At 37.8% G+C, this 72,089-nt stretch overlaps 2 protein-coding genes across 3 annotated transcripts in view; both read right to left on the reverse strand.

The window, feature by feature from the left end:
* Positions 1-800: 800 nt before the first annotated feature.
* Positions 801-22,178, reverse strand: LOC112396202 (dimethylaniline monooxygenase [N-oxide-forming] 3). Of its 2 annotated transcripts, XM_024739828.1 has the most exons (9): positions 22,047-22,178; positions 12,753-12,941; positions 11,573-11,735; positions 11,180-11,322; positions 10,200-10,399; positions 5,625-5,980; positions 3,342-3,414; positions 2,264-2,641; positions 801-1,036 (listed from the first exon to the last, which is right to left on the reverse strand). In XM_024739828.1, exons 1-8 carry the CDS (start codon positions 22,176-22,178, stop codon positions 2,299-2,301), a joined length of 1,599 nt encoding a protein of 532 aa, XP_024595596.1. In that variant the 3' UTR covers positions 801-1,036; positions 2,264-2,298. The 2 variants fall into 2 exon arrangements, with proteins under 2 accessions (XP_024595596.1, XP_024595598.1); XM_024739830.1 differs by lacking the exons at positions 801-1,036; positions 12,753-12,941 and having other exon boundaries at positions 2,299-2,641.
* Positions 22,179-63,033: 40,855 nt separating this feature from the next.
* Positions 63,034-72,089, reverse strand: part of MROH9 (maestro heat like repeat family member 9) — a 119,797-nt gene continuing 110,741 nt past the window's right edge. The window contains exons 19-20 of the mRNA XM_024739842.1: positions 64,819-64,881; positions 63,034-63,302 (exon numbers count right to left, since the gene is read on the reverse strand). Of these exons, the coding sequence (XP_024595610.1) occupies positions 63,034-63,302; positions 64,819-64,881 (332 nt within the window). The remainder of the gene's footprint in view (positions 63,303-64,818; positions 64,882-72,089) is intronic.

Below are 72,089 nucleotides of genomic sequence, written 5' to 3' on the forward strand. Positions count from 1 at the left end.
CCATCCCAGAAGATCCAAGAGTCCTTCAAAGTGAATACTCCTGCCTCCAATCATTTCTCATTTCTGCTGAAGGAAAAGGAAGAAGGAAGGGGAAGAGGGAAGATGAAGAAGTTAGAGAAAGAAAAAAAGAAGTAAGAATAGTAACAGAGAAGAAAGAAGAGGAAGATAAAGAGGAAGAAGACACGAAGGAAAAGAGGAAGTGAAGAAGATTGGTAGGTAAATACACTGAAGACTGACTTTGGTCTCAGTATTTGGCTAAAAACTGCTACTTGGCTTCAGAAGCTGGAAACCTCTGAATGGCTGAATTGCCGAAATCCATTTCAAGGTCCTTCCTCCCGTTGCGGAAAGTGGGTGTGGCCAATAATCCTGTGATCCTGCAGGTCAGCTTCATATCTAATCAGCATAGCTATGACAGCTGTACAAAAAAAATTTTATTTGCTTTTATTTTTAATATCTGACTATGCACTTTTAAGAACTGGTAAGAATTTCTAGATGAAACTGGGAGTGAAAAAAATCTTTTGTGCTTCAAATGTTCAAATTGTGTGTTAGTAGAAATACACACACATACACACACACATATTTAGTCTTATCAGAGTAACTTGTGGAATTGAATGATTGAGAATTACTGTTATGTACCAAAGTAATTAAGCCATTGATAATAGTTCAGTTTAGTATGGGAATAGATAGATGTTAATAGAGTATGTTGGCTACAGTAGTTTAGGAAAACTATTAATGAGCCAATTAATGTTTACAAAAACTTAAAGAATCATATGGGAAGGAATAAAAGAAACTGTATCATATCAATTTTAATCTTCAATTTATTTTGCATACTAGCATTCATAACATGAAACAAAATAAATTTTATGTGCTGTATTTAATTTGTTTACTTGATTCCATGTGGGCCACAGGGTTTCAAGAAAAGTTCTGTTTCACTTGGGAATATTTGGGAATACTTCACATCTGTGAGAAGACCTTAAAAGCAGAATATTATCTTGCTGCCTTAAACAATTAGGAGAAGGGAACGATTTAAAGTTGTCTACAACAACATCCATAATAAATCTTAGCTCCAAAGATTAAAATATCAAGAGAATTTAAAAAAAAAAGAAAAGAAAAGAGAAAAATGTGATCTCCTCCTTCTCTTGTTGCTCTAATGGCTTCAGTTAGAAATTTTGTAAGTATTTCATAAGGAATGTGGATTCCAGGATTTTGTAAGGAGTATTTCGTCTAAAGAAGCATAATAGAGAAAGAAATAATGAATAAGAAAGATAAAATGGTATTTCCCCCCAAATTTGTGACTGTCCCTTTATAACCAAGTATAGCACACAAGATTTTTTTTTTTTTTAAATAAAGTCTGTTTGGAAAAAAAAAAAGAAATGAAGGTGTAGTAAGAAATATGGAGTTTAACAACATGCAGAGCCCTCTGGTGGCTGGTGATGCTGACAGATTATCTTATCTGCTCCATAATGTCAAACTTGAAAATCTTTAGCTATCAAAATTTAACTGTAACATGTAATAATACTTCAAAAAATAAAATTTTAGATGTATTCTGGTACCCCATTCTATAAGGGTATATAATTTTATATGATCTGTATCAGGTTTTATTAGGCTTGGGTCATAGCTTTGGCTAAATATTTAATTTTTTAAAACACTGTCCATTCAGTTAAAAGGTATATTTGGTGCTCTACTCATTATTATTGTTATTGTTGTCATTATTTTGCTTCTGCATGTTGGAAAGTTGGTTCCTTATTGAGAATCTAAATAAAATGAGTTACTTCTTGCTAACTTTCATTATAAATGGGGTCTCCATGCTATGTTTCTTGGCCAGGGGACAGGAGGAATCGCCTGGAGGACAGAAATAGAATATAATAGCCAAATTCTCCCCTTGATCCTGCAAAACATTTGTAGAAGTAGGCTGGGACTATCATATTGCAGCTACTCTGCTTAATCTGTTCTTTGTTTAGATTTGAAATACATATTTCAAACATTGTTTAAGGAGAAAAGGAATCATGTCAAATGTTTCAGGAGATGATTTAGGTTAGAGATAAAGAGGATATATCTAATTATGAAATGTTATGGAATTACAAAATGTTAGTGGAACCTGAAGAGAACTGATTAATGTTCTTTAGATCATGACATGATCCTTACAGGGGCTTATTTAAAGGCCTAGAAATAGTACTGTCTTACTGACTAACGCCTGCTAAATAGGAAAGTAGGAGGTGTGCAATTCCTAATTTTTAAATAGCAAAGTTTCTTCCCAGGTAGCGTTAGTAACTTTCAGAATCCTAGATGGAATGATGATTAGAACAACACAAGGAAAGCAGCAATTGACAGAACAGAAATAAGAACGGGCCTGAACCAACTGCAAAATAAGCAAGGCTTCAGAGGACTCCCAACAATTCTTGTCGTCGTGGGTTTCAATGTCCGGTCCCACTGGGTCAGGATGGCATTTCTGGCTCCTGGCCACTTCCCCGGGCCCACCAGCCTAAACTGATACGAGCTGCAAGGGCCAAAGTAAACCTCCAAGGCCAACTTTGGATCTGTGAGAAACAGCCATGGGATGTTGGGCTTTGCCCCAATGAAGGAGGCAAGTTCATCCATATAAACGATATAATCCGTCTGTATGGTATTGCTTTTGCCAAACCTAGGGGCGGGAGAGGAAACAAGACTGTGGTCATCCACGCTTTGTATAGGAACAAGAACAGGGAAAATGCCTCACACCTTTTTATCCATGGGAATCAGCATCTATCCTTTGTGTTGGAAAGGGGACTATTGCTCATTTTCCTGTACTTCGTAGTTGTTACTAAAGGACTTTCATACTGATCTCATTTGGACATTCCACAACACGGCAAGGAAGCTGAGAAAGGCATTTTTATTCACATTTACAAGTAGGTAAATTGTCTCTTGCTCAAGTGAGGTTATTACTTCATGGCCACTGAGCTAATTAGTGACAGAGGTAGGACTGGAGCCCGGTTCTTCTGACTAGTTCTCATTTTATTAGAGCCATCAGTTGGAAGGCATCCTTTACATCTTAGAGGATTTATGGGCTAGAAAATTGAAGTCCACATCCACATGTTCCCAAACTCCTCTAACTTCTAATCTTTCTGGGTTTCCTTTCTATGACATATTGCAGGAGCTATGGAGGGTTAAAACAGGATTTAGTGGGGTATCAGGTGCAAAATAGATCCTGGATATAAATATTTGTTGAATGGCTGAATTTAGCTCATAGCTGTCAATGTAATGACCTCACTCAGGGCCATTTAAAACTAAAACAGTCCCAAGTATTCACAAATTCTGCTTTTTCTATGAAAATTCTACATCCCCTTTACAATAGCTGCTCTTACCATTTGAGCTTTTTCCCCATTTTTTCATCAATGTCATTCATCATGTCCTTGACAGAAGGCAAAGTGCAAGTTCCTATAAAAAGGGAAAGACATGATAGTAGTTAAATAAGTCTGGCACAGGACCAGCTTGCGATGTTTCCTTTTTAATAGTGAGTTATGAATCACATTAGTATTTCCAAATTTTTTGTCACTGTCTAGCAAAATAAAATTTTGAGACAAACATACAGGTCATTCCCAGTCTTCTCAGTGATGATACTCGTCACAATAATTAAAAGCCATTACCCAAATAATCTTTTATCTTTGTATCTTTGCACTTAAACCAGTTATCGGATTTAAAAAATCAATTTCAAAATATTAGATTATATATGCTAATCTCTCAGCTTTATTTTTAAGTATGTTATCTAATAAATTATAGCCCAAGGTAAATAGGCATCTCTTTTTTAAGATTTAAGAAAAAAAATCTTCATAGGAAGTTATCTTGCTTTGCCAGGAAAGGGAATTTCCAGCAGATAAGATAGAGAATTTAGTGAAGCCGCAGGGTTCTCTCTGAAAAGCCAATAGCTCCTGAATGAGACTGAGGATATGTACTGTCCATAAGTCACCAAGGATATAGGGAAGTCCCAGGAGACCAAATCTGAGTTGGGGCTGCCCCAAGATTTCAGGCTCTTTCTGGCATCAATTTACAGAATTCTCTGAAATCTAGACCCAAACTTTTGTACCCAGATGCTTCAAATTAGTGTGGTTTCTTTGGCAATTCTGGGATCACCTGGAACCAGAATTCCCAGCCTAGCTCTGATTGCTCAAGACCTACAATGACTTGCCTAACTCCCTATTCCTGAAATCCTTATAGACAGGGTCATGTGAACAGTCTGTAGACATGGCCTTGTTTCAAACCTTGGAACTCATTCTGTCCTTGGGCAGGAGGAGAGATGGAGAAGAGGCTATATTCTGTAGCCCACCAGCTATTGCCATTGGGCTGCTTGTAGCTGACCCCTCTGTCCTGGTACCCTGGTTCCCCCAAATTGGATTGTTTGCCTTATCTTCCATTTCTCCCAAGACTGAGTCTTTGCCTTGTGCATCAGTTCTCTGTTGATCGGGTATCTGCCTTTTCTCCTTTCTTCAGAGCCCAGGTTACAACTCTTGTCCACACAGAGAGTAAGTGTCCCACATTTTAATGCCAGTCTCTTTGAACCTGGACCCTGAGCCTAGCTCCTTCTAAGTAGAATTTCATGCCCTCGCCTTCCTGGCTGCTGCCTCACTGGAGTAACATCATCCTGCAACACATCTCTGCTTGGGGACTGGGGAGTGAAGGAGATTCAGAGAGATCACTGATATAAAGGACTGTAATGATGTGGATAGTAGCCTGGTGGTGGGCGATGATGCAGGCTATGTAGTTGCAGGTTCCAACCACCAGTATAAAAGAACATTTAAACCCCAGCAAGTCAGGTAGGACTGGAAGCCTTAGATGTGGCTTCAAAGGAAGCAGACCAGCTAAGATTCCTTATCCATAATTTTCATACTTTAAGACCAACTAGACTTTGCACACTAAACTTTGACATCTCTATTTGTTCTTTAACAATGGCCCTGTTTGGTCTTATTATCTGAATTGGCCCACGACTGCATTTAAAGCTAGTGTGAATCTGATCCCAGTGCCTAGGGCTGGATGATGCTGTCTGCCTTCTTTGCTTGGCCCCAATCATGTTTGTTGTTTCCTTTTTCTTTTTAAAATACAGGGATTTAGTATTCCTTAGAGACTGACTGTCTACCACACCAAGTGCTTTCTGCTTCTAATGATCCGTGGCAGGGAAGAAAATAGAGCAGGAAATCCACTTCCTCTCTAGCAATGATAATTTTTTTTCATGACTGTGGATGTTTAAAGTTGGCTGGATATTGGCTTTGAAACATCTTTTATTAACCTTTCAAGAAATGTCATTCTATTGAGTTTTGAAATCTTAATTTTATAAAGTTGTCATGCATTTAAGATGAGAGTCTCTGGTGTTCTCAAGTTTAATGAAAGGTCTTGGGTAATTAACAGTTCTAAGGAGTTATTAATCACAAACTACTCCTTGAATAATACCTTGTACTATTGTTTATGACAATCCAATGTAATATATTTTTAATTGTTTATAAAATATAATACTAAAAAATGTAGAATTATAGATTCTGGAAACTGGATGGGACCTAGGATTTGTCCCTTGTTATTAGGATTATTGTTTTCACAGACGCAAAGCCATTCTCATTGGCTTCCATCTTTCCCGTCAATGAGCTTCTTTGTCTACTTACCCTTTATTACTCGTACTGCCCAGCGAGACTGCAGGTCAGTTGTGGGGATGACAGCTCCAAGGGACTGGACAAGGCCAATCACTGCCATGGTTGGCTTCTCCAGTGAAGGTGGGAAGATGCCTTTAAATAAGGTGACCTCGTTGTCTCTGCTCTTAATGATGGAGTCATCAAGGAAGGGGTAGGCGTAACTATAGCCTGTTGCAAAGATGACACAGTCAATGGCCTCAAACACTGTCCCATCCTCAAAAATGGCTGAAGTCTCGGTAAACTCCTTCACATTTGGCTTAACGGTCACAGTGCCACATAGAATGCGAGCCGGGAGCTCATCATTGAACACGGGCTCTTTCCTCAGGGTGCTGTATGGAAAACAGAGATGACCATTAGAACAGTAACATTTCCGGTTTCTTTTATTGGTCCATAATAATTAATTAATGATTGTTAATAGTTAATTAGTAAGGAAGGAGAAAACGACTCAAGATTTTTTAATGTGCCATGGAGTGTCACCAATATGGTTGAAGAACAAAACTGATGTAAGGCAACATTGTGGAGTAAGAGAAATTGTTCTTTTGCTGATCCCTTCTCTATTTCCTGTGATCTTTCTCTTCTCTTCCACAGAGCTCTCTCTAAATCCCAGAATAAGCACCCAGGCCCTTCCGCCTGTTAAAACCTATATCAGGAAAAACTCTTAAAGTCAGAGTACCTGGGTCTTTAAATTTTTTTCTTTGCTACTTATCAACTGTGAACCTTGATCAAATTAAGTTTTCTTAATTTCTCTTGCCTCATCTTTCTCATCTGGAGTGGCAATAAAGTTATACCTACCACAGGTCATTGGGAGACCTAAGTAATATAAAGAATTTGGCATAGTTTGTAGCACATACATAGTGCTCGAAATGTTAGACATTATTCTTAACATAGCATACTCCAAAGTGGTCATCGTGATGTAAAGAAGATCAAATAGGTGGAAGGAAGCTAAAGGTGGGAAGACTGCAGTCAGGTTCTATCATAAAATGTGAAGTGTGAGCCCCGTGCAGACAAGGCACAAGTCAGGTGAGGGAGGGAGCATCTAGGAATTTAAATAAGGCCAGGAGCAGGAAGAGGCCACTGGAAATCTGGAAAGAGAGAACTTCTGATTACTTTTTATTCAGTAACATCTCTAGTGAGTGCACATAAATCTGAAGTTAGGGGTGAACTGAATAGTGTTGAAGGAAAAGACTTTGTTCTTATAGGATGGTGAGAGCTGTGAGAGAGCCATAGGTAGACTCCACTGGGGAGGAAACTGAGCCAGACAATGAGATTGGTTGGAATGCTGATTGGAAAAAGGCTGGATTCAACTGCTCGAATTACCTGTCATTTATCCTAAACCCAATGCCGTGTTGAAACTTCTTTTGTCAAGGCCACCAGGATCTTCAAGCTGCCAGATCCCATGGTCTACTCTTACTCCTCACTTTACTCAACTTATTAGCAGCATTTGACACACTTGATGGTGTCCTCCTCCATGAAATACTGTCTTCATTTTGCTTTCAGGTCATCACTCACTCTTGATTCCTTTCTACCTACCTCGCTATTCTTTCTCCGTGTCTCCTGCTGAATTCTTCTCCTCTTCCTGACCTCTAAACGATGATGTGCCCCAGGACTCAGCCCTCATACCTTTTGTCTTCTCCATCTCCATTCATTCTTCAAGAGACGTCATCTAGTTTTCATTTAAGTACTATCTATATTCTGACCAGTCCACATTTTTGTCGTTGTTGTTTCAGTTCACATTTTAAACTTATGGTTTCAATGTCTCTTCTGTCTTGTGTATCCCACTGCGTTTCCACATTTTTCTGTGCGAATATCGAATAGACATTCCAACTTTGATACGTTTAAAACTAAATTTCCGCTCCTCCCATGGTTTTCCACGTCTCAATAGATGTCACCTCCATCCTTGCCCTCTTGCTCAGATCAAAAGTCTGGAAGACATCCTTGACCCTTTTTTTGCTTTCACATCTGTTATTCAATCTAACAGAAAATGCTGTTTGGGTTTACCTTCAAACTGTATCCAAAATCTGACCACTTCTGAGCACTGACGATCCTAGTTCAAGCCACCTAACCCCTCTCATCTGGATGTTTGACAATAACCTCTTTTTTTAAATATATATTTTTTATACAGCAGGTTCTTACTAGTTATCTGTTTTATACATATTAGTGTATACATGTCAATCCCAATCTCCCAATTCATTCCACCACCTCCACCACCACCCCTGCTTCCATACATTTGTTCTCTACATCTGTGTCGCTATTTCTGCCTTGCAAACCGGTTCATCTGTACCATTTTTCTAGATTCCACATATATGCGTTCATATACGATATTTGTTTTTCTCTTTTCTGACTTTCACTCTGTATGACAGCCTCTAGGTCCATCCACGTCTCTACAAATGACCCAGTTTCCTTCCTTTTTATGGCTGAGTAATATTCCATTGTATATATGTACCACATCTTCTTTATCCATTTGCCTGTCGATGGGCATTTAGGTTGCTTCTATCACCTGGCTATTGTAAATAGTGCTGCAACGAACATTGGGATGCATGTGTCTTCTTGAATTATGGTTTTCTCTGGGTATATGCCCAGGTAGTGGGATTGCTGTGTCATATGGTAATTCTATTTTTAGTTTTTTAAGGAACCTCCATACTGTTCTTCATAGTGGTTGTATCAATTTACATTCCCACCAGCAGTGTAAGAGGATTCCCTTTTCTCCACACCCTCTCCAGCATTTGTTGTTTGTAGATTTTCTGGTGATGCCCATTCTAACTGGTGTGAGGTGATACCTCATTGCAGTTTTGATTTGCATTTCTCTAATAATCAGTGATGTTGAGCAGCTTTTCATGTGTCTCTTGGCCATCTGTATGTCTTCTTTGGAGAAACGACTATTTAGGTCTTCTGCCTATTTTTTGATTGGGTTGTTTGCTTTTTTAATACTGAGCTGCATGAACTGTTTATATATTTTGGAGATTAATCCTTTGTCCATTGATTCATTTGCAAATATTTTCTCACATTCTGAAGGTTGTCTTTTCATCTTGTTTATAGTTTCCTTTGCTGTGCAAAAGGTTTTAATTTTCATTAGGTCCCATTTGTTTATTTTTGTTTTTATTTCCATTTCTTTAGGAGGTGGGTCAAAAAAGATCTTGTGATTTATATCAGAGAATGTAAACTCTTAGAGGAAAACATAGGAATAACACTCTTTGACAATAGCCTCTTACCCAGTGTTTCCACTTCCTTCCTTGACCCACCCATCTATAATGAGTGATGACCATAAAAGCCAAAGTGATCTCTTCAAATTAACTTAGATCTTGTCTTCAGTTTACTCAGATGCCTGCAATTGCTTCCCACTGCAATTGCAGAGTAAAGGCCAGACTCCTTACAGTGGCCTATAGGACCCAACATCAACTGGCTATTTTGATGTCTCTGGTTTCATTTCCTGCTACTCTCCTGAGCCCTCTTCTCCGGGAAGAGAAGCTCATTGTAGTTTGTTGAACATACCAGTCATACCCCTGAAGAGGTGATGTCCTAGCTGTTCCCATTGTCCAGAATACTGTTCTCCAGATATCCTCATGGCTCATTTTCTCATCTCTTTCAGGAATTTGCTTAAAAGTTTTCTCAGTGAGACCTCCCCTACGGAGTGTTTAAAATTGTCCTGATGGCACTCCGTGTTACCCTTGCTTGCTCTGTTTTTCCTCCCTGATACATGTCATCGTATGATTTTCTGCTATTTATTTTCTGTTTCCCACTACTAGAATGTGGGACAGGGATTTTATGAGTTTGTTCACTGCTATATCCACAGGATTTAACACAGGTCCTGGCACGTAATAAATGCTTAATAAATATTTGTTGAATTAATGAATTAACTTTGATGTAAACAGCTTATAACTTGGGTTTTTCACCCACGTCAAAGTAATTTCTTATCATGTGACTGGCTTGGGGGGATGTTATAGGAGAGAGTGAGGAGGAGACTGAAGATGTAAACATTGTGGCCATAGTTCAGTGCGAGGGCTCTATTAAGGGGCAGGTGTTGAGAGCGAAGCACAGGGAAAGTTCTGCTTTGCTTAACTTTGTCATTAAGAAAGAGGCGGTAGAGCAAGGTGGCTAAGAGTGAGGGACTCTAGAGTCAGCAAATCTGGACATGGCTTTAACTTCCTGGCTGTGTGGCTTTGGTAAAGTTAACTACATTGAACCACAGTTTTCTCATCTGTGAAATGAAGATTATAACAGAGCCATCCTCATAGTTGTTGTGAGAATAAAGGGAGCTAATGCATGTCCGAGACTCTGACATGTATTAAGGGCTTAAAACATGTTGACTACTATTATCATAACTCTAGGGACTAATTCCTGAGGTATTGATATTATATAACTTCGCAGCTGTGCAAATCTGGTAAGGAGGATTGTAAATAGGAAAATACCCCTAACTTTTGCAATTCTTTATCCTCTGAAAAGTGAGAGGTGATTACTTCACTTTGATTTGTTTGGGGGTTACAACACACATTAGGGTTGTTGACACTGAAATAAAAATTAGCAGGCATATCATGTTTAACTCTACTTTACCCATTTAAAGGCATCAAGCCATAGTTCTCATGCTTGAATCTTGCATTCATTTGCTTGACGTACCACCAGTCAGAGATGACTGTTGGTAAGTTGTTGTTGAGGAAGGTTTCAAATCGAGTGATAAACATCATGTCCCATGGATAGCCACCATGCCAGACCCGGCTCATCACCCAGGAGCCACTTCTGGAGCTGACGATGACCTTAAAAAACACCATTTCAACCATTAAAGTGGTGACCATTTGTACTGGATATTGTGATATATCCCCCAGATCTGCCTTTAGGAATGGAGTTATTATAACAGCTTCTGGGAGTGTTGCCAGAAGGCAACCCTCAGCTGTCAGCCCTCTTTGGCAGTTAGTTTGGTAACTTATACTCTTTTTGGATTCCCTGCATTCAGTGACTGGTTAATGGAAGGATATAAAGGCCCAGCCTCTCACTTCAACTAGAGACAATTCTAAAGGACTATCCTAGCTTCAGAGTAAGTAAAGGAAAACTTCTTTCCCTTCCCTCAGAGGTATTCATCCAGAGAGCTCTCCCAAATAAACTCCCTGCATTATAATCTACATCTTAGGGTCAACACTCTGTTATACTCCTCCAGGCAAATTTTCATATCTTAATCAAATCTTCTCTGGTGTTGATGACCAATAACTGAATTGTAGTCATATTTCTTCTAGTGCTTATCTGATGATCCCAAAATGATCCCATTAGTTTCGGAGGAATTTACTGGACACATGACACATGTTAGACACTAAATGTCCCAAAGAAGAAGATTGTTGAATGGCAACATCACTCCTTGCTGATGTTCTGCCTTTGCCATACAAGCTATTTAAAATTTCACAAGTTACCAGGGAAGTTGAGCTATATGAAACACTACTTAGTCTTCCGATCAAGCACCCCGCTCTTCTCCCGTTTCGTTATCATACCTTTCAAATGGTGTGTCTGTCCCTTTAAAGAACTCCCTTAGTATCTGGGAGGCGTACCTGTTCAGCTGTGTGGCTGAGTTCTGAGGCGATATCACAGCCCGAATTCCCCAGGCCAATCACCAGGACTCGCTTCCCCTTGAATATTCCTGGTTCTTTATAGTCCCAGCTGTGGAAGCATTTGCCTTTAAAAAGTTGTAGACCTGAGTGAAAAGTGGGAAACATATGAATCATTTGATTTTCATTTAAAAAACTGCTGTAACAGATCTTGTGGGTGAATATAGTTGCAGTAATCTGGAATTTTAGTACACCAGGTATGTTAGATACAGTGGAAGCATATTTTAATTTAATGTGTACTTTTATAATTTGTACTTTTATATATGTAAGAAAGACATTATCAAGGTTATTCATTCATGTCAGATTTGTAGATGGCACCCTAAATTTTGGCCTTACCTTGAAAGGACTCTTTTGGTAGGTTGGGGTACACATGATGTCCAGAACAAATCATTACAGCATCAAAGGCAGCTGATTCTTTTTTACCATCCTTTTCAGTGATAACGTCCCATTGGCCAGTGACTGAGAAATCAGGACGTTTATTTACACTGGATACAAGTGTCTAAGAGAAACACAGAAAGATAGCCTTCTTTTTTTCTATGCTAACAGGTAGGTTTGGCACCAACTTGATCAAATAGGATGAAAAAAATCTTTAATAGTGTCTTAGGAAAAATACTTAATTCATTATGAAGGTACATATTACAAATTCAAAATTCCTTCAGAATAATTCAAAACATTAAATGGTCTGTATGTTTTTTTATCCCCACATGGTTCCTTGTGTATGACCAGTATTTTCTGCAGTAGAAGAGTGATTCCTTTCGGAGCTATGACAGTGAATTGAATCATAGTTTACAAGAGGCCTGTAGCACATGCAGTAAATAATCTGGTGGCCAATAATTTTTGTAGTAACAACATTTCCTAACGTATTTCATTAGCCGTTTTATTTTTAACATTATTGTCTTAAAATGAAAGATGTTGTCTGTATTCACAGCATAAGTTCTTCTCAAATTTTAGTGTGTGTAAGGATTACCTGAAAAACCTTAGGAATCAGGATCGTGCCTGCAGCCCGGGGAGGGAGCTGTGAAGGAGGAAAGGTTCCCACACCTTGGGAAGGCTCCTCACCAGTGGAGAAATTAGACTGGATGGAGGGGGAGTTTCAGAGCCTAAAAGGAGAAAGCAGCCCCAGCCAGAGCCCCAGCTTATTTTCTAATATAAGCATTTAAGCTTATAATTTTCATGAAAGTTTTGCTCTCTCTGCTTCCCACAAATACCGATATGTAGAATTTAAATTATCGTTCAGCTCTAAATATTTTAAAACTTCCATTGCATTTTCTTTTTTGACCCATAAATTGTTTAGGAAAAAAGAGTTCTTAAGTTAATGGAATGTGGTCAAGTTTTGTAAATTTCCTACATATTCTTGAGAAGAATGTGTATTCTCTAAGTCTAGGGTCAGAGAAGCCACATTGTTAAAAACGTTGACAAATAAGAAAGAGACACTGAAAGAACTAATGGGAATCTACTAATAAAAAGAAAATTCCTCACAGCAGTGCCCTGAATTAATTTCTTGATAACATCTTACCTTAAGTTGAATGTATCTCAGGAGGTTCTTTTCTTTGGCAAACGCAGTGATGTATTCCTGGAGCTTACTGTTATGCATAAAGTTGGGAAAGTCATCAGGAAAAGGGAAGTCCGGAAAACATGTCATCTCTTTGGAAGAGTTGGTAAAGACTGACCGATAAATGCTGGCCCTGCCTTCCTCGGCATGGTCCTGTGAAAGTATGGTTTTAAATGGAAGAGAGTTTGTGAATGAGTATACTTATCACAGTCAGGGCCAGTTCCAAATAATTAGCACTCATTTTCAGTCGGCCTTTACCCACAAGTAAGTGAAATAAGATGAGGCATAAATTAACTTCACTTAAACAATTTGATGATAATCAAAGGAACTTAGAATGTGGAAAAATACATCTTTCTTAACATCTTTGCTTTTCTAAGGGAAACAAATTCTGAATTTCATCATGTCCTTTACTTTATTTATTTATTTATTTATTTTAAACATCTTTATTGGGGTATAAATCATGTCCTTTAAAGAACATGTAACTGGAATAATTTTATTCCTTTTAGCCATTAAATACAGTGATAGGTATTTTCCAGAATTCACCCATGCATGATTTCAGTGTGTCAACACATAAGCATGGACAAACAAAATGTGATATATACATACAATGGAGTATTATTCAGCCTTAAAAAGAAAGGAAATTCTGACATATGCTGTGATAGGCATTGGCTTTGAGGACATATGCTAAATGAAATAAGCCAGTCACAAAAAGATAAATACTGTATAATTCCACTTAGCTGAGGTACCCTGAGTGATCACATTTATAGAGACTGAGAGAGCAGTGGTTGCCTGGGACCAGGGAGAGGAGGGAATCGAGAGTTATTGTTTAATTTCTGTATTATTTTACTTTGGGAAGATTAAAAATGTTCTGGAGAGGGATGGTGGTGTGCTTGCACAGTAACGTGAATTAACTTAATGCCACAGAACTGTATGCACTTTAAAACGGTTAAACAGCAGATCTCTATTTTGGTTTATTTACCACAATGAAAAAAATTTCCTTTAGCATGTCATGAGGTAGTTCTGGTGGATTAGATCATGATATTTTCTTATGTACGTAGGGCAGAGAGAAGTTTGGTTATGTTTAGAACAGTGTTTTTCCAATGTTTTTGCCCATACCCTATAGTTAGTAATATATTTTATATTACAACCCAGTGCACGCACACACACAAACACACACACAGTGGGGACAAAAGTTTTATGAAATAAATCATTTTCAACAAGTTGAGTTGCACACATACTTTCTATACATTCCATTTAAACATGCAGATTGATTCATTAATTTATATCATAGCACACTAATGAGTCATAATCTCCAGTTTGAAAAACATTGGTTTAAAGGAACTGGGTAAGGAGAAAGGGGAATAGAGGCAGAAAAAGGGGTAATGGTGGATTACTTAAGTCCTAAGCTTTATCCTGGAATTCTGAAATTAACATTGAGGGGAACACTGAGGGAAGAGGGGCTTTTGTTTTCACATTTGAAATTCTGGTAAGATATCAGAATACATATCAAAGCCTCCCCCTGAACCAGCCTGGGTAGGGGGAGGTTGACGCAGGAAAGTCAAGTAGCAATGATTAGGAAGAGGTAGAACTTTAGTTTAGTTTAGTTCTCTTGAACCCATTCAGTTTGAACAAAACATAGGAGTTCCTGCTTGCTCCCAACAGGGATGCAGAAATTATCTGAGAATCTTAGTACGTAGTTTACCAGAGAGTTGCCATGGAGGAAGCTAAGTGACATTTTAGGAGAGATGCAGAGTGGACCACTTGAGTCAGGGACTCAGTGAGAAAACTGGACCTGGCAAGTGAGGTCTATTCAGCAAGGAGATTCAGTGGCTCCTGATTAAGTTAAGAGAGGACAGTCTCCAGGTTCATCAACTGCTGTCTTATCCTCTTGAAGGATGAGTGTGAATGGTAACCAAATAGAATAGAAACATCAGGAGACCAGAGTGGTCAGAGGACAGTCCCAAGACCTGTGTTTGAATCTGGGAAACTTTGGCTTCCCTTTACCCAAAGGTCATTTAAGTTCTCCTTCTCCATAAGCCCAGATACAATTTTGGAAAGAGCTGAGGGGCAAGGAGGGGACCTGAAAGACTGAGCATTGATCCAAAAGAGACCTAGAGATTAAGCTGTGCCAACTGGGGGTACTCCTTGTGTCTTAGAATGCTTATATGCTTCTCTCTATGTAATTCTGGACATTTGTCTGTTGTCCTGTTTATGCTAGACATAAACGAGTGACCTGAACACTTAGTAGTCTAGTGTTACTTACTGACGAAACATTGCAACATATCAAGAACTCATAGGAGAAAATGGGAGAGGATCTCCCAGGACAGAGTGAGAGTTTTAGGGTTCGCTGACATGCTTCATGACTTTCCCTCAACTTATAGCATGAGGCATTTGGTAGACAGAATTTTAAGAGTGACCCTTAGTGCTCCTCAGCCTTGTACAGCCATTTGCCCTCTGAGTCTAGGTGAAACCTGTAAATATCATATCACTCAAAGTATGAGGAGGATTCAGCTTGTTGTTCGTGGCATTGAAGATGGAGGGTGCCATATGCCAAGGGATACTAGCAGCCTTTAGGAGCTGAGAGGAATCCCAACTTACAGCCAGCAAGGTAACAAAGACCTTAATCTTACCACAGCAAGGAACTGAATTCAGTCACCACCCTGTATGAACTTGGGTGCAGATTCTTCCCTTGTGCCTCCAGATAAGGGCCCTGCCCGGCTAGCAGCTTATTTTTGACCTCGTGAAACCCTAAGCAAAGAACCTAGCTGAACTATGCTGTACTTCTGATCTGTACACCTGAGAGTAATAAATAACTGTTGTTCTGAGCTGCTAAAGTTTGCGGTAATTTGCTACGCAGAAATAGAAAACTAATACAAGGCCAAAGGTAAGGTTTTGGAGCAAGCCAAAGTCGGGGAAAATTATGTAATGTAACAACAAGGGAGGAGTTTCATATAATAAAAATGATGCAAACCTTTGAGACAGGTTTGAGGTGCTTTTGCAACTTTGGTTGCTTCAGGATAATATTCAGTAAATCCCCCTAGCAATGCTGAGCTGATTGGTCTTCAGTTTTTCTTGGATTCCGAAAAGGCCATGATTAATGAGAGAGGAGTTGCAGCATCAACTAACCACATCATTTGTGACTTGCTTAAAAAAGAAAAAAAAAAAACACAAAAATATGTCATGAACATCTTACTGTTCCTATTTGGTATTATAGTATATCTCAGAGCCCATGTTTATAGACTGATTCTTTTGAGTTGATGATATAAGAAGTTCATAAGAGAGTGACTATAGAGTCATAAATTGCATTTTCAAATATAAATTTTTTGGGGGGGCAAGTGTTCAACAAAGAACCAAACCTTGGTTATTTATGGAAGTAGCTTTATTTATTTATTTTTGATTACTAAAGTAATCCAGACTTCTGATTAAACATGAAAGATTATGTAGATGCATTTAACTCTTTTCCCAGTAAAATTACTGTAAAGATACCAGAGGTATGAACCCACAAGGAAAAAAAAGAAAAAAAAGTAAAAGCAAACAGGAAATAGCAACAATATTTTGAAAGTACAACATAGATGCATGAGTGATAACTGACTTAACAGACCAAAGAAAGGTGAAAGCTAAGACTAGATCTAATCAACTGGGAATCTGGATCAAATAATGATACTCTAAGACATTCAAAGTCTACAATCTTTTACTTCACATATATAATTTTTCAGAAAACTACTGAGGATGTACTCTCATATAGTCTACTAAAATGAGAGAATAAAAACAATATTAGAAAGATAAGGTTTCCAGAAAATAGGGTTACCCAGGGTAAAGCAGTGTAGCTAGCCTAGGGAAAAGAAGGAAGACAATCTGAAAGAGTATCTTTAAGTGATAGTTGAGAGAAGAATTAAGCTGGTGAAACACCTTGTGTGTTTAAACATGTTGAGAGAATTCTGTGGGATGGCCTGGGGTTTGAATTAGAGATAGCATTTATAAAATTAAACCAACAAAGGACACAAGGCAGTTATTAGCTCCAGTGAAAACAAAAAGTTATTTAAGAAAGAAAATATAGCAATGAACAGTATTTACATGGTTATAATAATATAAACATGAAGGTTTACTTAAACAAAAAGAACGGTATAACTATATGAACAAGAGAAGATAGAAAATCTTGTAAATGGGTGTGCCTTTTGTTTGAAATATTCTAAGGGATTGTTGTTTGTACATAGCACCAATCAAAAAAAATTCTATAAATACAGAGGAAGTTACAAGAAATGGGTCAAAAATGAATATGGTGAAACAGAGAATTCAAATTTAGCCTAAAAGAGGCCAGGTATTAGAGTAAGAGGAGACACAGTGTTGCCTGATTTTCTGTTTTTCAAAAGAAGATATATCCCTAGATTTTTATGTGAAATATCGTGATTTTAAAATAATGGATCAAAAAATTTAAAAAATGTATAGATCAAATAAAACAGAACAGCTTTAGTATAAAAAGAGCCAGTTTGCTAACTCTAAAACATGTATAAACTATTGATTTTTGTCTGGTAATTCCAACCTCATTGTATTATCCTATTTTTTGCAACCATTTTCTAATTGATGTCCTTCATGGTATAAAATCAGATAGACAGTAACTGATAATTTTTCCTCCTTTCCAGTTTCTCGTTTTTATTATCAATTGCTTGTCTTATTGAATTGTCTCAAACTTCTAAAAGAACATTAATCAATAGATCTTTAAGAGAGAACTTAAAAATTTCCTGGAGGCAGTATTTTCCATCATTTTGGTATAAATTTCTGTTTTATTGTATTGGCAACAGAGAATTTCATTTTATTTATACATTTTTTCAAAAATTTTGAGGCTTTTTGGTTGAATCAGTTTCAGAAAAGTTCCATGGGCACTTGAAAATAAGGCATATTTCATCTTTTTATAGTGTTGTATATCAACTAGTGACAGACCAAAGTACAAGATGCAGTAGTTGTTAAGCTACTATTTGACCAAAACTATGATCCTTAAAAATAAAATAACAAAGTAAACATTAGTCTAATTCTTCAGATTGCACTTTCAAATTTAAAGAGCCAATTAAAAAACCCCAAAATAGGGGCTTCCCAGGTGGCACAGTGGTTAAGAATCTGCCTGCTAATGCAGGGGACACGGGTTTGAGCCCTGGTCCGGGAAGATCCCATGTGCCGTGGAGCAAATAAGCCCATGCACCGCAACTACTGAGCCTGCGTGCCACAACTACTGAAACCCATGTGCCTAAATCCCGTGCTCCACAACAAGAGAAGCCACCGCAATGAGAAGCCCGTGCACTGCGACGAAGACCCAATGCTGCCAAAAATAACAAATAAATAAGTTTAAAAATTTTTAAAAATACCCAAAAGGGGCTCCAAAGAAAAACATTTCTTTCCTTAAAAAAATTAACATTGTTTTCTATCTGAAATGATTTTCCCTCTGATGAAAGATCAAACTGTAGATCTCTATGTAGAGTTGCCAGTTCATAATGAAAAGCACTGAGCACTAGAAATTTAGAATTAGGGCTCATATAACTCAAAGTTTTCAGGCCCGTAGAATATAAATTTTTAGTATAATACTAGAATATTCCAATCACATCAAAAGCCAATGTGGCTGTGGCCTTGTTCTTGACAAGTAATTCAGTGGTAGATTAATTGCCAAGTTTGCATCAGAAAGCAATGTGATCTTGAAATATGGCGTGAGTTTTCTGCTGCTCCCTTGGGTTGTTGACTCTGCTAGTGTGCATTTGGGATGCAGAGGTGGAGGGATTCATAGCTTTGGGTGAGTTTAGGAAGCTTGATAGTGATTATAATTAACACAAGGAGAGACTAAATATTAAAGATCAAATAGATACGTAGGCTAGAAAAAAATCAGGGGAAGTGAATAATGGGTTGTATGACCAGAAAAAAACAGACTTTATTCATGACACTTCAGGCCAAAATCCAGTTTACTCACATATTGTTTGGGGGACTCCTGAGAAAGAAAAACCTTTCCCCTAGACCTGCATCCTAGTCACAACGTACTTTTATTTTCTCAGCGATCAGAGCAGGTGAGGGAAATACATCATCTTGCCTTTAGATTGGGGTTAGAAGAAAGAACTAGAAGGGCTATAGGAAAGTGCTATAGGAAACAGCTACAAAAGTTTGAATTATCTGCACTTTACCCTTTTTACACATAGCTAATATTTGGATCTCTCTGAAAGAAAAAAACGTTGAGAGAATGTAAAGTGCTGTCTTTAGAAACTAAAGATAATGAAAATACAAAATTTAACCTGATTTTATAATATAATCCCATGATGTGAATTCTAGGTATACTGCTACAGACTCCAGAGGTATTTGAGAAACACGGCAAGTCACAATATCATTTGCAATCTTTAAGTCCTCTCACAGAGGTGAAATAGTTTGGAAACTCCGAATAACCAAGTATATTAGTTTCTATTAGCGTCGTGAGGCTATTGTAATAAATTACCACAAACTTGACAGCTTGAAACAACAGGAATTTATTCCCTCATGATCCCAGAGACCAGGAGTTGGAAACCAGTATCACTGGGCCTAAATCAAAGTGCTGGCAGGACCATGTTCATTCCAGAGGCTCTAGGGGAGAATCATTGTCTCTTCCAGCTTCTGGTGGATGCCAGCGTTCCTCGGCTCTTTTAGCATCTTGAGGCCACCTGTATTCCTTGGCTAATGTCCCCTTTCTCCATCTTCAAGGTCACAACATAGCATCTTCAAATCTCTCTTTCTGATGAGGTCGCATTTTCTTTTCTATCTTTGTGTGTCACATCTCTCTCTGCCTCTCTATTTTAGGGGTTTATGTTATGGCATCTTGAGCCCACCCAGATGATCCAGGATAATCTCATCATCTCAAAATTCTTAATTTAGTCATGTCTGTAAATATCCTTTGTCTTTATTAGGAACATTTACAGGTGCTAGAATCAGGACCTGATATCTTTGAGGGTGCCGTTGTTTGAAAAGCCTACCACAGTCCACTGTCAGGCCCCTAAGGATTCACATTTATCCCACATGCCAAATACATTCACTTCAGCCCAACATCCCCACAGTTTCAACCCACTGCAGCATCAAATCAAGTCCCAAATCTCACTTATATATCATCAGCTTAAAAGTCCTAAATCTCATCATCTAAATCAGGTATGAATGAGATTGAGTATGATTCTCGCTGGGATAAAATTCTCCATTTCTGGACCTACCAAACAAGGAAACATGTTGTCTTCCTCTAAAATACAGTGATGGGACAGGCACAGGGTACCAGTTACAAATGTTCCCATTCCAAAAGGAAGAAAATGGGAGGAAAAAAGGAGTCACCAGTCCCAAGCAATTTTGGAATCCAGCAGGGCAAGTTTCATTAGGTTTCAAGACCTGGTAATAAGCATTTGTGTCTCAAGGCTTCAGCTTCTGTGTTTGAGGTTGCAGCCTCTGGGGTAAATTTTCTTTTTCTTGAAGAGTAGCACATATTTGCAGCTGCGTAGTTTTATCACTCTGTGATGCTAGGTTCAAATTTTTAAAGTCTTCCTTGAATAACAAGAGAGGCAGCTGCTCTCAAAAGCTATTATATCAGCAGTGTCTTTCTTCAGCAATGCTTTGCAAAGTAAGTTTTTATTTATTTATTTATATTTATTTATTTTTGGCTGTGTTGGGTCTTCGTTGCTGCGCATGGGCTTTCTCTACTTGCAGCAAGTGGGAGCTACTCTTTGCTTTGGTGCGCAGGCTTCTCATTGCAGTGGCTTCTCTTGTTGCAGAGCATGGGCTCTAGACGCACAGACTTCAGTAGTTGTGGCACATGGGCTCAGTAGTTGTGGCTCGCAGGCTCTAGAGCGCAGGCTCAGTAGTTGTGGCACATGGGCTTTGTTGTTCTGCGGCATGTGGGATCTTCCCGGACCAGGGCTGGAACCTGTGTCCCCTGCGTTGGCAGGTAGATTCTTAACCACTGAGCCATCAGGGAAGTCCGCAAAGTAAGTTTGAATATGAGGATTTGGTTAAGATCACTGTGTAGAAGACTTGCCTGCTCAATAAGCCACTTGTTGAAATGTCACCCAGTAGTTTAAAAAGAGGTTAAGAATTCAGGCTGGAGAGACAAGTCAGATTGAATTGGGGTCTTGTCTTTACCATTTACCAGCCATTTATCATTTTTTCTTTTCTTTTTAAGCTTCAGATTCATTTGTAAAAGGGAAAAACCCATACCTAGCTTATAGGATTATTATAAAGACTGAATTAAATGGGAAAGGTGTTTGGCATATAGAAAGTGCTCAATAAAATAGCCCTAAGATTCATCAGTGTGCTAATCTGAAGATGTCAGCACATTCCAGTGACACTCTGGGCTCCACAGTGTTATAAAAGATACTGCATGGTTTGAAGAGTTCTTTACAGCCTAGAAAATATCTACATTAATAAGAATAATTCTCATATCTTTATAATATTTAAAGAGATGTCACAAACACTGTCTCCTTAAATACAACCTTTTATTAAGTTATAAAGTTTAATACTAATTTTGCATTTGAGAAGGAAATGGTGGCTTAAAAAGGGTTAATGATCTTCCTGTGTTTGCATATGTGTTAATGGTTTATCAGAAGAAGAAGAAGAAAACAGGAGTAGGCTTAGCCAGATAGCATTCCTAAGGTTGGAGACACTGAGGGAGTTGGGGGCACAAGGCAGCCCGCACACCCGATGATATGCTTGTCAGACAACGCAGGAAGTGATTTAACGTCAGCTTACAAGCATGTCTGCTGACGGAGTCCTTAATATAAATGCATAGAAGTAAAAAGTCATTGAAGAACTTCAAATCAGTGTGTCCTATTCTTGGTTCCTCTCGTAGCTATCTCATGAATTATGCGTTTTTGGCAAGACCAAAGTCAGCACCTGAAATCTTAAAATCTGTGGTCTGAATCACTAAGAGGATGTTCCAGAACCCCAACAAAAGAATGGAAAGAGCCGTTGCTTTTTAAATGAATAACTCATGTAATTCCATTACATAAACCTAACCAATATTTGACCATGTATTTTATCCCCAAGTGGCTCACTTATTAATGATTTATTGGAGTTGAGCTCTGTACACAGAGACTAACCAGCCCACTACCTCATTTACTTTTGAAGTAAGTAAGGGACTTACTTTCCAACCTGCTTCTGATGTTGTGTTTCATAGAGTGAGTGTAACTGCCACGACAGCTTGTTTGGAAGGCTGTGTTCAAGCAGTGTGCTCTCACACTTCCCATTTCACTCCCCAGTCTATTGCAGTGGCGTCCCACTCACCGAGAATTTCCACAGGCCCCCGACGTCTTCGCCCTTCTCAAAGCAGGTGGGCTCCAGCCCCTCTTCCAGGCAGCTCCTGATGGAGGCCAAGCCACTGATGCCAGCTCCAATGATGGCCACTTTCTTCACCATGGTTGCCTGTGCAAAGGCCCAGGGAACATTTCCAGCAACAGTATTGCTGAAGACTCATTTTTGGATTTTTTTTTTGGTATCACTTTTTGACTTAATAAGCAACTTTGTTTTTGCACCAAGAAAAGCAATATTAAAAGAAAATAGATCAGAACTTTTTTTTAGTTATTAACTATACTTTGCATTTCTCTTTAATTTCTAAAGAGAATATTTTTTCCTCCCAAAAGAAACACTTTGTTTTCAGTCAACTCTCCAAAATTAAGAGGCTGGTGATCTGGCAAAATATTTGTCTTCTTTGCCTTTGGCCTTTTGTCAGTTACTCTGTACTAGAGACAGTAAATGGGAGAAAGAGGAGATTCACCACTAAAACACATATACACACACTTATACCCACAAACATTTATGTATGTATGAAGGAAGAAAAAAATATATATGTGTATGTATATAAATGCCTATACATACACACATATAAATACACATGTATTTCTTCTTTCTACTTTAACATAAGCCTTGAGGAATAAGGTCTGGCTATATCTGTGTTTTGGTATGCCAGGAAGTCACCCTCTTTTCTCCCCTAATAATATTCTTCACCTTCTCAATTAAAAAGAAAAGTCAAGTCTCTTTATCTAAAAACAACTTCTTCCCTCTAGCTGCTACCCTCAACCTCCATTCTCTTCTAAAAACAATTATGTTTACTAATCTTTTCCTATTCCTGACAATATCTTTAGACCTATTACTTTTCTGTTTTTTTCTTTTTAGACAAAATCACATAGATATGCAGAGAAGTAGATTTGGATGACAAAAGTCATAATCCTTAATTCTCAGAAAATAAAAAATATCTACTTGAATTATACATCATTCTCATTTTGGCCATATTTGGTATAAACATAGCATGCGCCTTCTCCATTTACCAGTCCCACTCTCCTCCCTCTCACAATCATTAAGTATCATCCTTTTTTTCTTTTTCTACCTTTTCTTTATCTTCTGTTCTTCTGAAGGTTTAAGTCTTGTCCAAGATATTTGGGCAGTTTGAAAGAAAAAATGCTTCCCTGAACCAACACTCCAGGGGGGATTATTGCAAAATGGGAGGAGCTGCTCTTAAAGAGGAACTCATTTTCCAATCCTCCAGCAAGTGAGGACACCATCAGCTCCCTGCCAAGGGTGGGGCTCTGCTCTAGTCTCTTGGCTGCCCAATCCCTGCTTTCCCTTTAGTCCTAGTAAACCCAATCTACTGCTTACACTCTTGGACTCTTGGCCTGGGACTCCGGCATTTGTCCCAGATAGATGACTCTGCAGTTTTCTGCTCCATTTTATGATGTGTTATTCAAAATTTACCTTATATTTCCTCATTTCTTATTCTTCTCTGGGTATCTCATAGTAGCCCCCCAATACTGTTGAAAACTAGCTGTTTAATTGAGATATCCCAGCAGTGAAGATGGGTTTTCTCTCTTTCCTCTTATCCTCTCTTTGGACCTTTGTGGTCAAAAGCCTAGATTTCTCAAATTTGTATTTCTTTGATTCTGGTCAGTGTGTAGTCATGGAAAAGATCAAATTCCATAAATTGATCCATTAGCACCAGGTAAAATTATGTTGATGATGAGACTAAATAAACTGCACTTAACTCCCGGTCAATGAAGTTTCTAAAAATTGTTTCCCTACCAGCCGTATTCCTCTATCACTTAAAATGATGATACCTCAATTATTTGACTCAGTGAGTCCCCTCATTAAGCAGGTAATACTTAGCATAAACTGGCATATATTTAATTCTGGAGGAATTGCCTTTTTATGTTTCTTGGAGGTGGTGATGCTCATCTATAAAGTAAATGTGGTGAAGTGGAGAGTCAGAGACACTTCAAATCTTAGTTCAGTCACTTAGAGCTGTGTGGCCTTGGGTGAGTCATTGAACCTCTCCAATTCTTGTTTTCTTCATTAATAAAATGAGGATACTATCTATCTTGCTCAATTGTTACAAGGCTTAGAGGATATATATATATATACACATGTATTTATATCTATACACTTATATATATGCATATGTAAACCTGGCATGTAGTTAGCAATTACCAAATGGTAAATGTATGTTGTAGGTAAAATTTTTTTTTTTCTTAATCACAGGCTCACTAAATTTTCTAAGCTGCAATTCGGATCACATGTTTTTATCTCCTCTCATTTTACATAGAGCTCTTTTTAGTTTTTAATGCTACTCAAACTATAGTGATTCTGGATACCTTCCTTAGGAAGCAGTACCATTCCTATAGCTTTATTCATCTAAGGATGAGCAGAACACACCCAATTCTAGCTTGACCTCTAATGCTATTGTCTCTCTCCACAAGGTAAAAAAGGCTACTCTTCCCAGTTCTTCCCTTTGCAGGAGTATATTTCATCTGTAACAGACCCATTTATTAACCCCAGTCCCTCTCCTGGACACCTCTGCCTAGTTTTTACTTGCTGCATCTTTCTGCAAAGACCTCTTTCATCTTCAGAATGCCAGATGCCCAGGACCTGGCTGGGGGAGTGGCCACTACCTGCTTCATTGCCCCTCTTTTCCACACTCTTTTACATGGTTTCCTCCATGTTCTCTGGAGTAGGGCTGGGTGAGAGAGAACATTAGGAAGAACGATTTAGCTTAGAGCATGTGGCACCCCAAGGAGGCATCCCTCGTTGGTCATAAGATTACTCTTGATTCCTGGCCACATTCCCTACACACTGTATTCGACTATTCTTCTCCCAGATCCTGTAGTTTCAAGGTTCTAGGAGGTAGTTTAAAAGTGGGTGCATCAGTGAGAGGAATGACAACTGATTTCCTGAAGGAATGTTGGGACTAAGCACCTTGACCCTGCTAGCTCACTCTCTTCTCTATTCCTTGTCTTGTACAATCCCCATAACTGCATACAAAGATGCCCATACAAGCTTGTAAAGAGATGCTCATTTTGTACATACCCAGGGAGATTTGGCGCCTCCTTTCCTCACATGAGCTCTAGAGCTGAGGTTGACAAACTTTTTCTGCAAAGGGCCAAATAGCAGATATTTTGCCTTTGTGGTCCATAAAGTCTCTGTTGCAACTATTCCACACCATGCTGTAGTGTGAAAACAGCCATAGAAAATTGATGGGCATGGGTGTAATCCCATGACACTTATCTCTAGACACTGAAATGTGAATTTTGTATAATTTTCATGTGTTATGAAATATTCTTCTTCTTTTGATTTTCTTCCAGCCATTTCAAAATGTAAAACAATTCTTGGCTTGCAAGTTGTGCAAAACAAATGGGACCAGATTTGGTTACAGCTCTACCCCTGCTTTAGAGAAACAACGTTGTTGAAGTGAACCGTTGTTCAGGGTGTTACCGGTCTTCTGTGAGGTGATCTTACTAAAAAACTTCAAAGTGTGAGGATGTCGTTGTGTTTTTAAGAAATTTCCTAGGGAAGAGAACTTCTAAGTGGATATGCCTCTTGCGAATTCAATGTACCTATGTTGATGTATTCCTCTGTAGTAGGTGTTCTCACACTCCTGCCTGCTTCCTAAATGAGAAGAGGCAGAATTACCCTTCAGTTAGTGGAGGAATGGCTGGGAACTTTACCCATTCTCTGGGACTATAATTAAGTTATCAGTTCCATCTATTTACTTATCTGCTTATACACAGAGATCATGAATCCCAACAGGCTGTGACAACGGCCAAGGATGATGTAAAATGAAAGTTTAAAAAGTCCAACAAAATAAAGACAAATCCAAGTCAAATGTGTCCTTAATTAACATGTTCCACTGTTTATACATTCTCTTCAAGATTAGTTGAATCCCAGAAAACTCTTTGAATCCTACTTTATAAGAGATCACTGATTTCTAACACAGCAGCTCTCCCACCAAAGCCACTGAGTACACGTGGACTGCATAGGAATGCTTCCACACAGACACTCCTTCAAGACTGGGACAGGTAACTTTTTCACCTAATTCGTAGAGATAGAGAATGTTAAACAAAATGAGAAGACGGAAGAACATGTTTCAAGGGAGAGAATAAGAAAAAAACCCTAAAAGAAAACTTAATGGAACAGAGATAAATAATTTATTAGATAAAGAGTTCAAGGCATTAGTAATAAGAATGCTAATTGAACTTGGGAAAAGAAGAGATGAACACAGTGAGAATTTTAACAAGGAACTAGAAAATATAGAAAGGAAAAAGTCAGAGCTAAAGAATACAATTACTGAAATGAAAAACACACTAGAAGGAATTAATAACAGACTAAGTGATACAGAAGAACATGTAAGGGATCTGGAAGATAGAATAACGAAAAACACACAATCAGAACGGTAAAAAGAAAAAAAAATTAAAAATGAGGATAGTTTACGGGACCTCTAAGACATCAAGCTTACTAACACTTGCATAATAGGGGTACTAGAAGGAGAAGAGAGAGAAAGGAGAAAATATAGTTGATGAAATTATGGCTGAAAATTTACCCATGCTGAAGAAGGAGACAGATTTCCAGGTACATGAATCAGAGAGTCTCAAACAAAATGAACTCGAAGGGACCAACACCAAGACATATCAAAATTAAAATGGCAAAAGATACATAGAGAATTTTAAAGGGTGCAAGAGAAAAACAAAGGGCCACGTACAAGTGATCCCTAGTAAGACTATCAGCTGACTCTTCTGCAGAAACTTTGCAGCCAGAAGGGAGTGGCATGATATATTTAAAGTGCTGAAAGGGAAAAACCTACAACTTAGGATACTCTACCCAGCAAGGTTATTATTCAGTATTGAAGGAAAGATACATAATACAGTAATATCAGCTGGTAGCATTGGGAGTGAAAGTAATAATAGTACAGCTATAATTAGAATGGATGAAACAAATAGTGGTGTTTGATACTGAGATATGGCTGGTAGTTTTATATTGATAATTCTAGTAATAAAACTGATTGCACCTAAAATTGATGGGACACCTGCTAAAGGTAATGAAAAGTTAGTCAAATCTATAGAAGGTCCATTGTGAGCTAAATTACCAGTTCAGGGCAGTCATACTGTTCATCCTGTTCCAACATCTGCTTCAGTTACAGATGAGGCAAGAGCAAGTAAGAGTGATGATGGGAGAGGACTTCCCTGGTGGCACAGTGGATAAGACTCCGTGTTCCCACCTAAGTGTCCATTGACAGATGAATGGATGAAGAAGATGTGGCACATACGTACAATGGAATATTACTCAGCCATAAAAGGAAATGAAATTGAGTTATTTGTAGTGAGGTGGATGGACATAGAGACTGTCATACAGAGTGAAGTAAGTCAGAAAGAGAAAAACAAATACCGTATGCTAACATATATATGGAAGCTAAAAAAAGAGAGATTCTGAAGAACCCAGGGGCAGGACAGGAATAAAGACACATGTAGAGAATGGACTTGAGGACACGGGGAGAGGGAAGGGTAAGCAGGGACAAAGTGAGAGAGTGGCATGGACTTTTATATACTACCAAATGTAAAATAGATAGCTGGTGGGAAGCAGCTGCATAGCACAAGGAGATGAGCTCGGGGCTTTGTGATCACCTAGAGTGGTGGTATAGGGAGGGTGGGAGGGAGACGCAAGAAGGAGGAGATATGGGGATATGTGTATATGTATAGCTGATTCACTTTGTTATACAGCAGCAACTAATACACCATTGTAAAGCAATTATACTCCAATAAAGATGTTAAAAAAAAAAAAAGACTCCATGCTCCCAATGCAGGGGGCCTGGGTTCGATCCCTGGTTAGGAAACTAGATCCCACATGCATGCCGAAGTTCACATGCCACAACTAAGGAGCCCATGTGCTGCAACTAAGGAGCCTGGCTGTTACAACTGAGACCTGGTGCAACCAAAAAAAAAAAAAGTGATGATATGAGATGTAAAAGCTTACATTGTTTATTCAAGGAGTTACCATATCAGGGGCTTCAATGACTAATGTTACTAATCAACTGCCAAAGCTCCTGATCATAATAGATATTACTATAAAAAAAGGTTATTAGAATGTGTAAGCAATAACATTATAAATTTTACCATTTCCTAATAAAGCTGTCATTTAACCTAATTCAGTATGGATTGAAGGCTTGGGAAGGTTCCTACTATTCTGGTTCAAGCACCAAATAGTAAATATGATATGCCAATATCTTTATGGTTTGTTGAGAATAATAAGAGGTTTATCAACATAGGTAAAATGGCTGAGTAAGGATTAGACTAAATCTAAAGACAGAGGTTGAATCCTCTTTTTACCAAGCCCTATAGTGAATAACAGATTGAATTGCAAATTCAAAGAGGCAGCTTTAATTCTGCCAGGCTTCTCCTACCTTTCTCCCCTAAGCAGCTGGAGAAGACTGAAGCCAGCTGACTAGAGTATTTCACTGTTAGCTAAAATTTCATGGGATGGAAGCATACCCATCTAGTGAGGATTTAGCTTAATGGAAGTGTTTTGATCTGCATGCAGCTGATGCAAGGTAGAGTCTTGCAATCCATGTCTCAGAAACAAAGTAGATAACACTTGCTTAGGGCTTTGAAGGGAGTTGGTCTATGTTAACCTAAATCCCTAGGCCAGTACTGATAATATTGACGTTAGGGGCAATATTGATGCTGATACAGTAATGGATAGAGATTAAAAAAAAATTTGCTTTATATTTTCAAATTGTCATTTTATTTTTATTTTATTTACTGATAGGAATAACGTTAGATAGAATAAATTAATCATGTAGATTAAGTAATGCTACAATAGGTATTAATGTTGGTATAATAATGCTGCTATTTTTGGTGGGAGGCCTCCTGGGGATAATATAATTAGAAGAACTATGGTAGTAATTAAAGGTATTCTGTTTCATATGTGTGGAAGTGTTGTGATGGATGAACTGTAAATAATACAAATGTAGTGAATGTTAACATAATATAAATGAATAGATTAAGAGCTATAAAAGTTGGGTTATAGATCATGATAGCTGCTATTCAGCCTAAATGGCCAATTGGTAAATAGGCCAACATTTTTTGCAGTTGTGTTTAGTTGAGCCTTCCTCAGTATCCTAACTGTAATTGATACTATAGCAATAATGAATATATCTAGATTAATTGATGATGAAATTTGATATAAAACTGACATGAGTGCAGGTTTTTGTCATGTTGATAAGACTAAGCTTCATGTTAACGGAATGAATACCTTGTGTAACTTCGGGTACTCAAATATGGAATGGGGAAAGTCAAAGTTTTATAAATAAGGGCCACTGTAATAATAGAAGATGCTGTTGGATTAAAAATTTTAGTAGTTGTTCGTTGACTAGAATATATTATTTTAATAATGATAGCTATTATGAGAAGTATAGAAGTAGTGGCTTGTGTTAGGAAATATTTGGTGGATGCGTCATGGATTTAATGTTACTAATTATAATTTTTGATTAGGATTGGAATATTAATTATATTTATCTTGAAGCCAATTCAGATTATTAATCAGTGTGAGCTTAATATAATATTATGGTATCTGTAGTAATGGTAAATGAAATAGTAATAAAGATAAGAGGATTAATTAGTATGAGGATGATACAAACCAACATTTTGGGGGTATTGGCTCGAAGATTTATTTTACTATAGAGTGTGATGTAATATGGTAACACGGAGATTTTTGATTTCTTAGGACTAGGTTCAGTTCCTAAAAGTCTAGAAATAAGAGGGTTTAAGCCTGTATTATTTACTCTATCAAAGTAACTTTTTTATCAGGCATATTTCTTTGTGGTGGAATACTTGCTATAGTAACGGTATTTGACATATGCCATGTACATGAGGCTAGTGTTAGAGTAAACATTTCTTCATAAGAGATGCATAAACTAGTTATATCTGAACTGTGGGTAAGATGCCTGAGTTCATAAAAATAAAATAGAAGGTTTTTTTTTTTTCGGTACACGGGCCTCTCACTGTTGTGGCCTCTCTTGTTGCGGAGCATAGGCTCCGGACGCGCGGGCTCAGCGGCCATGGCTTACGGGCCCAGCCGCTCCGTGGCATGTGGGATCCTCCCGAACCGGGGCACGAACCCGCGTCCCCTGCATCGGTAGGCGGACTCTCAACCACTGCGCCACCAGGGAAGCCCAATAGAAGGGTTTTAATAATAAAGATAATTGTATAATTTTCTGGTATATAGGGATTGCAGAATGTTTCTCAGAAAACAGTTTTTGGTAAATTTTTTTTTAATAGTTTTAAATATTTATCAGACAACCCATACATTGTTAGTACAGACATTGTGCAAGGTTAAAACATATTCAAACATCAAGATCCACATTCAGGGCTTCCCTGGTGGTGCAGTGGTTGAGAGTCCGCCTGCTGATGCAGGGGACGCGGGTTCGTGCCCCGGTCCGGGAGGGTCCCACATGCCGCGTCCGCGGCTGGGCCTGCGAGACATGGCCGCTGGGCCTGCGCGTCCAGAGCCTGTGCTCCGCAGCGGGAGAGGCCACGCCAGTGCGAGGCCCGCGTAAGTTCTAGAGGCTGGAAGTCTGGGGGCAAGGTGCCAGCGTGGTTGGGCTCTGGAGAGCGCTGTCTTCTTGGCTTGCAGATGGTTGCTTTCTTGTTGTGTCCTCACATAGCAGAGAAAGAGAAAGAGGGAGAGGAAGAGGAGTAAGAGAGAAAAAGAGAGAGAGAGAGGGAGAGAGAGGTAAAATTTTTATTATGATAATGTTGGCATATCCTGCTGGAAAAGGTAGGGAAAGGGGCCTGCTGCATATTTGACGTTAAAACCGGAGACAAATTCTGATTCTCCCTCTGTTAATAACAAAGGGGCTCGGTTGGTTTCTGCTAGGGTAGAAATAAATCATATTATGGCTGGTGGTCACGATGGAAAAATTAGTCATAAGTATTACTGAGTAATAATTGGGTTGATAGTGGAAATGATCCATTTATAAGTAGTACAGTTAATTGAATAATCGCTAGTGCAACAACTTCATATGACATCGTTTGTGATATGGCTCAGAGTGTACCAATTAAGGGCTATTTTGAACTTGAAGCTCATCCTGATCAGAGAATAAATAGCTAAACTTGATACAGATAATAAGGATAATACACCTAAATTTGTTGAATAGTGGATATGGTATGCATAGTGAAATTCATATTGATGATGTTAATGGTCATAAAATTTCTTTGACTAGTAACTGTTTTCCATCTTTCCCATTTTTTAAAATTGAAGTATAGTTGATGCACAATATTATGTTACTTTCAGGTGTACAACATAATGATTTGACAATCAAATACATTATGAAACAACCACCACAGTAAGTCTAGTAACCATCTGTCACCATACAAAATTATTACAATATTATTGACTATATTCCTTATGCTGTATATTACATCCCCATGACATGTTTTTACAACTGAAAATTTGTACCTCTTTTTTTGCTATGTAGCTGTTTTTATTTATAAACACGTTTCATGTCACCTTTACAAATTTAAAAATGACAAAACTCCTCCATAATCAACATTATATGAATTCATTTACACACCTGCTGATCCCTAGCCATTTAAAAATGTATAAGAGCTAATTTTAGTGACCAGTTTTATAACAAAAATATCCAAATATTCTTTTTTAATTTCACTTTAGCATAATACCCTATAGGTCCATTTATTTTGTAGCAAATGGCAGTTGTTTACTGTAAATAATGCTACAATGAACATAGGGGTGTGTATATCTTTTTAAATTAGTGTTTTTGTTTTCTTCCAGTAAATAGCCAGAAGTGGACTTGCTGGATCATATGGTAGTTCTATTTTAATGTTTTGAGGAACCTACATACTGTTTTTAATAGTGGCTGCACCAATTGAATTCCCACCAACAGTGTACAAGTGTTTCCTTTTCTTTACATCATTGCCAACACTGGTTATTGTCTTTTTGATGATAGCCATTCTGACGTGTGTGAGGTTATATCTTTGATAAATAATTTGAAAACATTGACAGTGGGTTGAAGCAGATCATGAAGACCAACAATATTTGGTCCTTTATGAAGTTATATATAACCCAGTGCTTTTTGTTTGATTAATAAAGGAATGCTATGGCAAGTGAAATAGGAACAATTAACAGCAGATTAATTCTGAACATACTGTTAAGAAGAGGAATTAAACCTCTAGTTATAAAGGTTTAAGTTTTATGCTGTTACTGAACTCTTCCACTTTAACAAGCCCTGTTCTTGGTCAGGGTTGATAGAAATTATTTAGATTATATCATTTATTATGTTGAAGGCACTTTTGTCAAGTTGGCCTTATTTCTCTTGCCTTTTCATACTGGAAGAAATATTAAATAGATAGAAACTGACCTGGATCACTCCAGTCTGACCTAAGGTCATGTGGGATACTAATCTTTTGAGCAAAAGAACCATTAATAGGGGTTACACCTTTGGGATGTCCTAATCCAACACTGAGGTCATAAACCCTACTGTCAATATGAACTCTTGAACAGGATTGCAGTTATCCCTGGAGTAACTTGTTCTGTTGATCAATTTTTGGATCAATAAGGGACAAATGTATTTTGACTACTTTGGTCCAAATTTAAACCACTCTGAAATTATTTTTATACTCTGTGGTCACCCCAAACAAAATTATTAATCCATTTAAATTTTTATTATTCCTCAGTTTGGTTAAAACATTTGTATTTGGATGATTAATTAATTAAAGCTCCATAGGTTCTTCTTATCTTACTTTGTTATGCCTTTGTTTTTACAGGAAGGTCAATTTCACTGATTGAAAGTAAGAGACAGTAAAACTCTTGCGTGACCTTTCATACAAGTCTTTAGAGAACAAATGGTTGTGTTACCTTTGCATGGTCAGGATACTGCAGCGTTAAACATATTTCATTGGGCAGGAAATGCCTGTAATACTAGAAATGCTAGAGGTAGAGTTTTTGGTCAACAGACAGGGTTTATGTTAGCAGAGTTTCTTTTATGTTTAAAAATCTTCTTAGGCACATGCTGTGTTGAATTAACACTTGATTTAATAGTTAATTATTAGGTTAAATTTATTGTTAGGTATCAATAGTTATCTCATCTAAGCTTATTACAAAAAAATAATTCTTGTTACTGTTATTAACAGTTCTCTTCTATTAGTTGATTAATTCAGTATTGAGTCAATTTTTATTACTGATATTAAAATTGTTGCATTTGAATGCTTTCTTAACCGAAGACTGCTTTTAAGCCAACTATGGATTTATTAATACTTACTCTCTAAGGAAGGTTATTTCTTATGTCTAAAGAGCTGTACCTTTTTGAATAACATTTTACTTTACATAGGACTTACTTTTTTTTTTTTTTAGGTAAATTTAAAGTTGAACTGGAATTCTATTGTGGATAGCCAGCTATCACCAGGCCTCAGTAGGCTTTTCATTTGTACTAATACATCTTCTCACTATTTTGCCACGTAGTTGAGTGTGTTCTTTAAACTGCCTGCTAGGTAGCTCATGTGGTTTTGGGGTATTTGACTTAAGTCTTCCTTCTGAGATTGTTCTATTTAATTCATTATGCAAAGGGTAAAGGGGTAAACTTTACTCTTTAATACTTTAAATGCTTGTCTCATCATTTTCTTATAGTACTTTAGAGCACCCATTAAGATTTCTATTGCCTATACTTTTATTTGTAAAAAAATGTTTAATTTAAATACAATTGTTAAGTTTAGTTAAGTTTGGACTAGCTTTAGTTCAAAGTGGTCATTTGAAGATGCAACCTCCTGGGTGTAAACTATATGCTTGACTTAAGCTGCACGTTGATTTGTCCAAGCACGCTTTCCAGTATGTTATCTTGTACATTGACTTGTCTCATGTGTTAATTATAAATATGAAATTAATATTTGAGGAGGGTGACGGATGGTGTGTGCATGCTTCATGGCCATGATTCATTTAAGCTCTCTATTCTTAATTTACTACTAACTCCTCCTTTAGTCTTTGGCTTCATAAAGCCTTTCATATAATTTTCAATGTTCTGAAAGTAGAAAAAGTAGCCCATTTCTTTTCACCCATCAGCTACACCTTGACCTTGTGTTTTTATGCTGATAGTTGTGCTTACTGTAATTCACTGAGGATGGTGGTATGTAGGCTGTATCAGCAAGGAGTGGTGAGGCTTTTCTGGGTTTATCACTTATAGAACAGGCTCCTCTAGAGGAATGTAAAAGGCACTGTGAAGTCCTTTGAGTTTTAGGCTATTGCTAGTAGTACTGTGGCAAGAAATTTGTTATATTAATTACTTGAGTTTAGGTCTAAGCATAATGGGGTATCTAATCCTAGCTTGAATCTTAGCTATTGTGTAACCAGAAATATTAAAGTCACTTTTGTAGTTGTTTTTTTTTTTTTTTTTGGGAAGCGGGGGCCTCACTGTTGTGGCCCCTCCCGTTGCAGAGCACAGGCTCCGGATGCGCAGGCTCAGCGGCCATGGCTTATGGGCCCAGCCGCTCCGCGGCGTGTGGGATCCTCCCGGACCGGGGCACGAATCCGTGTCCCCTGCATCGGCAGGCGGACTCTCAACCACTGCGCCACCAGGGAAGCCCCTGTAGGTTGTTTTAATTTTAGTTGGAGCGTTTTAGTTAAAACTTAACTAGCATTAAATTATCTTAAACATGCTTTATGACAAATTTTTAAAAATTTGGGTTAATTGCATGACTGTGGTAGCGAGCACGAAATTTACAAACCCTGACATTAAGTTAATATAACAGTTAAACTTTCCGTTATAGCTTAATTTTGATTATAGACGTCTCCCGTGGGGGCGTGGTTAGGCAAGGCGTTTTGAACTGTTTATTATTGTGCTTGATTCCTGCTCCTTTTAATTTTTACTGATCTGGAGAGCATTCTCAAGGGGATACAGATACTTGCATGTGTAATTTTATTAAAAATTAATAGAAAGACTAGGACCAGTCCTGTGTGTTAATGAAGTTTTATAAACTCATCTAGGCATTTTTCGGTGCCTTGTTTTAATTGTTAAGCTACATTAACTAAATCAGATCTAAAGAAATTCCTTTCCATAAAAATCTTGAAATTTTAAATGCTGTGTCAGTATTGGGAGGGGTCATGTTAAACCTATTAGAGAATAAAAAAAATTCTAGCCCATTAAATTTAACTTTTAGAAATATTTTAGCATTTTAAAATTTCATTTAATTAGGAGTTAGGCTAGAATATGTTTGGTTGAGATTATAACTGGAGAAAATATGTTATAAATTATGGAATAATTAACATTATTTAGGCTTTGTATGAGTTGTTATAGAGTTTTGTTTTGGGGGTTTGGCAAGATAAACTTATACAGGTCCCCTTATTCAGAAATAGAGCATTCCTATGAAATCTTTCATAAGCCAATGGCTTAAAGGGAAGAAGCAATTACCTTGCTAATGGATGCACAAAATAAATAGAGATGAAGCACAGATGCTCACAGACACAGTTCAGAGCTATGGTGGCTTGATGCTGAGATGCTGAGTATAGTTCCCAGGGAAGGAGCTTGCCAGTGCCACTCTCTCTGCTTGGGGTGCGTGCTGCCTCTCTAAGGGCTCCTGCAAAACAAATGCTGAACGCTATTTTCACTTCCTGTCTTTCTTTATAAAAGTGAAAATCTTCTTTGTATTTCTTTTGGTTAGTGACAGGTACTTTTGTAGGTCTTTCGTAAAGGCAAAGTGGCATAAAACAAACTTTCGAGAAGCAGGGTGGATACCTGTACAATATGTACAGCTAAAGGTTAAGAGGGCTTGCTAAGATAATTTCGTTTGATGATAATATGTGTGCAAGTTTATAATTACATTTTTTACATCCTACAAGAATTGACTAATTAACCCCTTATGGTTATGCTGTTGGTAATTAACGTTCAATTTAAGCTCAGCTACAAATTGCTTGACTGTGTTAAGGCCTTTGATGGTCATAGCTGAGTCACAGCATCCCCTCAAATTAAAAAAGATACCAAATGCATGACACCACAGTTACATGGGAGCCTGGCATGGTTAGTCATTAGTCCATTGAGATGTCTTATCTAAGGGAATGGATGGACAATTTTAAGTGGAATGATCCTGAAGTAAGAACCATATGCTAGCTATAGTTTCCCGTTAGAACCTTCACATATTTTGGGCCCGGAGCGAGAAGAGGGGTATAACCCAAACGACTTATTGGTTTCTCAGAACTTGTTAATTAAGGAAAGATAATGGCTATGAGAAACGTGGTGATAAGGATTGATATAATCTGTAATAGATTTTAATTTGGGAGAAAAATGTGAATGGATATATACCAAGTTGTATACATATTTTACCTTGGGGGGTAGTTATACGTGAATGGATGAAAGAGCTAAGACTAAGTAAATGAATGAATGAATATATAAACAAATAAAATTTTAAAAAATAAAACTGAACTAAAATTTTTGATCAGGAAAATAATAAAACCAAAATGTTCTAGAACTTAGGTAATAAAAGATTACATTTCATCTGGGAGCTAAGAAATAGGTAAAAATTAGAACAGGAGTCCATGACAGAGTTTGGCTGTGATTTGCACAGATTTTTGACCCTTGGGTGCACTGTTGAGAAACATAGACTTGAAAGTTGGATCTAACCACAGGCACTGAGTCGTTCCTCTACCTGGTGTTTTTTTACAAAAGGGCAAGGTTGCTGTTACTCACACTGTTAATATTACCCCAGGAGCAGGAAAATCAAAGGGTTGTTATGAAAGAAACTAAATAAAAAAGAGCTTATCGTGCATCTCTGAGTTTCCATCAGTTGCACAAGTTACAAATAACTGTAAGTCACCAGGAAAATGGCAGCAATTACCACCAGCCTTCCATCTAGAGCAGGAGGCTTGAGGAATAAGGATCATCACTTTTATGACTCATTAGAGGGAGATTCCTTGTCTTGGTGGCTTTGATAAATTTTGGGGGGGTTGGGAGAATAAGAGAGCCTTTTGGCCCTGTTCCATTTCGCAGATTCTCTCAGCTGGAACTGGGTTGATGTACAAGGGCCAAAAAGATTTCCCAGGCTGGTTTTTGATCCGTGAGGAACAAGGACATGAGTTTGAGGTTCTCACCAGAAAAGCTGGCCATTTCACTCATAGAGTCCATATACTGTACTTGAGAGAAATACGCCAGCTAGGAACATACCTAAAGGCAAATAGGAAGCAAAACAGGAACCTTATTAGCTGATGTTACCTTGATACTCATGCCTGCATTTTAAAACAATAATTTTCAAAATTTACTTTCCACTTAGAATTATAGAATTTTAGAGTTTGAAAGGACATTAAGGATTAAAATTCTGAATGGCCTCACTATGACATTTTGGGCAGGGCAATTCTTCAATGCGTGGGACTATCTTAGTGATTGCAGTGTATTTAGCTTGCCTGGTACTCCGTCAATAAATGCCAGTGATACATCTCTGGCATTAGGAAAACAAAAAACCTGTCTCCATACATTACCAGGTGATCCTATGTAGAAGTACTGCTGCCACTGAGAATCACCTATTGATCAACCCACTTATTTTATTTTATTTATTTATTTTTTTTAAATGTTTTTTTTTTTTTTAATTTTATTTATTTATGGCTGTGTTGGGTCTTCGTTTCTGTGCGAGGGCTTTCTCTAGTTGTGGCAAGTGTGGGCCACTCTTCATCACAGTGCACGGGCCTCTCACTATCGCGGCCTCTCTTGTTGCGGAGCACAGGCTTCAGATGTGCAGGCTCAGCAATTGTGGCTCACGGGCCCAGTTGCTCTGCGGCATGTGGGATCTTCCCAGACCAGGGCTCGAACCCGTGTCCCCTGCATTGGCAGGCAGATTCTCAACCACTGTGCCACCAGGGAAGCCCCACTTATTTTATTTTGAGACAAAAAATGTGAAAGATGTTAATTGATTTATTCAAATCTTAGCTGACGAGTTCAACAAATATTTCATAATTCTTACCACATGTCAGGAACTGAGCTAGATGCTGATGATATAAAGATTTATAAGACAGAGTGCAGAGCCTAGCAGAGGAGGCAGACACATAAATAGTTAACTTCACTATAATACACACACACATACATACACATGCACACACACACAGAGCACACACATACACATACACACATGGCAAACACATACACACATACACACACACGCACACACATACACACACATTGCCAGTGTGCCGAGTTGGATGACATATTAAATAGGCAAAATAGCAAATAGATAAGGTTCATGGATCTGGTTGGAATTTATAACCATGGGGAATGCACATGATACCTTTCATCTGTATCTTAAACTATATTAATATGTACTTTTCATTCATTAATCTAGTAAATGAGTGCCTACTGTGAGCCCAGTAATGTTCTAAGCATTAGAGATACATTCCCTCATGTAGCTTACATCTGAGTGAGCTCCTTTGTTGCAACTTTTCCAGTTCTACTCCTAAATGACTGACAACAGTGGTACATCTGTAAAATTTAGGATATTTCCAGTAGGTTTTAAAATAAGTGTTCTTTAATTTCACTATCTCTTGCAACCCCAGAATATCATCAAGAGGAGGAGACCCATCACTTATTGGTCCATGAGTAATACAGAAGCAATTAGGAAGAAGTTATAATAAAAAGTTTTGAAATTGCTTTAGAAAGTATAAGTTTATGAAAATGTTACATATAATAAGAAAAATGGTATAGTTATGATTACTGTGGATTTTATCTATAGATTAATTTAATTGGTCTGAAGATTAGCTCCATTTGTTTATATGAAACTTTGTGAACTAGTTTTGTTGGCTTGATTTCTGAAGGTGCTGGGGGATCAAATGTTCTTTGATCTCTCATCAGAGAACAAAATGAACCCCTGTAAAGCACAAAACTTAGCATTTTCTGGTGTGATAAAAGTTAAAGTTAATCAACTATGTCTCAATTGAAAAACATTTTAAAAAGTTAAAGTTGTTGTATGATCCCTGTTTTATAGTAAAGTGATTTTTTCTTTCTTTCCAAGGAATTACTTAGTCTCAAAGACACACCCATTTATTTTGACATCTGAATTATCACTGTACCCATTATCTACTGTTGAAATAAAATTCAGAGAGCTTTGCTTGATGTTAATACTTTATTGTGTGAGAAGCAAACTTTTCTTGAACAGGGAGACTTCAAACTCAACAGTGGTATGAAGCTCACAGGAAGGATGTTACAGGATGACTTATAAAGTGAAGACGAGGAAGGTGTTTAATCTTTACAATGATGATGATGATGATGGTTACAATAGGGGTTTCCAGGTGGCAGGGGATTGGTTAAAAGTGATTATCTTATACTATTTTAGGAAGATGACAGTTTTGCTTATTATTATCAGAGTCATTTACTATGATGTCTTAGTTATTACTACCATTGAATAATAATATTTCATTTATAAAAATAGATTGCATGTTATTACACATGTCAGAATTGGTCTCAGAAGCATACTATTGGATAAGCATGAAATGAATGAATGAGGAGTAGACAACATTTATGCATAATCTCTATAACGAAACTTGAGGTTACCAAACAACAATCTTGTTGGTCTTTTTAGTATGCATTAAATCAATAAATTATTCCAAACACTCATATATGAGCAGAAAGTCTGTTTAGAAATCTCCCTAACACCAAGGTTGACAACGTCTTCAGTCCTATGCTTGTGGTTAATATTATGGGGTTCAAGACTTGGACAGGGAATAGGGCAGGAGAGAAAATGAAGACAAAGAGGGAAGAATCCAAGGAGGATGATTTAGAGTCAGACAGAGCTGTTTTGAAACTCAGCTCCAGCATATATAAACTCAGCAGAATGACCTTAAGAAAGTGATTTCATTTGTATATTTCTTAATCAGCAAAGTATGGAATATGATGACTGTAAAATGTGGCCACAGGGACAAATAAGCTGATATATATGGAACATAAGCATAAGCTTCTTGTCAGAGAGTATTTTTGCACACATACTCATTTAGCAGCAAAACTTGATCTTCCTGGAAGAAAGCACAGCTGGGGAGAAAAATATAGGCACAAAAGTATACTTTTCTGTTTAAGAGAACCTTTCTTAGGTTAAGGCAGTGCACCTTGTAGCTCTTGGTAGAAGTAAGCAAACAGCCCTAGAAATCAAGTGATAAATCACTGTAAGTCATCTTTATTGAGTCACTTAAGCCAAAGCCAAACCTAATCTGTTTTGCCCTGAAACATGCATTAGAGCAACTGTTCTTAAACAGCAGTGAACATCAAGATAACTTGAATGGATTACAAATCAAAATAAAACAGATTACCATGATTAGGTTTCATTTCTGATCACTAGATCAAAAATGAAGGGTGAAGCCCAGGAATTAATCACTTTCCCCATAGTACCTGACCTCACCCACTAGCCCTGAAAGAAAAAAAAACCTTCCCTGGATGTGAGAACTGCTGAGTTTAAGGATCAGGGAAAGTACATAAACTTGACCAGACCACACTAGATTTGGTTCCCTTGTTCACACAGGCTAGGAGTTATGGCTTCCTTGGCCAGTATCTTAGTAAGGAGTACTGCACATTCGTATCATCATTCTGCTTCATGTCTTTTAGCCTGATGCTACTTATATTTATGCTTATCTTAGCTACAGGGAGAGTCATCTGGTTCCTATTCCAGAGTGTGGGTTTGAGATACTCTTAAATTTTTGTGTGACTTACATAAAGTCTAGAATTTAAAAAATTGCTTTTTCTACCTATTGGATATTTGACCTTGGCCAAATTACTTAGTATTTCCGAGCTTCAATTTTCTCTTTCATAAAATGAGGATATTAATAGTAGCAGCTAGATAGGAACGTATTATAATAGTAAATTACTACATTAAATTACTATTTTCAATTACAATCAGTAATTTGAAGTCTCAAATAGGTAAAACTCAAGGAAGCAGCATTAGTTATGTAATGCTGATTAACAAAATTTGTTTGCCAATTAGAGATGCTTTAAATTGTAAAACTACCCAGTACAGAGCCCACCATAAAGCAGGTTCTCAGAAGTCCCAGTTCTCTCTATGACTCCCTTTCCCTAACTCATGACAACTTTTTATGTTCTGCCTTGCTTGTTATTTTGTACTGAGTTATTATTATCTCTTGTATTGTTTAATCTCTTATTTGTCTTGTCTTTTAAATTACCCTTTAAACTCTTTGGAGGAAGGGAATACATACTGCACTCATGGTGATATCCCCAGTGCCTAGCACAGGACCTTGAAACGGAAAGTGCTCAATAAAAGTGTCAATTGATGTGGGATAAAAATAGTAAAAAAGAATAATAGAAAGGAAAGACAGGAGTTTGTGGTAAGCAGAGTTAAGTATGTCAGATACAGAGTAGCCTAACGCTAGGGATGTTTAATTTCTCCCAACAGCTAGGCTTTGGCTTCTGCAAAGTCCTATCATAATTACCCAAACTTTATGTAATCACCTAATTTAAATACATATTTGAAAAGCATTTAAATAGTGTAAATATTTTCAAAAGATACATATTAGAAGCTAAAATTATGATAAATAATTTTAAATTAAATATAGCTAACATTACTAAATATGGCTAAATATGATAGATTGGACCTGGGACGTGTAGACAGGCAGATACACCTATACTTGATATACCGCCAGCAATTGAGTGGCATGAAAGTATTGTATAAATTGAGTTGAATCAAATGTCTTATTTCAAAGAAGGGGAAGAACATGACTCAGATAAAATTTGTTTATGAAGCTGGGTTATAAAAGTAGGTAGGCTCACTACTAAGAATTGTAATTTCTGAAACATTCTTTCATTTTTAGTCAGATTAGCAGAACAGAGGAAAGTTGAAAAATGTCTTTGAAAGAAAAAAATATCATTTATTCAGTTACATTGAAGGTACCACTCTCATCTCCATTTGAAGAAAAAAAAAATCATCTCTTCCATTAAAGTGCCTTTGTGTCAATGCAAATCAGGGTGGTGGGAGATCCTTCTAGGACTATACAAATATAGAAAAGACCAACAGGGATAGTGCCAACAAAATCTTCCCATAGATAGGGAATATGGTGAAAGGCTGTCAACAGGAGGATAATTGAACAAGGAGGATCAAGGCTTGCTAGATTTCAAAGGCAGGAACTGGATGAAGAGTTCAGACTGATGAAATTCAGACTGTCATGGATGCAGTTGGTGAGAATGATCAGCCCAAACTGAGGGTATGGGGGTGTGGAAATGGGATCCTGAGGAGTGGAATAACTCTTGTCAGCTGTATATAGCAGGCAAATAGTATAATTGGACATAGGAGAGGATTTAGACTAGATGACGCTTTACCTGAGAAGGGATCACCAGTGGCAAAGATGACAGCATCAGTGTTTTCCGTATTTGTGCCACTTTCAAAGGTGTTACTGTTTCTGTAAAGGCCTTTGTATTTGACTTCGTGATAACACAGCCTGAGAGAATAGCATTGGGATGATTATTACTACTATGGGAAATTTCTGGGCAGCTTGTTTGTTGAAATTAAAGAGAGAAGGTGTCTGGGGTTCCAGATGTATTGGCTCTTCATTCAGGTGTAAATTGTGCTTTACTCATCTAGTCAGTAGGTACAACTCTTTTACACACTGTTTAAAACATATGTTCTCCTTCATGAAAAGATTAAGGCACAACTCCAAAAGAGGGCAGGCATTTGGGTGATTTTTCCTGTAGTCCTATGAGTGGGTCACATAGACACAATTGCCTGTGCTGTTATGTCAGATTATAGGCATTGGTGGCAGTCAGTGGCATTGTGGTAATGGTGAGGCAGTGCCAGAATTGAAGTTATAAGGAAGTAGAAGAGTTGCACTTTAACCTAGACCAGGAAGTGAGAGTGAGAGATGCAGTCCCAGTAGCATTTGGGGTAAAGAACTGAGCCTGCTGGGTTTAGCCCCTTGAACTCTCTCTTTCAGAGCCATTCTGCCTGCAGGAAGGTCACCGTCTCTGTTCCTTCATGTAGAAGAACCCTGAACTAAAATGCCAAGTCTCTAGTGCTTTTATTGCTGTAAATGAAACTAATATAATTTCACTGTAAATGGAAGAGTCCTTAATCAAGTATATTATGATTTATTATTATTTTTTTTATTAATAAATTCTTCCTTGTCTTCCCTTAAGTTGAATATATGTCAGTAGGCCACTGTGCTTGGCATATGTGTGGAAATCCCTCATGACTTGTCTATTAGGCATGTAACTAGGATAATATTCTGAAATGATGACCTATAATGGTTTCCTAGAAGTCATCATCTCCTTAGAGGTGATAATAGAGATTTATGAATGGCAGCCCTCTGGCTCTGTCCTTGGTATCACGCTCGTGTAGGAAGTAATAAAATGTCAGATAGTTTGTGTTAATTTATGGGAAACAAGAGCTGGGAAAAGTGAAAGCGTCTGATAAGTATACATAAGACTTGGTTGGTACTATTTCTACTTTCTGACATTCTCTGGTTCTAGGATCTTTAGTTCTAACCCATTTCTGGCTGCTTTATATATGCTGAAGGTTGAGTTGCAGGTACTTAATATACTTCTGTCCTCCATTAGAGCTGCTCTAGGAGACTAAGGATAGCAAAATAAAGTTTTTCTTCAACACATAATTGTCGATTTTCTAGCTTTCAAGAAAAGGTGATAGACTATCCAGATATCCTATTGGATGTTTAGAGTCTCAGACTATGCCTCTTTATCAGTTAACAGTCTGACAGGTAAAGGCATCACCACACTTTAAAATAATAATTATAATAAAGTTCAAATTGGAAACATGAATTTAGTAGATTGAACCTTGGAAATTGGAGTTAAAAGATTTAACTCTCTTCACCAGCTATCTACCTCATCATGCACAACTCATTTAGATTCTCTAGACTTCAGATTCCTCATTCATTAGAATGTATCTCATGCTGTTAGTGTAACAGTAAAATGAGATATTACACGTAAGGCCTTTGAAAATAGAAAGGCACTAGGGACAGTGCAGTGGTATTAACATGAGGAATCTGTGTATGGAGTTTGGGGATCTCTCCTTGACCAGGTGTGGAAGGACAATCAGAAACATTACTTCTGAGTTTTTTTTTTTTTTTAAGGCTCTCCTTACAAGGATGTAGCCTTAAAAATAAGCACAGAATGTGTACATATTGAAGGGAAATTAACAGATGGAAAGAAGTTTTGGAATAAAAAACAAAGTCAGTAAAAAATGTGGTGGATATTGAAATTGACTTTAGAAAAGACTGCCAGATTTTTCATATGTTAGTGATATGTAGATCTGCAATAATGCATGGTGAATGTTTGGAAAAGAATCATTTTTCTTGGTTGAGAAGATAAATTTTGACTATAAAAAATATGTGATTGATAAAATATCATGTATGCAATCTAAAAACTCCTCCAAGTTTGCAGCTAAACTTCTTTTCAGATTCTTTTTTCATTTCTAACATAATAATTGAGTTAAATTATTTCATATTTATATCTTTAAGCTGATGGCTATACTGGAGATAAAAAGTGATTTATGTGTGATCACCTCTAAGAAAACTGAGTACAAGGAGCTATTAAATATTAGAATGGAAGTTTCTGTTTTTTTTTTAAAAATAAGTTTAAGAAAAGCAAAGGGTGGGGAAAGAGCTGAAAAGGAAGGAGAGGCCTGGAGGGATGGGCCAGGGACACCTGGAATCCTCATCCAACTGCTACACAATTGATACCTGGTCTAATAGGCTTAGATGTTGGACCTATAAGTAGTTCCAGGGCCCAGTAGATAACTGTTTCAAGTGCATATCATACACATATGCAAACATTGCTCAACTTCCTAAGTGTTGGTTTTCAAATTTGACTTGTAACTTTTATAAGACCTTCTGATAGCTTCTTAAGAAAGAAGAAACCTACATATTTTAATCCTGATAGGATATGATTTTATATCAAAGCTCCTAAAACAGAATGAATAAAATACAAAACTGTGCATTAAAACATGAACACAATATTTTATTTTATTTTTATGCTTGACTTCAGATTAGAAATAATCTTGCTAACTCCTTTCTCCCTCTCTCCTACCACCTCTGCTACCCCCTCCCTCCAATAGAAATAGAATGCATGAATTTTGGAATAAAATTGATTCCAAGTCAAGTAGATTGGTGGTTAAGAATGGGAATAGGAACAAATGTTCACGGATCAGGAGCATGGAGTTGAGTGGTTTCCTGGGTGATGGCTCCTATTTTTTCTTCAATGCAGAGAGCAAAGTCATCTGTTGAGAATGAGTGGCAAGTGGTAGAAGAGTAGACTTCAGGAGAGTGCGAAATGTAGGAAGTAGCTGTCAGGAGTGCCTGGGGCCCCAGGGTCTAGTTGGGGTGGAGGAGCATGAATTTCTAACAGAACATGACTTGTCCATGTGCAGTAGCACCATTTTGGATGTGCTTGTGTGATTTTTCTCCAGGAGCAATGTCAATCTGGGAGCAGAGAAGGGAGGTACAACAGATGAATTGATCCATGGTATGTGTTTCTTAGATGGGTTCAATGGAAGAGGGATGGTGGAACTGTGGCTTTTGTTAGCAGGGTGGCTGAAATGAAAGACAAGAGTCCTACCCATGCAAAGAAGAAAATGAAGATGTGAGAGGATGGGCTCGAGTCTGAATGTCCTACTAAAGTGAAAGACCAAGTGTAGTAGGAATGAAGGTTATGGGCTGAATTGTGTCCCCCCAAATTCGGCTGCTGAAGTCCTAACTCCCAGGATCTCAGAATGTGATTTTATCTGGAGACAGGATCTTTAAAGAGGTAATTAAAGTTAAATTAGGTCATTAGTACAGGCCCTAGTGCAATATGATAGATGCCCTTATAAGAGGAGACAGGACACAGAAACACACAAAAGAAAGACTATGTGAAGACACAGAGAGAAAGCAACTGTGATGGTTAATTAATTAATTAATTTATTTTTGGCTGTGTTGGGTCTTCGTTGCTGCGTGCGGACTTTCTCTAGTTGTGGTCAGCGGGGGCTACTCTTCGTTGCGGTGTGCGGACTTCTCATTGCGGTGGCTTCTCTTGTTGCGAAGCACGGGCCCTAGGTGCACAGGCTTCAGTGGTTGTGGCATGTGGGCTCAGTAGTTGTGGCGCATGGGCTTAGTTGCTCCGTGGCATGTGGGATCTTCCCGGACCAGGGCTCGAACCCGTGTTTCTTGCATTGGCAGGCGGATTCTTAACTACTGCACCACCAGGGAAGCCCCTGTGATGGTTAATTTTAGGTATCAACTTTTCTGGGCTAAGTTATGCACAGATAGCTGGTAAAGCATGATTTCTGGGGGTGTCTGTGAGAGTGTTTTTGAGAGATTACTATCGAATCAATAGAGTGAGTAAAGAGGACCTGTCCTCACTAATGCCTGTGGGCATCATTCAATCCATTTAGGGCTGAATAGAACAAAAAGGTAGAGGAAGGGTGAATTTTCCTCTCTCTTTTTTTTTTTTTTGTGGTACACGGGCCTCTCACTGTTATGGCCTCTCCCATTGCGGAGCACAGGCTCCTGACGCGCAGGCTCAGTGGCCATGGCTCACAGGCCCAGCCGCTCCGTGGCATGTGGGATCCTCCCGGACCGGGGCACGAACCCGTGTCCCCTGCATCGGCAGGCGGACTCTCAACCACTGCGCCACCAGGGAAGCCCTCGCTCTCTCTTTTTGAGCTGAGACATCCATTTCCTCTTGCCCTCCAACGTTGGAGCTCCTGGTTCTCAGGCCTTTGGGCTCAGACCTAATTATCCCACCAGCTGTCTTGTTTCTTCAGCCTGCAGGGAGCAGAGAGTGAGACTTCTTGGCCTTTACAACCATGTGAACCAATTCCTACAATAAATCTCCTGTTGTGCAGATCTACATATATCCTATTGGCTCTGTTTCTCTGAAGAACCCTGACTAATCCAGTGGAGAGATGCCTTAGAAGAAATCAAAACTTCCAGTACCTTCCTCTGGGACTTGTAGCCTCCAGAAGTGTGAGAAAATACGTTTCTGTTGTTTAAGGCACTCATTCTGCGGTACTTTGTTATGTCAGCTTTTAACAGCTAATACAGAAGGTGTCAGGGTTTTGGAAAGATAAGAAGTTGAGGTCCCAAAGCAGGATTGCTTGTGTTTATACGAGTGGTGGGGTAATTCCTGGTGATAACAACATCCAGGGTGTTGCTGTGGGACTGGGGACTGAAGTCATAAGGAGGTGAAAGTCACTGGCTGCAGAGAGAGCAAAGCAGACAGTATAAAGGTAAATAATTCAAAACCAGTATTATGAGGTAAGAAACTGAAAGTTAATTGATGGCAATTGAGGGATCAGTTTACAATGTGCTTTGTAAATATCTTTTATAACAAAAATGGTCATGAGATAAATGTGAAAGTGCCGTTTTATTTCAAATCATAAAATAAAATCTCTGAATCCTGGTATGCACCAGTATAGCATGAACTGATTTATTTGCCTTATAAAGTACTCTCTTCCTTCGACTTCGCCTTGCCTTTAAATGGTTTGATAGGGCAATTAAATTATATGGGTAGAGAGTTCCCAGGGACAGCACAGAGCCTGGCATGGAGCATGGTGTGTTTGTTGAACTGGTAGGTGACTCTGCAAGGAGAGTGCCCTCAAATTGTCCCTTCCAGTAGTATGCTTGCCAAGTTATCTGGGCCACCTAAAGTAAACAACCTTAGCAATAACAGAAAGTTACCAACCCACGTAAGCAAAGCCTCCATCCTGAATGTCCACAGTCGCCTGATGCCACTGTATTTCTCAAGCAGGTAGGCTCAAATTCTTCATTCAGGCAACTCCAAGAAGAGTAGCTCTCTTAGCCATAATCTTCTGTGGTAGGGAAAAAGCAAATGAGCCCTGCTCTGATACATCCAGTACTGAGATGTCCTTTTCTGGTTTTACACCCTAGGCACGTGCAGAGTAAAAGAGGCTGCTAGAACAGCTCACTCTCATTCACATTTCTCCCCCTTCCCTACTTTTATTTTTTTTCCCTACAATACACCCCGTCAGCCAACATTGTCTATCTTTTATTTATTTATTTTGTTTACTGTCTATTTTCCTATTTTCTGCTACAATATAAACTTCATCAAGGCGAGGGTTTTTTTTGGGTTTTTTTTGCTGCTGTATCCCCAGCACTTAGAACAGTGCTGGACATACAGTAAACACTCAATGGTAATGTGAGCTGAAAACCCTAAGAAAATATTTCCCTTTGCCCCCAACTCCAAGAGTCCATTTTGACCCATTCACCAGGAGGTTGATTTGGGAGCTAGTTTTTGGGTCTCTCTAGGGTCTGAGGAAGAGTTAAGCCAAGTGAGGCATTCTGAAGTTTTTAGAGGACTAATGCTGTGCTTGCACTGGAGCCACAATGCTACTTGGAACTGTTTCATTTATGTAGCAAGTATGTTTCCCTACAGTGACCTGTGAGCATATCAGAGCATATAAGGGTCTGTAACAATTCACTCTGAGTCTTAGTCTCCTCCAATGCAAAACCATGCTAATAATACCTACATTACAATGATGCCCTGGGGATTAAATGAGGTATATGTGGCATTACCCAGTACCCTACAAGCATTCAGAGTAGAACACAATTCTTGAGTCCCTACCATGTGCCGGACACCATATTAAGAGATGTACATGCATTGCTTCTAATCCTCACTATAGTCCTGCAAAATAGATGTTATCTCTTCCATTTTACAACAAGCAGTATAGCTCAGAGCAGTTTAAATGACTTCACAAGTCACAGTGATTTTTTTAAAAATTTATTTACCTATAGTTGATTTACAGTGTTGTGTTAGTTTCAGGTGTACAGCTTCAGATTCTTTTCTATTATAGGTTATTACAAGATACTGAATATAGCTCCATGTGCTATATAATAAATCCTTTTTGTTTATCTATTTTATATATACTGGTATGTATCTATTAATCTCATACTCCTAATTTATCCCTCCCCTTCCTTTTCCCCTTTGGTAACCATAAGTTTGTTTTCTATGTCTGTGAGTCTGTTTCTGTTTTATAAATAAGTTGATTTATATTATTTTTTTAGATTCCACATATAAGTGATATAATATTGTCTTTCTCTGTCTGACTTACTTAGTATGATAATCTGTAAGTCCATCCATGTTGCTGCAGATGGCAATATTTCATTCTTCTTTTTCACATTGTTAATGTTAAATCTCAGCACTTTGGGCACAGATACTTTACATTAACTAGACTGGCCCTGTGGTATACTAAATATTACTAAGCCACAGCTAGCTTAACATTTCAAATGGATCACAAGCTATGCCAAAATGTGCATAATGAATCTGGAAATCTGTCTTCTTTTCAAATCTGATCGTTTTAAGAATAGTACTCCTTCATCCTCCCCGGTAGAGCATGGCTGGATTTGACAAATTTTTCTCTATTGTCTGGTCACTGGTGTCAAGATTATGGAAAACTTATAGAATTTCTTAGAGAAAGAGCAGAGAATGAACCTTATTGTTTTAGCATAGACTTAGTATCATTTTGGTCACCTGGAACTGTGAACCATGAAAGGCTGGGAAGCTGTCAGGGCTGTTTTTTCTTTCTCAGTTTATTTATGTTTGTCTTCCTCCAGGAGATTGTGAGAACCATGAAATCTAAACTGTGCCTCCTGTTTCTAGTGCAGTGGCTAGTGCTAGTAAACATATACTTAATTGAATAAAAATAGAACAAATAAATGACGATGAGGAGTCTTTTCAAGCTGTATTTAGTTAAATAGTTTAAATTTATGCTTTGTATCTGACTTTAATGCTGGTAAGAACAGAGATTTTAGTCCCATCTTATGGATTCATATACCATATTTGGGGAGTGACACAGTGGTTTGTTTTCTCCCAATAGTTATAGAACCAATTCCCATATGTTCAGTGAATCTGTGCCAGGTGTTAGAAGAGCATGACAAGCTTAATAGTCATAGTAGCAAACACTTTTACTGCATTTACTATGCCCACGGTTCTGACCACTTTACCTTTGTTATATCATTCAACACGCAAAACAACACTGGGAGGAAGGTACCATGATCATCTCGATGACAAATAAGGAAATCGAGGCACTAAAAACATAGTCACCCAAAGAAATAATTAGCTGTGGAGCTAGGATTTGAACCCAAGCGATTTGGCTCCAGAGCCTAAGTGCTTATTCACAACTTTATAAACCCTCCTTAAATCAACGAATTCACAGTAAATATGAACAATGATAATAACTATATAACGGGATAATATTTTGATAATTAACCAATTTTTTTGTTCTCAATATCCCCCGAGCTTTATGATCTTTTCCCTCCTTCCAATAGCAGCTACAACTTAGTGCCCTCAGGAAAGGCATAACAGAATAGAACACAATAAACAAAAATTAAATTGTGAGCTCCGGACATAAAAGATATGAAAGGACATAATTTTGTCTCATCCATCAGGCCAGGTGAGCTTGTCTTCTCAGTGGAGGAGAGAGAACTGGAACCTCTGGTTCTAGCCACCCGTCCCTTAAGTTCCCTCCATGGGAGAGAGGGAGAAATGCAGATCTGTGACAGAGAACCTGAGCCTCGCACCCATCCTTATAGACCCAGGAAAGTACATGGAAGCTGGTAAGACCCCAGACCTTCCCTGGCCCAACATGGAGTGGGAACAGTAGAGCATAAAGGGCAAAACGCCTTAGGCAGCCCTACCTAATTTCTCACAGTGGTGGTTAGCAGCAGGAACTGATTCTTTATCATATGTCAAAGAGGCATGAGTGGCAGAGAGAGCTGAGTGTCATGAGATCTTGGCATGGGAATGAACAGGGCGCAGTGGTGACCTAATGGATTGATGGGGTTCAGGGCAGGCCACCCCCAAATATATCACTTTGGCATATTGATTATTGTTAATTGAAGTTACTTGAGAAACAGCTGGTGCAGAAAGGACATTCCGACCCTCCTCTCTGTCCCCCTGAAAGCAGAAAATAAATCTCTCATGTGAAAGTTACCCTTCCTGCGTTAGGAGGTAGAGAGACCTCCTTTTGCCAGAGACAGGGAATTCAGGGCTGTGAAGTTATGTATCTCTGCGTAGTTTCTTCAATAATTAGTACCCAAGCCTAAGTTTCTTTGTCTTGTCAGTTCTTCACAAATTTATTGTTTCTTTGTCTAAAACTTATTAAAGCTGCCTGCTTTGATCATTTCTTCGAGTTTCACATTTCTATGAACTCCTGTACATATGAAATTAACATTTTATTTTCTCCTCTTAATTTGTCTAATGTCAATTTAATTATTAGACCAGTCAAAAAAACCTAGAAGGATAGAGGAAGCAGTTTTTCCTCCCCATCAGGAGGAATGACTGAACACTTAACAGACATGAGGCAGTCTCAGAGATGACATTGTGGAGATGCTGGCTCAGGACCAGCTGCATCACTCTTCTGTGCCCCCTGCCCAAGCACCTGATGGCTTGGTGCCACATGAGCCCCTAAAGATCAGACCCACAGGATGAAGCTGGGGTAGCAACCTGAATTAACTGAGAAGACGTTTCTGTTACCAGGCAGAAAAGGGAGGGCTTGTGATAAAAATTAAGTTGTTATAGACAAAAATGCAGGTAACATATTAAACTAAATGTCTTGCATATTAGAATTTGTGCTTGTGAATATTCTTCAGTACGGTAAGTATCATTTACTGTTGGATGTATGCTAAGAACTGTGCCAAGTACTTTATAATAGTTTTTTCATTTAGTCCTCATAATGAATTTAGGACAGAGGTTCTATTTGTGTTCCCCCATTTCACATTTATGGGAATTGAGGCTTGTAATAGGCAAGTAACTTTCCCAAAATTACAACTGGGTCACAGGGTAAGGAGTCAGTTTCTGTCTCACCAGATCCAAAGCATCTGCTCTTAAATATTATATCAGTTCCTCAGATTTATTTTCTTAGAGTTGAAATAGCAGAAATTTGGGACTGATCTTTATCACCTTGCTTCTCTTACCCTTATGTTCGATTTCAAGACCTATGGAGTCTATGTCTAAGATACACATTGACTCCATCCACTTCTTTCTGTTTTCCCTGATAGCACACAGCCCACGTTACTGTCAAAGCTGCCACATACCAGAGGGAAGCCTGCAGACCATGGAAAGCTGGTCTGCCTTCACAGAGTTTCACAATGTCTTAAAAGGGGGGAATTGCGAAAGGTACTTACACATTTCAGGTGCTGGAATTATCAAAGGGAGGTTTTAAGACAGAAGAAGAAAGCAAGGTCTTGGTCCGAATTTGTGAACTTGGCAGGAGATGCTGGTCTTAGGAAAGCATGGGTCTATGCAGTTACTGCTAGAACAGCTAATCAGTGGTCTTCTCCTGGAGCGTATGGGTCGCAATGAGCTGGTAACTATTTGACCTTGGTTTGTGGTACACATCCTAGTTGGGATGCTTTATCTATCTCATGAGTCGCAGCATAGTTCACTACCTCCACCTCTTTCTTGGCCTTGTGTAACAGCCCGATTAGTCTCCCTGATTTCACACTTTCTCACCTCCAGTGCTGTCTTGACAAAGCAGCCAAAGCGATCTTTCTTAAAACCTCAGATTGGATGTCATTTCCCTGCCTAAAACTCTTCAATGGCTTCTCATTAAACTTGAAATAAAACACCAAAATTCTTGGCACAGACTTCACCCCTGTCAATAATTCCAGTATCATCCTGTGCTATTCCTCCTGCACACACTGTGCTCCATCAACCCTGGCCGTCTTTGTTTCTTTTTTTTTTTATTATTAATTTTTATTGGAGCCCAGTTGATTTATTTTGTTTCTTAAATGTGCCAACTCATTGCTGCCTCCATCCCTTCACACATGTTCCAGCTGCCTGAGTGATCTCCAGTTCTTCCACTGCTACATTCCTTATAACCCCCATATCTCAACTTAAAGAAACCTCTCAAATCCACCTTTCATAGTAGGTCCCTTTAGATCACAGAGTGCAATGTATTTCCTTTCATAGCATATGTTAACAGTTTATAATTGTATACTTGAAACCGTGCAACTCAGATTGGGACTTGAACCCAGCCAAAACCCAGATTGGGACTTGAACCCACGGTCTTTTAACTGAGATCACACACCTGGTCTCAGGACGTAATGAAGCTCAGGTTCTTGATGTTCTTGTTGCAGAAAGAATTCAGTGAGAGACAAAGTGATAGTTAAGAAGTAGATTTATTTAGAGAGAAACACTCCACAGACAGAGTGTGGGCCATTTCAGAAGGTGAGAGGCACCAGGGTATAGGGTTTTCAGGGTATAGGGGTGGGTAATTTCACAGGCTAATGAGTGGGAGAAGTATTCCAGCTATTTTGGGGAAGGGGTGGGGACTTCCAGGAATTGGGCTGCTACCCACTTTTTGACTTTTTATGGTCAGCCTTGGAACTGTCATGGTGACTGTGGGTGTGTCATTTAGCATGCTGATGTGTTACAATGAGCATATACTGAGGCTCAATGTCTAGTGGAAGTCAAAATGTCCACCATCTTGGACCTGTTGGTTCTAACCAGTTTATGTCATCTCCTTGGGCTATGTCAGTCTGTGACCAGCTCTTAATTAGGAAAGGTAACAAACCTAAAGTTTATTTTTAAAAAAATCTTAAAAAGGGATATATCCTATCTACAATGAATAAAGTTGTTGTGAAGGTAAGAGATGTAAAATGTTTTTGATAATCAGGATCTTTGTATGAATAAGATACTGTAACCACAAAGTGTGATGACCTCATATGATAAGCCTCATAAGATTAGAAGCAACAGAGCTTATCAGTCAAGAGTTGGGTGGGTTAGAGGCAGGAAATCTGGGTTTGAACCCTTGAACTTCATGTACTAGTCATGTATCCTTGGGCAAATTAATCTCTGTCTTTGTGCTTTCATTCCTTTGTCTATAAAAAGAGAACAAAAAAATTACCTTCAGAGGTTGGGGATGAAATCATATAATACATATAAAGTGCTTGGCTCTTGGGAAGAGTTTACTCAAAGAGTTCAATAAAAGTTCCTTAGGCTCAGCTTTAGATATAGAAACATAATTTGGGGAAGGGAGTGGGAAACCAATAGAACCTACAAAGACAAGCAGGTATCTGTTACTTTGTAATCGTGGCAAATTAAAAGAATTGCGAAGAAATTTTGGAAGTCAATGTTAATGCTTTGAGAGAATAGTATTAAAAATATATTTCTTCATTTAGTAAAAACAAGTGTTTGAAATACCTGTAATATCCTCTGAATGTGTGGATTCTGCTTATTTTAAACTTTTCTGAAGTAGTTAGATAATATTTCATTGTTGGGGTTATTTTATGATTTTCAGTAAACACATCTGTAAAGTGTAGAACAGTTTAAGAGCAAGGAATGACCTAATATACTCCCAAACTCCAAGATGTTTTGTAACGATTTATTCAATTAATGTTGCATGCATATCAGGCCTTATTGATTTATATCCTCAGTATCTTCCTGAAGAACGCTGTGAATTACCAAACTCATTTATTGTAGTGGTTGTCATGTTCATTTTAGCCACTGTTGGCCCAGAAGACTATTACTTGTGGGTTTTCCTCCATTCATCCCTTCTCTTCAATTAAAAAGTCATTTTTTGGGGGGTTACACTTGGCCACAGTTACACCCCTTAATGGAATACTTTCCTCTGTAGCTGATAGTTTGTGAACATATTTGGGACAAATTTCATATATGCTGGTGGTAAAAAGGGAGAATAAAAGGAATGGAGAAAGGCATTAACTGAAATCAAGCTGTAAAGAAATAGGACTCCAAAATATCAGCAATTAAATTCCCTGACATTGTGGGACAGCTTGGTGTTTCTGGCCTCATGAATATATTTCTAAGTGGTGATCCAGTTGCAATCAATATAATATTATAGAATTGCAGTTCCCATGTCCTCTGACAAAGGACCTCCAAGAAGAATATTTCCTACCATTCTCCTTTCTATAGATTCATAGTTCCACTAGATTTTCTGTCTATGTCTTGGTGAAGTGGTGAAGGAAGAGGGCAGGAAGGGAGGTTTCCTTGAAGAGGAATCAGCAGAGTCTAGTGAAACTAGAGCATTAAAAGCAAAAGCAAAACAAACAAAAAAAAGGATCAAAATACAACTTTACTCTTGTCAGTCCAGTGGAAGAATTTTTCCATTGTATATTGGGCCAGACCATGGGAAACCACACTTGACTAAGGAGTGGGGGTATCGTGTCACTCAGAGGTCACAGAATTGGAGCTAAGAGCAGTAACTGGATGAGACCATTGTCTTCCTCAGGGAAGGGGTATGTCTTGGTTGAATAGAAGAGTTGTGTTATGTTTTACATTCTCCCCCAGAAAGGATCCTTTAGACTCATTTATTTGTAGACACAATTGAATGCTACCTCATTATGCTACTGCTTCTTGAGATACAGTGTTTGCATTTTAACAGAGTTGTTTTTATGGCAAAGGGTAAAGATTTAAAAGTGTAATTTCAGGCTTTAGGGACCTGGGAGTTTGGAGAGGGGCTGTATTAATTAGAGTGAAGACTAAATCACTGCAATAGAGAGATCTATAAATGCAAAGACTAAAATAGGTAGTCATTTATTTCCCTTTAATGTAAAAGTCCAGCATGGGTAGGACCTGCTCTGAGAAGCCATCCAGATATCCAGGCTGTTAGGGGCTTTTCCATATTCCAAAGGGCATAGTATATTATTATTTTCTGCAAGTTTGAAGCTGAGTTCCACATCCACATTCAACCATCAGGAAGGAATAAGGCAGATTTCCTTCTTAAGCAAGTGATTAAAGTCTTATACTTTGCTTCTGCTCACCTTCTATTGGTGAGAACTTTGGCCATCCAGAGACCAAAGGGGACTGGCCTCTGGTTGATTAGCCATGTGCCTATGCTGGGTAATTAGCTGACTCAGCTATGGAGGGCTTTCCTTTGCCTTGAATTATTTCCTGAGACCTGCCTTATATATTCCACCACCACTTGACTCCATATTCAGAAGTTTTATTTTTTATTCTTTGAAAAAAATGAAGATATCTCAGTTGCTATGATAGTCATAGACATAATAGCTGAAAACTTCCCTAACCTGGGAAAAGAAATAGACATCCAAGTCCAGGAGGTGCAGAGAGCTCCATACAGGATTAACCCAAAGAGGAATACAGCACGACACATTGTAATTAAAATGACAAAAATTAGAGAAGGAGAAAGAGCAGAGAGAACCAGGAGATGATGGAGGAGGTTACTGTAGTAGGTTGAAAGTGAGGAAGAAATCCTTGGTCACCAGCCTAAAGGACTTTGAAGAACATGTAAATATCACAGAATATCTGACCTTTTACAAAACCCTCAACATTTGTATAAGGTCCACTATACTTGTTGCTATGTCTGTTTCTTTGGGAGGGTGGGGGTTGGAGAAGGGTGAGGAGTTATGAATTGGTTTGGTTTGCTTTGTTTTGTAGAAATCTAGGTAGGTATATTAGTTTCCTATTGCTGCTTTAACAAATTACCACAGATTAATGCCTAAAAACAATAGCAATTTAATATCTTATAGTTTTGGGGTTCAAATGTCCAAACTGGCTTTCACTGGGCTGAAACCAAGGTGTCGGTAGGACTATGCTCATTCTGGGAGCACTAGGGGAGAATCCATTTCCTTGCTTTTTTCAGCTTCTAGGTTTGCATTCCTTGAATTCCTTGGCTCATGTTCCTCATCTCCCTCTTCAAAGCCAGCATCATTGCATCTTCGAAAATCTTTCCTCTCTAACTTCCACCTTCCTCTTATAAAGACCCGTCTGATTACATGGGGCCAGCCCAGATAATACAGTTTCCTCTCCCTGTCTCAAGATTCTTTATTTAATCATATATGTAAACTTCCTTTTCCATGTAAGGTAACATACTCGTAGATTCTGGGGATTAGGAATTGGAGGATCCTGTGGAGGATGGAAGAAGATATTCCATGCAAATGGAAGTCAAAAGAAAGCTGGAGTAGCAATACGCATATCAGATAAAATAGACTTTAAAATAAAGACTGTTACAAGAGACAAGGAAGGACACTACATAATGGTCAAGGGATCAATCCAAGAAGAAGATATAACAATTGTAAATATTTATGCACCCAATATAGGAGCACCTCAATACATAAGGAAAATGCTAACAGCCATGAAAGGGGAAATTGACAGTAAAAGAATAATAGTGGGAAACTTTAACCCTCCACTTACACCACTGGACAGATCATCCAGGCAGAATATTAATAAGGAAACATAAGCTTTAATGACACAATAGACCAGATAGACGTAATTGATATTTATAGGACATTCTGTCCAAAAGCAGCAGAATACACTTTATTTTCAAGCACACGTGAACATTCTGCAGGATAGATCACATCGTGGGTCACAAATCAATCCTCAGTAAATTTAAGACAATTCAAATTGTATCAAGTATCTTTTCCGACCACAGTGCTATGAGATTAGAAATCAATTACAGGAAAAAAACCCTGTAAAAACCACAAACACATGGAGGCTAAATGATACACTACTAAATAACTAAGAGCACTGAAGAAATCAAAGAAATAAAAGCATACATAGAAACAAATGACAGTGAAACGTGATGACCCGAAACCTATGGGATGCAGCAAAAGCAGTCCTGAGATGGAAGTTTATAGCAATTCAATCATATCTCAAGAAATAAGAAAAATCCAAATAACCTAACCTTACACCTAGAGCAACTAGAGAAAGAAAAACAAACAAAACCCAAAGTTAGTAGAAGGAAAGAAATCATAAAATTCAGAGCAGAAATAAATAGAAATGAAGAAAACAATAGCAAAAATCAATGAAACTAAAAGCTGGTTCTTTGAGAAGAAAAATAAAATTGATAAACCTTTGCCAGACTCATCAAGAAAAAAAAGGAGAGGATTCAAATCATAAAATTAGAAATGAAAAAGGAGAAATTACAACTGACACCTCAGAAATACAAAAGATCATAAGAGACTACTATAAGCAACTATATGCCAATAAAGTGGACATCCTGGAAGAAATGGACAAATTCTTAGAAAGGTACAACCTTCCAAGACTGAACCAGGAAGACATAGAAAATATAAACAGACCAATCACAAGTAATGAAATTGAAACTGCAATTAAAAATCTTCCAACAAACAAAAAGTCCAGGAACAGATGGCTTCACAGGCAAATTCTACCCAATATTTAGAGAAGAGCTAACACCCATCCTTCTCAAACTCTTCCAAAAAATTGCAGAGGAACGAACACTCCCAAGCTGATTCTCTGAGGGCACCATTACCCTGATACTAAAAAGCAGACAAAGATATCACTGAAAAGGAAAATTACAGACCAATATCACTGATGAACATAGATGCAAAAATTCTCAGCAAAATACTAGCAAAAAGAATCCAGGACTTCCCTGGTGGCACAGTGGTTAAGAATCTGCCTGCCAATGAAGGGGACATGGGTTTGATCCCTGGTCCAGGAAGATGCCACATGCAGCGGAGCAACTAAGCTGCTGTGCCGCAACTACTGAGCCTGTGCTCTAGAGCCCATAAGCCACAACTACTGAGTTCATGTGCCACAACTACTGAAGCCCATGTGCCTAGAGCCCATGCTCCATGACAAGAAAAGCCACTGCAATGAGAAGCCCGCGCACCACAACAAAGAAAAAGTAGCCCCCTCTCGCCTCAACTAGAGAAAGCCTGTGCACAGCAACGAAGACCCAATGCAGCAAAAAATAAATAAGTAAGAAAATAAATAAATAAATAAATTTATTAAAAAAAGAATCAAACAATACACAGAAAGGATCATACACCATGAACAGGTGGGTTTTATGATCAAGGATCATACACCACGATCAAGTGGGTTTATCAAGGATTCTTCAATATATGTAAATCAATCAATGTGACACACCATATTAACAAATTAAAGAATAAAAACCATATGATCATCTCAATAGATGCAAAAAAAGCTTTTGACAAAATTCAACACCGATTTATGATAAAACTCTTCAGAAAGTGGGCATAGAAGGAACGTACCTCAACATAATAAAGGCCATATATGACAAACCCACAGCAAGCATCATTCTCAATGGTGAAAAACTGAAAGCATTTCCTCTAAGATCAGGAACAAGAAAAAGATGTCCACTCTCAACCACTATTATTCAACATAGTTTTGGAATTCCTAGCCATGTTAATCAGAGAAGAAAAAGAGATAAAAGGAATCTACACTGGAAAAGATGTAAAACTGTCACTGTTTGCAGATGACATGATACTATACATAGAATACTAAAGATGCCACCATCAATGATGCTAATCAATGAACATGGTAAAGTTGCAGGATACAAAATTAATGCACAGAAATCTCTTGCATTCCTATACACTAACAATGAAAGATCAGAAAGAGAAATTAAGGAAACAATCCCATTTACCACAGCAACAGAAAGAGTAAAATGCCTAGGAATAAACCTACCTAAGGAGGTAAAATACCTGTACTCTGAAAACTGTAAGACACTGATGAAAGAAATCAAAGATGACACAAACAGATGGAGATTTTTCTTGGATTGGAAGAATCAGTATTGTGAAAATGACTACACTATCCAAAGCAATTTACAGATTCAATGCAATCCCTTTCAAATTACCAATTGTATTTTTCACAGAATTAGCGTAAAAAATTTTACAACTTCTTTGGAAACACAAAAGACCCTTATAGCCAAAGCAATCATGAGAAAGCAAAACGGAGCTGGAGGAATCAGACTCCTTGACTTCAGACTATACTAAAAAGCTGCAGTAATCAAGACAGTATGGTACTGGCACAAAAACAGAAATATAGATCAATGGTACAGGATAGAAAGTCCAGAGATAAACCCACGCACCTATGGTTACCTAATCTATGACAAAGGAGGCAAGAATATACAATGGAGAAAAGACAGTCTCTTCAATAAGTGGTGCTGGGAAAACTGGACAGCTACATGTAAAAGAATGAAATTAGAACACTCGCTAACACCATATACAAAAGTAAACTCAAAATGGATTAAAGACCTAAGTGTAAGACCAGACACTATAAAACTCTTAGAGGAAAACATAGGCAGAAAACTTTTTAACATAAATCACAGCAAGATCTATTTTTGACCCACCTCCTAGAGTAATGAGAATAAAAACAAAGATAATCAAATGAGACCTTATTCAACGTAAAAGCTTTTGCAAAAGAAAACCATAAATGAGACAAAAAGACAACACTCATAATGGGAGAAAATATTTGCAAAAGAATCAACTGACAAGGGATTAATCTCCAAAATATAAAAACAGCTCATGCAGCTCAATATCAGAAAAACAAACAACCTGATCAAAAACTGGGCAGAAGATCTAAATAGACGTTTCTCCAAAGAAGACATACAGATGGTTAAAAAGCACATGAAAAGATTCTCAGCATCACTAATTATTAGAGAAATGCAGATCAAAACTACAGTGAGGTATCACCTCACACCAGTCAGAATGGCCATCATCAAGATATCTACGAACAATAAATGTTGAAGAGGGTGTGGAGAAAAGGGAACCATCTTGCACTGTTGGTGGGAATGTAAATTGACACTGCCACTATGGAGAACAGTATGGAGCTTCCTTTAAAAACTAAAAATAGAACTACCATATGACCCAGCAATCCCACTACTGGCCATTACCTTGAGAAAACCATAATTCAAAAAGACATATGTACCCCAATGTTCATTGCAGCACTATTTATGATAGCCAGAACATGGAAGCAACCTAAATGTCCATCGACAGGTGAAAGGAGAAAGAAGATATGGTACACATATAAAATGGGATATTACTCAGCCATGAAAAGGAACGAAATTGGGTCATTTGTTGAGACATGGATGGACCTAGAGACTGTCATACAGAGTGAAGTAAGTCAGAAAGAGAAAAACAAATACCATATGCTAACATATATATATGGCATCTAAAAAAACATAAATGGTTCTGAAGAACCTAGGGGCAGGACAGGAATAAAGTCTCAGTTGTAGAGAATGGATTTGAGGACACAGGGAGGAGGAAGGGTAAGCTGGGACGAAGTGAGAGAATGGCATTGACATATATACACTACCAAATGTAAAATAGATTGCTAGTGGGGAGCAGCCCCATAGCACAGGGAGATCAGCTCGGTGCTTTGTGACCACCTAGATGGGTGGGATAGGGAGGGTGGGAGGGAGACGCAAGAGGGAGGGGACATGGAGATATATGTATACATATAGCCGATTCACTTTGTTATACGGCAGAAACTAACACAACATTGTAAAGCAGTTATACTCCGATAAATATGTTTAAAAAAAGGAGAAAAACAAATATTGTACATTAATGCATATATGTGGAATCTAGAAAAATGGTACAGGTGAACCTATTTGCAAGGCAGGAATAGAGACACAGATGTAGAGAACAAACGTGTGGACGCAGTGTGGGGGGAGGAGGGGAGGGATGAATTGGGAGATTGGGATTGACATATATACACTATCGTGTAAAACAGTGAGCTAGTGGGAACCTGCTGTATAGAGCAGGGAGCTCAGCTCAGTGCTCTGTGGTGACCTAGATGGGTGGGATAGAGGGTGGTGGGAGGGAGGTCCAAGAGCAAGGGGATATATGTATACATAAAGGTGATTCACTTCATTGTATGGCAGAAACTAACAGCATTGTTAAGCAACTCTACCCCAATTAAAAGAAAAATAGAGGACTGGAAATGTATCTCAGATATATAAGGGTTCAATTAGAGAGGCACAACCAGAGGTTTGACTAAGCAATTGTGGGAGCGGGTTAAGAAGTCTCTGCAAAGTTGTCATCTTCACACCTTGTGCTGGAGCTCAAAGTCTGCAGGGCAGGCAATTGGGAAAGGAGTGTGTGTGTGAAGTGGAGAGCAGGGACAAGGTAGAACCCACAAGCATGTGACTGTATCAGTCTCTTATTGCCTCCAACACTGATGATGTTGATGATGCAGTTGTCCTGCAGGAGAAGCTGGTGTCCTTTGTCAACATTACTAAACCCACCTGGCCAGAAGTCAGAGAAGCTGAAGAAGGACCCAAGGGAAGGTAGAATGGCTGCTGCCCCAACTCCCAGCAAGGCGAGCTGGCAGAGAAATGAGAACATGTGTGAACTGCAAGTTGACACATTCCAAAGCCACAACATCTGAGTCAACAGAGGAAATGGGGCTTTCATCTACCAGCAAGTAATTCCCTGTGGCTGAAGTGGTTTATGCTAGGGTGGGATGCAGGGGTGGGAGGGAAGGTAAGGTGAGATGAGTGAAAGATGAGCCTGGAGCCTTAAGTCAAGCAAGATCACTGCAGTTCAACATTTATATATCAACTTTCTTATAAACCAGGACGAAGTGTTAAACTGGATCCTGACGGCCATGGGAACCACTAACTATGTTGACTCTCCAATTTTCATTTCAAAAAGTTTAAAACCATTGGCACAGCACAATCTTCCCCTCAGGTCTCAGCTCTCCCTATTCTTTCCTTAACCACCTGTACCCACAACAAACTCTCCAGCTTCCCCCAACACTCTTCTTGCCTCAGTGTCTCTACCTGGAATAGTTTGCCTGCTTTAAATCCTCTTCCCCTGCAAGCTCCATTTCTTCCTTTGTAAATACTGCCCTCGGCAGCATTCAGAGCAGGGTGTAAATAACCACACTGTGTGTCACTAGACTGTGGCCTTCCTGAGGATGGGAACCTTGTTTACATCATCCAGATATCCTCACTATCTAGCATAGTGTCTGGCACTTAGAAGATGTTCAGTAGCTATGTATTGATTAATTCAAGCTCCAAGAGCTTCTCATCAAACACTTTGCTTATATGTTTTTTCAATTTTGTTAGTTGCTTTGATGAAGTAAGTCTTCTAATCACTGTCAGACAGAGAGGCAACACATTTCTATATTTGAGTAGAGAATCAAGAAGAGACAGTAAAGGCTCCTAGTGTCCTTCTGAAAAGCATCTACAAACGGACTCAAGTTATCAAGAGGGAAAGGAAAATCATTCCTCTTCGGAGGTGTGCTCCAAGGCACTCGTGAGCCTTGCATTCTTTACCGATACATCTTCGTTCTTTACCAATACGTCTTCATAATTATTGTCTGTAATGGCTTATCATTCTTGGTTTCTTTAATCCCCATAGGACTGCCTGTCAGGTCCTTGGGAAGGTTATAATTATAAAGAGGCTTCAATTTTTTGATGTAGATTAAGTTAAACAGTCTTTGGAAGCTTTGTTTAATATTTGAGGAGGTCAATCTATGGGCTATTTCCATAAAAATTTTGTTTGTTATTTCTGCAAACTCCCTGATCACAGGATCTTCATCCCGAAGCACTTGGTCAATAGCTGTAACAGCAGAAAGGCCATTAATTCAAGGCATCACTCTCATAGTCTGAGAAGCTCTAACCCTAAATAGCCTCACCACCTTTCACAAAAGCCCCCCTCCCCCAATTTTTGTTACTTTGACAAATAGCGTCCAGGAAGTTTTTTATGCTCTATCCTCACCAGACCTCATTAAAAGAAAAAAGGAAATAGTCACTAAGTGTTTACTGAGTGCCTGTTATGTGCTGAGCATTCTGGTAGACAGCATAAACATATATTCATGAAGAGGTTCAATATTGCTCATAATAATGAAAAAAGTGGAATCAGTCTAAATGTTCATCAATATGAAAGTGCTTAAAAATTAGAGATATCATAAAGTGAAGTAGCACATACATATTAACATGATGATGTAGACCCATATTTCTTGGCATGAAAAGATGTTTCTGACACATGAGTAAGTGAAAAAGTTATAAAACAGTTATGATAGTTTTAAAAATAAATAGGTAATAGTTTATATTCTTTAAAAATATCTGCAATAAGATATATACCAAAATGCTAATATCATTATATTCATATGTTGAGCTTGCGGGAAGTTATTATTTTCTTTCTTAATAAAAAGAAATAGAGAAGGAAAAAAGGACAGATTTAGAAAAGAGAGAAAAAGTAGAAGGAACAGAAGGAGGAGGAAGAGCGAAAGAAGAAAAATATTCTGAGTGACATGGAGGGAGTGCTTAGTATTTAGCCAGCAGTCAATAAATATGAATGGATAAAAAAGGAAGATAATGATGTGTCAATGTAGATTCATCAACTGTAACAAAGGTACCACTCTGCTGGGGGATGTTGGTAATTGGGGGAGGCTCTGCATGTGTGGGGGCAGGAGGTATACAGGAAACCTCTGTATCTTCCACTCAATATTTCTATTAATCTAAAATTGCTCTAAAATATAAAGTCTATTACCAAAAAAGGGAAGGAAGGCAGCCACCTTATTTTCTGCCTCCCCTGTTTGTAATTCTGATCCTGAAGGGGAAATAGGCAGAGGCTAAGAGAGAGATGCTGAAGATCCAAACATTTTGAAAGGATAAACATTACCCTTCTTTAATTTCTTCTGGTGCAAGTGTACATTGCTCTCCACTAAAATGTAAATCCTCTGAGGGAAGGGACTTTGCTTTGTCTGCTGCTGTATATCCTGCAGATAGAATAGTCCTGTCACATAGTAGATGCTGGAAAAATGTTTGTTGAATGGATTAATGAGTGAATGAATTCTTAACTCTCTGTATCCTAAGGACTCTAGGATAATAGTTAGGTCTCAACTAATGAGAGGGACAGATGGAGAGATTGAAACAGAGAGAGGAAGAATAAAAAATAAAGAAGATGTCCCTTAGCCCATTCCTTCCACTGATTTCCCCTTAACTGCCTAGCTACGTCTACCACCCTCTTCCCATCCCTGGCATCACTATAGAGCTCAGATATAAACTGAATCACAAACAGTGAAGTTATTTAGGCCTATACATAAAGATTTCATTATAACTTCAACACTTACCCTCAAACATGACTTGAATTTCATCTCTGAGCAGTAAATGGCCACCCAATTTTGCCAAGTACCCTATGCACAAAGTAAAATTAAAGTTACTCCAAAATACGTTATGAAAATACATCATCTGATATTATCTGGCTACCTTCATTGCTTTCTTCAAAGCAAAGCATCTCTAGATTATCCTTGAATCATCTTTTAGTGCTTTCAAATAATTAATAAAATTCTTTATTGAGATATACATGTGTTTATAAATGTGCAGAAATCATAATTGTACAGCTCAATAAATGACCACATAGTGAATACGTCTAGCTACCACCTAGGTCATTAAATAGAATATTACTATTTTCCTCATGCCCTTTGTAGCCTCCTCCTTCACCTTTCAGAATACATTCTTTTGCTCAACGTTATATTGTATGATTCATCCATGTTTTTAAACATAGCAATAGGTCATTCATTTCCATTGCTACATGACAGAGGTTGGCAAAGTTCTCTTGAAACACAGCCATGCTTATTGGCTCATTTGCTTATGGATTATCTACGGCTGCTTTCACCCTCCAACAGCAGGGTTGCATCGTTGCGACAGAGACCATATGGTACTCAAAGCCTGAAAGATTTACTATCTGGTTCTTTACAGAAAGAATTTGCAGAATGCTTTTATATGATATTCCATCTTATTAATGCAGCACTTTTTAGCCATCCTGCTTATGATGGACAATGTGTTGTTTCCAATTTTGGGCTATTATGAATAATGAGGTTATTGTGGGCATTCTTGTACGTGAATTTTTGCGTAGATTTGTGTGCATTGCTGTTTGGTACATAGCTAGGAGTGGACTTATTGGCTAATGGATGTGCTTATGTTCACCTTTAATCATTACTGCAGAACAGTTTCCAAGGTGGTTGTACCAATTTTCACTCTTACATTTCCATTGCTGTACATCCTCTCTAACACTTGAAATTGTTAGTCTTTTAGCTTTCAGTCAGTCTCATGGGTTTGGTGGTATTATTTTTGTATATTTATTGGCCACTTGGATATTTCTTCTTTTTTGCAGTACGTGGGCCTGTCACTGTTGTGGCCTCTCCCATTGTGGAGCACAGGCTCTGGACGTGCAGGCTCAGCGGCCATGGCTCACGGGCCCAGCCGCTCCGCGGCATGCAGGATATTCCCAGACCGGGGCACGAATCCGTGTCCCCTGCATCGGCAGGCGGACTCTCAATCACAGAGCTACCAGGGAAGCCCTGGATATTTCTTTAGTGAAATGTCTGTTCTAGTAAGTCACTTGTTATTGAGGTGTTTTTAAATTATTTATTCTTAGGCATTTTATATTCTGGATACTAATCTCTTAGGATATTACACCCATTACAAATATCTTCTCCTACCCCAGGGCTAAACTTTTCCATTTGTATTGTTTTTTTGGTTTTTTTTTTTGATGAACAGAAGTCCCTAATTTTAATGTAGTCCAATTTATGGTTAGTGAATTTTGGAGTCCTGATAGGGAATCTTTGCTGTCTGAAGGTCATAAAGATATTCTCCCATATTTACTTCTGGAAATTTTATTGTTTTACCTTTTCACATTTTTGGATTGCAAGCCCAACTGGAATTATATGGCATAAAATAGGGGTTGAGATTACTTACCTATGAAATTAATCGAGCACCATTAAGAGAAAAAAAACAAAGTCCTTTCCCTAATGCTTTGCAGGGTCATTTATATCGTGAATTGTGCAGGGGTCAGTGTCTTGACTCCATTCTTAACATTGTGCCACTTCCATAGTACCTTAATGTAAAATGGGTCTTGATATCCAGTAGTATAAGTTCTTCAACTTTGTGATTCTTCTTCAGATTATCTTGGCTATTCTCAAATCTTTAAATTTTCATGTAAAAATTAGAATCAACTTCTCAAATTTCACACACACACACACACACACACACACACACACACACACACCTAAAACCTCTGGTGAAATTTTGTTTGGGGTTGTATTGAATATACTGAACAGTCTGGGGAGAGTTGACATTGTTACAATACTTAATTCTTTAATCCATAAACATGATATATCACTCTATTTAAGTCTTCTTAAAAACTTCTCAACATTTTCTAGTTTTTTTGTGTATCAGTCTTGTACATCTTTCCTTAGTTTTATTTTGAGGTATTTGATGAATTTTGGTACAATGCATTAGGCATCAAAAAATCGATTTTCTAGTTGTTTATTGATAGTGTGTAGAAACCCAATTGATCTTTGTATATTGATATAGAAAACTTGCTAAATTTATTTAATTCCAATAGTTTTTCTGAATTCTTTCCAGTGTTCTAAATACTCAATTATTTATCTGCAAATTTTGGAAGTTCTATTTTCTTTTTTCCAGACTTATACATTTTATTTCTTGTTATTACCTTGTTTTAGTTTTGGAAAATTTTTGGTCATTATCTCCTCAACTATTTATTTTGTCTCATTCTTTCCCCACTATGCTTATGGAATGCATATGTTAGACCTTATAACCATATCTCATATTATTATGCTCTGTTCATATTTTCCATTTTTAACTCTTTGAGCTTTGATCTTGAGGGTGAATATTTTATTCTGACATTTCTAATTCTCTTTATCTCTTTTCAGTTCTTTCTAGTCTGCTGCTAATTTTACCCATTGAGTTCTGCATTCCATCTCATTATTTAATCTTTTGAACATACTAATCATATTTATTTTAAAGTTCCTATCTGATAAATTTCAATAATTGCATATACTAGATTGTTTCTATTTTTTTTCCTTGTAATTAAAAAAATCTAAACCTCTGGTTATTTTTGATTAAATCTCAGCTATTGTGTATACAATTTTGTGTAGATACTTTTAGGCTCTGGGCAATTTATCTTCTTCCAGAGAGGATTTATTTTTGCTTTTTTGGCAGGCAGTTAGGCTAGAGGTATATCCCCTTAATCCAACCAGGGAGTTAGATATTCAAAGGTTCAGTAATTTTAAGAGCTGGCCTATTTTTAGTTTACTCTCACTCTTAGGGTAGAGACATCAGGGATCCCAGCTGAAAACTTGGGGGTATTTACCAGGGTTCCTCCTCATTGTCAGTCCACTCCAAGTTTTATTCCTCCAGCTCAGTGAGACAGCTAAAATTTCTGCACAGTTTATCAGCCTCCCAAATACCCTTTTTGCATTTAGAATTGATCTATAAATTTATAAAAGAAAATTTATAAAGGAAAATAATCCCCAAATCTCAGGCCTACTTCTTTTGGTTTTTCTACTTTCTCTTCACTGCCTTTATAAAAGCTCTTACATGTTTTCAGATAGATTTAAGAAATATTTTTATTGCTGTTCTTATTATCCTCATTTTCCGTGTGATAAAATAAAAGTTCATAGAGATTAAGTAACTTGGTGAAGGTCACACGGCTAGTGGGTGTTCATTCTGAGATTTCAATGGAAACGTATCTACTCTCACCAATATTTCACACTGCCTCTGCTTCAGTCAAAATAGTGACCACAGAAATCACAATAATACATTATTTTCATAATACAATTTACAGATAGTAAAGCTCAAGATATTCTTATTGACAGGTGGAACATGGACTTAAAAATTTAAGAATAGGGCTTCCCTGGTGGCGCAGTGGTTGAGAGTCTGCCTGCCGATGCAGGGGACACGGGTTCGTGCCCCGGTCCGGGAAGATCCCACATGCCACAGAGTGGCTGGGCCCGTGAGCCATGGCTGCTGAGCCTGCGCGTCGGAGCCTGTGCTCCGCAACGGGAGAGGCCACAACAGTGAGAGGCCCGCGTACAAAAAAAAAAAAAAAAAAAAAATTAAAAAAAAATTTTAAAAAACAAAGCCCTGTGTTGTGGAGGTATCCTTAATTGGCATACTTTTGCTTAAGTTTGTAAATCAATGCAATTCCTTTCAGAATTAGATGGCGGGTACAAATAATGAATGAAAATTTCTTATGCTAGAGAGTACTAATTTCCCCTGTTGTCAAATTACTTCTTTATCTTTAGTTCTCTTACTAAAACTACCAATTTTTAGCTGGACACGTGGCCATCTAGCAGATGACTAGACTTTTAAGACTTCTTTGCAGCTAGGTATGGCCACATCTGTGTTCCGGGCTAATGATCATTTAGCAGAAGTTACAGTTGCTCTTTAAAGAGATGCCTGTGACCTCTTGATATTTTCCCCTTTCCAATTGACTGGTATGTAGAAGTGGTTGCAGGAGTAGGAAACTGTGTGATGAGAATACTAGAGCAACAGAAGAGCTGACACTAGTCTACGTATACTTGGATTGTTAAATGAGAGAGAAATAAGCTACTATTTTGTTTAAGCCGTAATTATATTTGGGTCTTTCTTATACTGTAGGAACTTCAGAAATACAACATTACCACCAAAGGAGCAAAACAGGTGGTAAAATTAGGCAAAAACAACTGAAAATTAAATGACTCTACTGAAATGGTGTTTTTGAAAGTTACAAATGAACTTTCAAATAGAATTTGATGTTTTGAAAGTTTTGAAACACGGCAGACTAACCACAATGCCAACAAGGTGCACGTGGAAGAATACAGTTAGTGGTGGGGAGCGTGGAGACAGAAACTACAAGCTCCAACCACAAGCAGTCAGCTCTGCTCAGTTGCTACCAGGCAGAAATGCAGGTTCAGTGTAGCCTTATCTCCTCCCCCTATCAAATAATTGGAAATACAGATAGTTATGCGAAAACTCTTAAATTTTAAATTTGGCAATTGTGACACACTGCTAGCTGTCAATCTAATATCATTGTCCCCTTCTTGCCCAATAAAAAAAGTGCCAAGCAGCTCTTGCAAATGATGGTGGCATTGTGACAGTTCTGGTCATTGGGAGGTATAAGATGAATCACTGGTTGGGATTTTGAAGAAAGCTTTGTAAAATTAGGTTGACCCAGAGACACCTTTTGCTCTTTACGTTTTTCTTTCTCCTTGGTGTAACACTGTGAAAAAGCTGAGGGTAATCAGAAAACACAAATAAGGATACAAGTCACATGCTAAGGATGATGGTATTATAAAGCCAATGATGCAATGAATATCTACATGCACACATCACTTCTCATATGTGACTATATCAGAGGATAAATTCTCTTGAGAAGAGATTATTAAGTCAAAAGAATATACATTTCACATTTGGATGGAAATTACCAAACTGTTCTGAGATTGTAGTAATTTACACTCTGACCAGTAATATAAGTGATTGCCTACTTCCTGCAACCTGGACAAAACTATGTAGTATAATCATTTTTGTTCTTTGTCAGTTTGATGGATGGAAGCACTTTATCAATTCAATTTGCATCACTTTTTGGATGAGGCTGTGAAAATTTTATGTATATGAGCCAAGTAATTTTCTTCATGTACTTTGTCCATTTTCCTAGTGGGTTGTTTGGCTTTTCTTACAGATTTGTAAGGATTCTTTAGACAGTAAGAATTCATGCACCCTTTATATGTGATAAGTGCCATAAATATTTTATTACAATTTGGCTTTTGACTTTGTTTATAGTGGTTTTGCCTTGCAAAAATATTTGTTTTTACATAGTTTGTCAATCTTTTATGATTTTTACTTTTACTTAGAATGATCTTACCTACCCCATGATTATAAAGCAAATTCTTCTACACTATTTTATCTAATCTTATTTATTATTATGGTTTTATTTTTAGCATTTGAGCCTTTGACCATCTGGAATTTATTTAATGTAAAGAGTGGGATAGGAATAAAATAATTTAAAAAATTCCAGATGGCTCACCATGTGTCCCCAAACCATTTAAGGAATATTCCATATTTTCATCACTATTAGTTAAAGCCAGTGATTCACTGTAAAATATTGCATGTTTTGGCAGTTATTTCTAGATGGTATTTTGTTCCATTTGTCTATCTATTCATTCCATGTGATTTTAATTACTGTAGCTATATTAATATCTGATAAGGCTAGTCCTCTTTCATTCTTTTTTGGTTAGAACTTCCTGGATATTCTTGCATGGTAACTTTTCTATATTAATTTTAAAATTAGGATGTCAATTTTGAAAAAAAAAGCCCTATTGATATTTCAATGGGCATCTTATTCCATGTATAGATTAATTTAGGAAAGGACTGGCACATTTACAATTTTGATTCTTTCCTAAAATATGGTTTGTACCTTTCAATTTATTTAAAATTTTTTTGTGTCTTTCAGTAATGTTTGCAGGTTTTCTTCATAGAAATACTGCATACATTTTAAAGTTTCTTTTTAGATCTTCCTTCCTTCCATCTATTCAATACATGAATTCATACACCTAGAATTGATTTTTGTGTAGGGTGTCAGGTAGGAATTTGTGTGTGTGTGTGTGTGTGTGTGTGTGTGTGTATTCCCATTGTCCTAGCACCTTTTATTAGACAGCCCATCATTTCTGATCTGATATATACTACCAGTTCTGATCTTTATATTAGGTGTTTGTATATGTGTGGATCTGTTTCTAGGCTTTCTATTACAGTTTCACAGGTCTTGTCTTTCCTTGAGTGAGTAACGGATTGTCTAAAATTGGTGAGTTATATCTTCTTATGTTGGTCTTTTGTTCTTCCACATACATTTAGAATCAACTTGTCAAGATCTATGAAATTATCTGTTGGTGTTTTTTATTATAACTGGATTGAACTTATTGATCAGTATTTCTCAGTAGGGGCTCTGGGGATTCTAGATGGGATAATTTGTGACTAACACTGTTACAATTATTACTGATGAATATTAAGCATACTCCTGTAACATTAAATGCATTAATGGACATTAAATGCTATACCAACCTGAAAGCAAGTAGACCATAGAGGTCAGTTTTTGAGGCATAGAGAAATGTAAAACATAGTGAAGAATGGATTGGGAGCTGGAAGTCCTACAGTTAAGTAGATACTGTATGTCCTTATGTGATAGTTTATCCATTCCTTCTTTAGTTGGCTGAATTCCATCCATCAATGATTTCTTCAAGAAGGATTCATGGTAATGAACTTATGCTGAGTTTTTATGTTTTAGAAATGTTTTCTTATTATTTTTATAGTTGGATATAATTTTGATGAGTATAAAATTCTTCAGTCATAATTTTTTTCTACTTACGATTTATAGGCTCTATTCTACTACATTTTAGAGTTGAATACTGAAGTGGAGAAATCTAATGCCACATTTATTTATTTTGTAACATATAGGTGACTTTTTTTTTGCTCAACTGCACAACGAATTCTTTAACTCTGAAGTTCCATAACTTTGTTAGGAAATGTCTTAATGTTTCATTCTGTATAAAATATTTCTTGAACA

The sequence above is a fragment of the Neophocaena asiaeorientalis genome, unplaced genomic scaffold, assembly GCF_003031525.2.
Source record: "Neophocaena asiaeorientalis asiaeorientalis breed wild unplaced genomic scaffold, Neophocaena_asiaeorientalis_V1.1 scaffold589, whole genome shotgun sequence".
NCBI classification, from domain to species: domain Eukaryota; kingdom Metazoa; phylum Chordata; class Mammalia; order Artiodactyla; family Phocoenidae; genus Neophocaena; species Neophocaena asiaeorientalis.

Coding starts and splice junctions, on each gene's coding strand:
- LOC112396202 (XM_024739828.1), bottom strand. CDS start 22,178: ATGGTGAAGAAAGTGGCCATCATTGGAGCTGGCATCAGTGGCTTGGCC. Junction 12,942..22,046: donor GGGGCCTGTGGAAATTCTCG/GTGAGTGGGACG, acceptor ATACTTTCACAG/GACCATGCCGAGGAAGGCAG. Junction 10,400..11,179: donor TCAGCCACACAGCTGAACAG/GTACGCCTCCCA, acceptor GTGTTTTTTAAG/GTCATCGTCAGCTCCAGAAG.